The sequence below is a fragment of the Aristolochia californica genome, unplaced genomic scaffold (assembly GCF_029961685.1).
Source record: "Aristolochia californica isolate CCGP_79_NKW_82.1479 unplaced genomic scaffold, dmAriCali1.0.hap1 SCAF_10, whole genome shotgun sequence".
Classification (NCBI taxonomy): domain Eukaryota; kingdom Viridiplantae; phylum Streptophyta; class Magnoliopsida; order Piperales; family Aristolochiaceae; genus Aristolochia; species Aristolochia californica.
Genome location: NW_027181771.1, coordinates 29825230 through 29897318, shown reverse-complemented (window position 1 = coordinate 29897318; position 72089 = coordinate 29825230). Strand labels below are relative to the sequence as shown.

Here is a 72089-nt window from a genome sequence, read left to right as displayed (position 1 = left end):
TGAAAAACAAGAGCATGGGCATGTTCGTTATCTTATCTTATTGTTATTTATATTTCTTGATGTAATCTTGTTCTGCATGTCAAATTATGTCTACGGACCAATTTTCCTATAAAGAGGATATGTAAAATAGGAAATATAGAGAATTAAAGTTTTCACTTAAAGTAGGGATAATGATGTAAATTATACTCAACCCTTTCAACCCTAAGTTATTAATAGAGATTGGGGGGATGGGCAGGCCCCCCATCTCATTGTCTTTCTCAAATTTTCTCTTTTCCACTTGTCTCTCCCTCTCATTTTTCTCTTCAATCTTCTTTCTTCTTAATTTTTTCAACCTTGAATGAGGACAGCCGAATTTGTGTAAGGTCTAGACTTTTGGCAACTTCCCAGCAAATGAAATTGTGGGTGCTTCCGCTAACTTCAAATGCTTAATGATTCCCTTCAACTTCATCTTATGAGGACGGTGATTACTAGCTAAATGCATGGAAGGAAACCATAGAGAGGCTCCGCTAATTTGTTCAAGCCCAACGCTTGCCCTCTCCCACTTGAAGCTGGAAGTCTCCCGGGGCGAATTTCTTGTTGAAACTAAAACGCAGCGCCCCGACTCGTCTGCTGTCCATCTCTTCTTGCATCGAACTCAGCGGCGGCTCCAAGTAAAGATGAGAATGTTTTTGTCGCCAGTGGGCGAAGAGGAAAAGATTGTGGGGAAAGTACAACAGAGAGAGGAACAAGGTTATCCAGGACTCTAAGAATGTGCAAGTATAAGACGGCCTTTGGATTTAAGAAGCATGGTTGGAAGCAGGTGCTTCCACCTGTCCATCGGAGACCTAATATTGGTGGTGATAAGAGGTCCAGAGTCCCATAAACCATCCGTTGAGCTAGTCCAGACGAATATATACTACAAAATCACCACTTCCCAATATCTAACCCATCATGAGGTCACCCCATTTTGACCAAAACTTCGGCCTCTCCCATTTAAGCCTATAATGGGGAATGTAAACCGACTAAGCTTTCTCAATGTAAGAGTTAACTATGCCGTGCACGTAACTAGTCTCACATGCATGTTCTATTCCACATCAAAGTTGTCCTTAACATATGGAGATGAGTGATCTGTGTTATATTTGAATATTATTTTAGGATATTTTTTAGATATGACCTCTTAGATTTCCCACAGCAAAGAAAGTCTGCATACCCAGTTAGTCTAAACCTTGGTCTTATGTGGCTTGACTTTGTTTTCAGGGTTCATTTTCATACTAGACGGCTGGTCCCTTCTACCCAACCTATTTCGAACAGACAATCCCATAGATATTAATCGCTTGATTCATGAGAGTCTGATACGAGACAAGGGAAGCTTCCTCAGAGATGGCTAGCTTCATCGGGTCTTCATGATAAAGGCTGCCCGAAATTCCCTCTAAAAGAAAAATTCATCAACAATATGAAAAAATCTAAAAGTTTAAAGTAGAAAATAACATTCCAATATGTTTTTTTTTTATACAATGAATACAAATAGACGTTTTTTTTATTAGGAATTAGATGTCCTCATTCTAAACTAATAGAATAATAATAATAATCACAAAAAAAACACGAAAAAAACACTCAAGATTTATACAGGTTCACTCTAAGGTAAGACTAAATTTTATCTTTCACCGCTGTAATAATCTATTATGAAGATAAAATAGTTTACAAGAGAAATTACATATATTCACATGTGTTTTTCTCTAACCTTTCTCAGGCTGTAACTTAAGATCCTTATCTGATGATGATAAACCCTAATAGCAGTACTCCAGATATAAACAAAAAATTAGAACAACTTAATTTAAGAGTGAAATTCCCAAACTGTTATTAATAAAATAATAATTAATATATCGTAGACCTTTTGGGAACTCCTCACCCCCTTTCCAATCCCTATAGCGGCCTTATCGTAAAAGTCAATCTATATATCGACTCATAATAAGACTTTGATTAAGATCCATAACTTAACATAGTGGATGCAAATGGGTCTTCAATAGTGTTTGATGCTTCTCTGAATTTGTTGTGTGTGAAGGTAAGTGAAGAAGAATTATTTGTTCTAGAAGTGGTCAAACTGCTCCTTATCTGCATTTTGTTTGTTCTTTATGTGAAATATACTGAAATCAGTCCAAGAGAAAACTCTCTGGGTAGACTAGAACATCTTACCCACTACAATCCCAAAGAGGAAATTCAAAAAAGTAACGATGGGTGACAAGAGGATCATCCTCACCATGTTACTATTTTATTTGAAAGTAGACAAGTTACAGACACTTGGCATGGTAGACTAGAAAGCATTCAATATTCATCTCGAGCGACGACCGAAACTTTCTTTCTTTAACAGAATTACACCCTAGCCGAAAAAGAAACAAAAATACAGGCAGTTCATGTAGCTGAGATTTCAATGGCTTTCACTTGAGGTTTCTTTACTTCGATGGGCACCGTAACGATCAGCACCTCTCTCTCCATCGTAGCCTTCACCAGGTCTGCTTTTGCATCATCCGGCAATCTGAATCTTTTCAAGAACTTGCGACAACCCTTCTGGTCCTGGCAGTGCAAACTGTGCTTGTCCTCGGCCTCGTCCTCGCACCTCTGTCCGCTTACCTGCAGGACTTTCCCTTCCTCTATCTCTACTTTGAGGTCTTCGAGTCTGTAACCAGGAAGATGGGCTTCGATGATATGAGCTTCTGGGGTCTCCTTCCAGTCGATCTTGTTACTAGAGACTCTGTTGATTTTACTGACGAGATTCAGACGCGGTGCAGCAGGGGTGTTGCTGAAGGGAAACCCCTCGAAGGGATCCCAGATGTCTAGAGAGAAAGGATCCAAACAATTGATTTGTTTTCCGAAAAAGGTTGGGATGATCGACATGTTGGGTTGCTGCCGACTAGACTGCAGAAGATGAGCTGCAGCGTAGATTGGTAAAAGAACCCTGAAAGTCGATGCCGGCGTAGGGAAGGCTTTCGGTTTTCATGGTATTTATAGAAGCGAGCGTTCTGATCTTCCAGGAGATTCTACGATTTTAGTCGCTGAGCTATGAACTGCGTTGGCGGTCCTATTGACTTTCCGTGTAGGACACGTAGGGCGGCTCTTTATTATTCATTTGTTTAGTAGTCTCCGCGGGTAAGTGGCCACAGGAGAAAACCATAACTTATTCAAAATTACCCCCAGTTAACGGTGTCTTATCGCTTATCATATTTATCTTCAATCGTTATCTGTATGATTTTTTGAGGTCTTCGGCTCGTGTTTACCTTCAACATTCCTCGTTGAAATATATGTTAATGATACTTAATTTGCCAAGTAATTCATCATATTGGGACAAACTCAACTTCTTAGTAAATAAGTTTACATTTTGGTCGTTGGTTCGTACGTGTGATGTCTTAATCAAATCCGTTTGAATCTTTTTACGAATTAAGTGACAATCAACTTGATATGCTCGGTTTGCTCATGAAAAACCGGGTTAGAGGCAATATGTAGAGTAACTTGGTTGTCACAGTATAACATGACCGACTGATTATGTTTGATTTCCAAGTCCTTCAAAATATTCTTCAACCAAGTGATTTCACAACATGTGATAGTCATAGAACGATACTCTGCCTCTGCAATTGATCGAGTCACTGTTGTTTGCTTCTTCTTTTTTTCCAAGATATAGGTGATTGTCCAAGAAATATACAATACCCAATTACTTACCTTCTTGTGTCCTTGCATCATGCCCAATCTACATCACAAAATACATTTAATTGGAGTGTACTTGAGGAAGATAGAAAAATACCCTGTCCTAAAGTTTGTTGCAAGTATCGAAGGATTCTATGCACTGCCTCAAGATGTGGCGTTCACGGTTTCTCCATAATTTGGCTTAAAACATGGACAACATAGACCAAATCTTGTCTAGTAATGGTCAAGTAGATCAATCTTCCCAAAAAATGCCTATATGATGAAGAATAATTTAGGAGGTCTCCATCGGATATCGTAAGAGCTAAGTTTTGTTTCATCGGGGATATTGTAGGTTTGGCTCCTAGAAATCCAACATCTTCTAATTTATCCAAAGTATATTTCATTTGGGAGAGAGAAATCCCCTTCGAAGACCTTGCTACTTCTATGCCCAAAAAGGATTTGAGTTGACCAAGATCCTTGAGTTTGAACTATTTGGATAATAACTATTCAACATCTTCAATATGTTGTAGATTACTTGCCATAATTACATAATCAACATACACAAGTAATACCGTAAAACTTCTTTTGTTCGATTGGACGAATAATGAATAGTTTGCCTTTGATTGGTGAAAACCAGCAGTTTTGAGGGCTGTTGAAAGTTTCAAAAACCATTTTTGGAAGCTTGCTTTAAGCCGTATAAAGACTTGTTGAGTTTGCACACGTGAGTCTCCCCCTTTCGTCCAAATCCTGGAGGTAAGGACATGTATATATCTTCATCAAGATTACCATGTAAGAACACATTGTTGATGTCAAGTTGGTGAAGGTGTCATCCTTTAATAGCAGCAACCCTTAGAGGGACACGTACATTAACCAGTTTGGCAATGGGAGCAAATATCTCTAGATAATCGAGACCTCAATCTAGTTATAGCCTTTGGCGACCAAACGGGCTTTGTAACATTCGGTGGTTCCATCAAATTTGAGCTTCATTTTGTATACCCATTTACATCGAATGGGTTTCTTGCCAGGTAGAATAGACATGATAGTCCATGTGCGGTTATCTTGGAGAGTTTGTATTTCATCATGCATGGCTTTACGCTACTTAGGGTCCTTCATGGCCTATAAGAAACTAATTGGTTATTTGGAGATGGTTAATGAGTTGGAAAAAACTTTATGAGGGTTGGATAACTAGGCATAAGAAAGAACTTGAGAGAGTTTGTATGGTGTACCTGATTTTGTGACCACGATTGAGGCAGATGGTTGTTTAGAACATGATGATAAGGTCGTTTCCACATGAAAATGTTTGGAGGAAGGTTGGTCGCTTGGAGGGTATGGTGGATATGCGATGAGCAGGTGTTGGAGTGGGAAAAGGTATGTGGGCGGGGAGGAGAGGGGAGGGGGGGGGGGGGGGGGGGGGGGGGGGGGGGGGGGGGGGGTGGGGGGGGGGATGAGGAGAATGGTCAACACTTTAGTTTCATGGCTTGCTGAGAGATTAGGTGTGCAAGGGATAATATCATTAAAAAACTGGAGTCAAGTGGAGAAGAAATCAGGGGACTTTCTTTGAAAACGGAAATGGGAAATCTTTTTGAAAGAAAGTAACATCTTAGGACATAAACACTTTGTGAAATGCAAGATCATACTCTCTGTATCCCTTTTTCCCATAAGGATATCCAAGAAAGATGTAACGGGTTGCATGTACATCAAATTTAGATGACTTGTGGGCATGGGTGGAAGCAAAGTATAAACACCAAAATACTCGTAAATGTGAGTAATGGGGTACAATATTAAACAATTGTTCATAAGGTATTTTACCTCAGAAAAATGGTGTAGGTGTTCGAGTTATAAGATAAGCAGCAATTAAAATTACATCCCCCCAAAAAATTTTAGGAAGATGGGCTTGAAAAAAACAAAGCTTGTGCCATGTTTAGCAAGTGTCTAGTTTACCCTCGGCTACTCCATTTTGATGTGGGGTATTAACACAACTGGTTTAGTGGATAATTCATTTGGACAAGTAATTTACCTCAAGAATGAATTCAGAGTCATTATCACTACACACAACTTTGCCTTTGGAAGAGAATTGGGTTTCTACCATACTAATAAAATTAGTCAGGTGAGTCTGAGTTTCAGATTTGTGCCTCATCAAATAAACCCATCTACATCTAGTAAAGTCATCAACTACGGTGAGAAAATATTGGGCTCCAGAATTAGATGCAATTTGGAAACTTCCTCGGATATCGATATGCAACATTTCAAACGATGATTTGGTAGAAATTTTGCTCAAACAGAATGACAATCTAGTCTATTTAGCTAAGGGGCAAATCATGCAATTGTTTGTACTACAAGAGTTTTTGTTTAAAAAGGAAAATGAAACAAATACTTTATTTGAAGGATGCCCAAGACGTAGATGCCAAAGATCAGAAGGAGAGTGGACGGAATAGCAATACGATTGTTGTGGTTGATCAAGGTACCCCATCCATTCAGTTCCCATCCCAATCATCTTCCCTGAGCGTAGGTCCTATATTGCACAAAAATGAGTAACGAACACTATGATACATAGAGAATGATGGATAAGTTAGCTTATGGAAATGAGGTTGAGTTGGAAAATGGGGACATACAAAATATTATTAAGAATCAAACTAGAAGAGAACACCACTTGATCAACATGTGTAACATTGGCATGATAACCGTCTGGTAATTCCACTATTTTCTTCTTAATAACTCTCCAAGTTGTAAGTAATTCATGGCAGCAAACAATATGATTAGTGGCTCCACTATCGAGGATCCATGTGGTTTTCTTACTTGAGAGGAAAAGTATAGGGATTTACTTGAAAGTTCTTCATGGGTTGAGGAGTAAAGGGGAAGGAGATAGAAATGTCCTTATTCTCTATGTGTTTAGTTGATTATGTATGCTTGAGTTTGCAAAAAATATCAACTGTGTGACCCTTTCATCCACAATAAGTGCACTTCAAATGTGCCCGACAATTTGTAACCTAGTGACTATCTTTGTTACACTGGTGCATGCATAAGTACCACCTCTCTTGTTGGGATTCTTGCCGACAAAAGTTGTTGCTTCAGGTTGAACTATACTCCTTTGTGCTGATACATCTTTTTGTTGTTCATGTCTGAGCTTAAGTGAATAAATTTTGTCGAGTTTGGGCAAAGTATCCATTGTCAATATCTGAGCACGTGTGCTTAGTTAATCCCATGAAAATTTTGATTATTATATGTGTTTCTCGATAGGATAATTCCTATTTTATAGCTCCACAATGACATCTTGAGATAGGACAAAGATCTCTCTCATCCTAAATCCTTTGACTTTGGTAAAGTATGAGTCAAGAAACATATTATGTTGGATGCAATCATATATCTTATTTTCAATATGAAATAGTTGAACGCTATTTACCTGAGAAAAGCATTCGCATAATTCACTCCAAACGGCATGTGACCCATCACAATAGAACACACTTGTTGCAATATCTTTAGAGATCGAACCCAATAACAAATTTTGACAAGATTATCACAACGAATCCACTATTGCAATTCATCAACGCTTTATGTCTAGTTGTTTTATGGATCTATCAATAAAACCATATTTGTTCTTGACTGTTAGGGCCATAGTCATGGAATGACTCCATGTGCTATAATTCTCTGAGTGAAGAGTTGTGGTACGAGAACCAACCCAGGATCCGAATGGTGAGGATTTAGTGGGTGATAGGGATTAACAAGCATGAATGTGGGAAAAAATAAAGTTATCGAACTTCGCACAAATTCGGATTTCGAGCAAAACCTTTTTATGTGCTACTAGAGGCGTGTGTATTTTGAATGAAGAAAAGTGAAAATATTGATAACGCCTTGGAGTGCATACACATATGAAAAAAAATGTAACATATAAAATACTTTGGGGTACGTATTTTCTTGGAAGCGTTACGTGTGCTACGAAGAGCTGAAAATGAAGTGGAAAATGTTCCTCGGGGTGTATATGTTTCCTTCGAAGTCACAGTATCGTTGCTGCAATGTGATGGGGGGCTCTGAGATAGGGGAAGGGGGGACTCTGCGATGGAGGTGGCGGCGAATCTTCAAAAAAATTCTTTAGTGTGGAAATCACAACGGCGTTTGTGTTTTGCAAAGAAGGTAAAAGAAATTCTTCCTCATTGACGATGGTCACTGTTCGGAAACAGAGGAGGGCGCATGGAGAAAGAAATCCTTGTAGGCAATTTTTTTTCCTGGATCGGCAGGTATGCTCTGATACCATGATGAAATTCGTATTTTCCAATGTTTATTATGCAATAAGATTACATATTTATACATACAAGATAAAATAAAATCAAAAGTGGTTATAATCTCGCCAATCATATTTATCTTCAACTGTTATCTGTATGATTTTTCGAGATTTTCGGCTTGAGTTTATCTTCAACATGGATGACTACGGATTGCCTAATTTCGTTTCTTGGAGAAGTTCAAACCCATGATTTCAATTGCTTTCCCCTCAGGCTTCTTGACTTCCTCCTTAGGCATAGTCGCAGTAAGCACTCCATTTTCCATGGAGGCCTTCACTTGATCCAACTTGGCATTCTTAGGCAGTCAGAAACATCGTAGGAACTTGTCGTTGCTCCTCTCCACTCTGTGCCATTTGTCGTTCTTCTCCTCTTTCTCTCTGTTCCTCTCTCCGCTAAATTGAAGAACTCTTCCTTCTTAGACGTCCACTTTCACTTCTTCCTTCTTGAGGCTGGGAAGGTCCGGTTTGATGACGTGCGCTTCAGGGGTTTCCTTTCAATCGATCTGGGTATTTGCGAAAGCAGAGGTATCACTAGCCACATTGGAGAGGGGGAGTGTGGAAAAAGAGGTGATGAAAGGGAAACCTTCAAACGGGTCCCAAATGTTGAGGGAAATGGGATTGAAAACGTTAGTTCTGCGGCCGAAGAAGCTTGGGATGATCAACATTTTGGCTTGGAGTGAATTGATAATGGAAATCTGCAAACTAGATGGACGTCAACAAGTTGCTTCAAATGATTTTGTAGTTCAGGAAGTAAGCGAGAAGAATTCTTTGAAGGATTGATTACTTGATGGTTGTGGAGGGGAGACGAGGAACAATTTATAAACTAGGAGATGTGAGTAGAGGTGGCTCGGAGCCGAGCCTGAACCTGCTTATGTTTCAAGTCGAGTTTGATTTAAATATTTCGAACTCGAGCACGAGCTGAGCCCAACCTCGAGCCTAAAACAGTTATTGAGCTCGAGCCCAATAATTTTAAACGAGTTCGAGGTTGAGCTCGAGTCGAGTTCGAACTTAACATACATTTAAAACTTTTAAAAAAATACATGTCCCAAGTTCGAACTCCAACATACATTTAAAACTTTTCAAAAAATATATCTCAAATAAATTGTATATAAAATTATGCATACATTTTATATAAAATTGGGCATATATTTTACATAAAATTGGGCATGACCTATACTTAAATTTTGGCATAACCTCTGTACATAATACACGCATAAAATTGGTCATGACCTCTACTTAAAAATTGGGTATAACCTACATACATAATACCTGCATAAAATTGTATGTCTTATGAATAAACTCTATACAATAATCAAACACAAAAAAATTAAATGAAATATCAATATCAATTTACAATCACCCAAATAAAAACTATAAATCTAGTATAAATAGTCTTTCTCTTCTAGCTAGAAAACAATATACTAAGTCCCCGCATGAGCAAAATCTTCACCTATGACAAAAACAAAAAAATAAAACTTATTATTTTCAGATAAAAAAATATTCTTCCACTATTAGTTACTTAATGTAGTTAAAAATATTAAAATTACCATGATGAGAAAAACATGAAAAATCATGTAATTGGTAGTATTATGTCCACAATCTTCTTCTCAGACTGTAATCATAAACAAAATTTTAATAAATAAAACTAAAAAATATACTAAAAAATATCATAATAAATAATTATTCAAAAGAAATTCACCTTTTGAATTTTCTTGACACCGATAAGAGCCCGAACCCAATCACTGCCATAAATCAAAGCTTGAACTGTATTTGGTGCCACGGAAGAAAGATATGACTCTATTACTCTACCACCAGCACTAAAGATAAACTATGAAGCTACTGTAGATATGGGAATTATAAGGATGTCTGCTGCCATCTTAGATAATACCCAAAATTTTATATGATTCACTTTTCACCATTCTAAAACATCAAAATCATATTGTTAAGTTTCCTCACAAGTATACACACCTTCTTGAAGATAATTTTCCAATTATGACCTTAGTGAATTAACTACTTCCACTTGTTTCACATAAGTCAATAACTTTGACCAACTTGAACTTGATGATGAATGTGACCTAAGACTTGTCGAAACACCCATAGAGCTAGTGCTTGAAGCAATCCCTTCATTTCTAATATCCACATTATATAAGGATACATATTCATCGTAAATCTCATATAAGGTGCATCGAACTAAGTTTATATTCATCGTAGCTTCCTCCTCAGAATATATCTCTAGAAAACATATTTCGATTAACCTTAATTTGACCATTGGATCCAAAACTGAAGCAACAACCGTCAAAAAATTGCATTCACCCCATTATGTCTCAAATTTCTCTTTCATTCTACTAACCATTGTCCTAATGAAAACATTTTCATTTGTAGAATGAAAATTCAGAACTTCTTTTACCCTATATACCTCACTAAGGTACAAATTAGAAGTAGGGTAGTCACTCCCAGAAATTATATTAGTAACTACATTAAAAACTTCTAGAATCTCACACACCATTTTTACCTTTTCCCATTCATTAAGACTTGGCAAACAATCATAAGTTGGTTCTCTAACTTGAAATTTAGGGAATGCGTCTTTGAATTTTAATGCAGAAGACAACATGTCATAAGTGGAGTTCCAATGAGTTGGACAATTAATAACCAACCTCTTTTCACCTAGTTCTAGTTGTTGTACAATTTCAAAAAAAAGTGTGAAGTCTAGCAGTAGACAGATTTATGAATTTGACAGTCTCACTCACATTCTCAATGATATACTTAATCTGAACTAGAATATCTTGGACTAACAACTCCAGAATATTAGCACAACAATGCACATGAAATAACTTCCCACCACAAACCAATTTCTTTTTCGTGAAAAATCTTCTTTCAAAACTCTCAGACAAACATCATTATATGCAACATTATCAACTGAGATACTAAATAATTTATTTTTGATTTTCCAATCTTTCAAACACTTGTAAATAGCATCTGCTATGTCAACACCACACCGAGGAGGAACATGCACAAAACTCAAGACTCATTTTTGTAGCTTCCAATTATTGTCAATAAAATGCCTAATAATAATAACCATGTATTCAATATTTTGATTCTGGGACTTCCAAAGATTCGTGGTAAGACTAATATTGTTAATATCTTTTAATATAATTTTCAATTTTTTTCTCTACCCTGTACATCTTTGTACACTCTTTCTTAATGGTCTTATGGGATATTTTATCATAATTCACATTTCCTATCTTCATTACAAAATTAAATCTCTCCTCTTCTACTATCATGAATGCATGCTCATGCATAAGAATCTAGTGAGCAATGAGTACTCTCATTTTAGCTTGATTATATTTGCCTCCAAAATTCGTAAAAGGAAGTCCAAATGGACTCTGATCAAAATTAGACTCCACTGGTTGAAAGTTTATGGTTTTCTGTTTTCTCATTGCGACTTTTCTAGCAGGACAACGTTTCAAATGTCGACTCATATGTGTGATCACTCCACTACTAATAGCACTCAAATTGGTTTTACAATGAATACATTGAGCCTTTTTTGTACCATTAAGTGAGACTTCTTTGAATTCCAACCACACATGAGACCTTTTTTGTCTTTTTGAACTATGGGTAGAGTCACCTTCATCTTCATTTAGGGTACCTTCATCTAGGCTCACTTATGTTACATTAATAATTTTAGAGGGATATGACTTTGGTGGAGTTGAGTCACTATCTATGGCCACACTAGAAGTAGTGTTAATTATTCATGTCAATTGAGGAAGAAAACATAAAGAAAAAAAGCAATCGAAACAACAAAGATCCTACCCATAATTTATGATACTTATCAACAATAAGGACAACAATGGCTACGAAGATTAACAGTTTTAGGGGGAACACATTAATGACATTGACAAGAAAAGACAAAGCAAGATTATCAAAACTGCTCAAGTAGAAACTTATATGTACCTCCTTAGGGAGGTTTCTACATTAACTATAACTTTAGAACACAATATCCTAAAATAAAATTACCCAAATACCCCTGACCTTTAACGTTCTTATATCTCTAAAAAAAATTATATCAGGTAGTCATTATGTGCAATTACTGATTGCAGAGTTTATCCATTATGGAGAAGTGTTTGGAACTCAATATCTTGCATTTGTGTTTGAAACTTCATATTTCACTTGATTCTGCTTTAAAAATGTTTTGCATATTAGTGAGTCACATAATAATTATTTGGACCAATCTCTCTCTCTCTCTCTCTCTCTCTCTCTCTCTCTGAGTTTGTTTCTTTTGAGCAATCGTGATTTAACACCTGGTTTTTCTTTGAAACCTTTGTACAAGGTCTTATTTTTTGGAGTTTGAGGTTCAAATAAATATAGAGTGTTGCTATCTGCTTTTTCTGGATTCACAATGAGATTTTATTTCAGTGGCACAAGAGGCCTTTTCTTTTGTTGAAATACTATGCTAGATGATCAGTGAGGGCTCACCTTTTTCTGTTATTTTTGGATGATTTATTTTTCAACGATTGTTTTTACCTTTAAGTGAGTAAGTTTGGGGTATTTTAGTTCATTGTAGTTACTACCTTTTAATAGTGAATTAGGGAAAGAGATCTCATTATGCTCGATCCACCATTCTGATCTCTCTCTTGCAGCTGATCTCTCTCTCTCTCTCTCTCTCTCTCTCTCTCTCTCTCTCTCTCTCTCTCTCTTTCACACACACACACTTCTCCTTTCCCTCTTCTTTCTTCTCAATCTCACTTTTTCTCTTAGTCTTCTCTTCTCAGAAAGTTCATGGGGTTAATATAGAAAGTTCATGGGTTTGATACTGACTTTAGAAACTTTTAGAGAAGGTAGGGTTCAAAATATTGGTCTATGAGCACCCTCATTTGCCAAATATCTGGCTTCATGTTGGTCTCTATCACTTGGATTGATAGTTATTGAGAGAGTTTCTATTGATGATTAATTCAATTTGAATGTTAAAACAATTTCAAGCTTCTCAAATAGTATGAGGTGGAGAAAGGTGTGTCAAACTATCTCTTTCCACCAATTCCAAAGCCGATTTAGCTGATCTAACAATGTGTTAGTCTAACTATTTGAAGCAAAGAGAATTTCATTCAACGCTCCAACTATATGCCCTGCATGTGGCCACAATGAGTGGATCAAGCTTTGTAGTTTGTTTAAGTTGCATATCTCTTACCTGCTTTAATGATACATTTTCATCTTTCTAGCTTACTCCTAAGTTATTTTGTATACTTTGTATCATATCTCAATAATTGTTGTTTTCTGTATAGTCATCTTGTTTTGTTAATAATATAAACATAACATAAGCAAGTAAATAACCTGGTGAGCAAATCACATGTACGCAAATTTAATCTCTTTACTGTTCAAGTAGGAACTTGTACGTACCTCCTTATCAAAACAGATACAGAGCACTATCTCCCTCGCTTCTGTTGTGCCCAAGGCTCTCAACGATGTGGTTTGCTCTTTGAAAGCACCAAAGATTCCCCATTAAAAAGGTAAAGGAAACAAGCACAGGTGGTGAGTTAAAACATTAATACAAAATAACTAAAATACAAAACACAACAGAACGATAAGAACTAAAAACATAAAAATCAACAGTAGGGGAGAATGAGATTACCTTTGAACAATAAGTAGGAAGGATTTCCTAAAACAATATCAACATGAGGCATTCATCCGATCGAAGATAAATAATGGAATACAAAAGATAAAATTGAAAAAAAACAATGTTAACCCAGAAGATTAAGAATAAAACAACTTACCTCTTTCTGTCACTTCCATCAGTGAGGAAGAAGTTCGGAGGAAGAAATCGAATAGGAAGAAGATCAAAGAGGAAGAAATTGAAGAGGAGAAAATCGGAGACCGAGACTGAGATTGAGAGTAAGGAATCGAAGAGGGATAATGAGGAATAAGAAGAGAAAATCCCCCCATTTTGCTAAATTGCCGCTTGACTAGTGACAAAGGGTGATCTCTGTTCCCTGATTCCCATCGAGGAAACAAGAGCGGAAGAAACGAAGTCGAAATCAATTGACTTCCCGCTCGACACTTCTGCTCAGACAGAGCTCTTGATTTCCCCAAGTCCCACCTCCCGACTCCCCAAATCCCGGACCCCTCGTTGTTAAGTTAACGAGCCAGCTAGCGAGCTTTTGAACCGAACCATGGTTCGCTCGAGCTCGACTTGTTAACTTAAACGAGCCTTATTCGGATCTCAAACTCGGTTCAAGATCCAAATAAATCGAATTGAAGCTAGCTGAAACTAAGCTGAGCTTGAGCCGCTCATGAACTGGCTCGGTTTGATGCCACACCTAAATGCAAGTATCGGGAGATCCTAGAAGAGCTACTGCGCTGCTAAGGGAGGCAAAATAGCTTTCTAGATTTTTCTAGAATTTATTTATTGTATTTCGGTCCTTTACACTCATAACTCATGACTCAAGTGACTCGTGACCCGTTTAGGGCCCATGGATCCAAGGAAAATTAACTTATATTTATATTTATATTTATTTGAGAATTAAGTTTGGAATTTTTTAAAAACATGAAAATAGTTATTAGGGAAATTTTTTACCATAATATTTATGAAAATAAAAAAATTCAGTAAAAATGCCAAATGTTTAATTATTGGCTAAAAATTTAAATTTTTATTAAAATTATCTATTGTTAGTGGGCTATTTCCGAAAAAAAATCGACAAAAAAATTCTCGTGAATAGTTTATCCACGAAAATTGTATCTTTTCTCTTCAATTTTTATTAACAAAAATAGATTTTTTTAATCTCTAATGGCATCAAATTCATATCTTGTAGTAATATTGGATGTTTTGCCCATGGTTCTTGGGTAGAAACCAAAAAGAAAATACATCCGAGGTGCACCATATATGTGCAAAAATGTGTTCGCATGGGAATGATTGAAATAAATTTTGTTTTTAGTGACGAGAATTAGGGGTGAATTCTGGATCCGATTTGTTTTTGGATATTTAGATAATCGAATATTCAAAATCCAGAATCTAGGAAACTATCAAATCCCATCCGTCATTCATTGGAACCTATTTTTGACATGTATCCCTTTTGTGGAATTTCAAGTAATATTGGACCAACAAGAACAAAATTTACAAATTCCATAACCACATTGGCAATAGTTTTGAAATTGTAAAATTTTTGGAGAAGAGAAATAAATCATTGACTTGATTAATAACAAAGTACAAGTGCTTTTATTTATAATAGAGGAAATAAGTACAATCAAATTACAAATAAACTACCCAATGTATAACTCATAAAGATAACTTCTAGAATAATTATACAACTGAATATAAATAGAAGACTAAAATAACTAAAACTCCTTTTAATTGAGAAAGTCTTGTGAAACTATGAGACTCCCGTAAGATTTTACCATATTATTTATTGCTCTGTCAAACTTCTTGTGAGTGCCGTATAAGACTTTTCCGTATATGCTCTTCAATACTCCCCCTCAAGCTAGAATTTATAACTTCAGCTTGTAAGGAAAATAATTTTTGGTCTTTAATCTTCTTTGGCTGATTTTTTTTTTCATATTGTATTTCCTTTATTCTTGTCACTTGAATTTTGATTACCATAACATGTGGAATCCCTTATTGTAAAATTTACTTCTTCTCAAATGATAGCAATAGCCATACTTTAAATCGGCTAGAGGAGCACAATGCAGTACTCAACTCCTACACTGAATTCTTACACATAATAAAAATAAGAAAATGATGTATATCAAATCAATAGAGTAATGGAAGTGACTAGCCTTGATTCACTTTGTAGAATCCTTTATAGTAGGTTTTGTCATCTACCTCATCCTTTATACTTCTCATTTTATTTGTCACCTTCGAGTTGGGAGGTAATGGTATTTATCCTACCTTGAAAAAAGAAAAAGACTATAGATTATCTCCTTCATCAAGTTGTCCCAAGGATAACTACACAATCTGACACAAACTCTCAAAAAATAAAATAAAAAGGTAATAAAATAAAAGAAGTCAAAACCAACAAAAAGAATTTCAAACATAATATAGTAATAATAATCACTAAATATAGTAATGTTTGTCACTCAAATGACGGCAACAAAAAAGACCACATAGGGCACTAGTAAAAAGGTCTCAATGGACTTTTAAAAACACATATTTAGTAAAAGCGGAATCAACCCAAGAAGCTTAATAAGGGATTGACCTAAAAAGGTAAATGAGAGTCCAAAAAGAGATGAGAAGTAACAACAATCTAAATCAAACAAAGTTTTTAAAGAAAATAATGACTTGCTTATCAAATAATGAGTATAACATTTTTTTTAGAAATTCTAGGAAAAATTGTAATGATAGAAAAACAAGTTGAACCAAGTATGACCTCAAGGAATATCTAGGGGTTAAGTATAATTATTGGGATAAAATTGCATAAGTTACACAACTAATACAATCAAGCCAACACCCTGGGCCAAATTGCCTCGTGTAATCTCGATAGCCAATAATAATTTAATTAAAATGATCTTTTTGTGATAATTTGAATTGAACCAAACCAATTTTGTTGGTTTAAAACAAAAGAGTTTGATTTGAATTCGGACCTTGATGGTATTGTAGACTCTCCATCCTCGCTATTGTTTGTGAAAATTCTTCTCCTTTCATTTTTCTCAATCTCAAGAGACTGTTGAAATTGGTATACCGGAATTGGTCTCCTATAGTGTTGCTCATGGCCGATTGCTATGTGCTCATCTCATCCCCATAGATTACCTTGTCCTTCTCAAAAACCTTGAAATAGGGAAGATCCTCACGTAGATACTACATTCTTGTAGGAACCAGGATACTTGTTTTGAAAAAACATCTCCTCCTAAAAGTTGGACTCCATTTTGAGGAATTCCCACAACTGCACTGCATCGTGGTAACACCACCAGACGAGCTTCTCGCTATCGAAAGCCAAATGCCATTGCAAATCCTCTGTGCCTTTAAATCGAAAGGTGAAGAAGATATCTCAATGTTTTTACAGATTTCCCATTGCTTCCTCAAGATTTTGAGGTTCCCAATTCGACACAAAACTGTAACTTGAGAGAAAGAAGATGATTGAGTAGTTTCAGCATACAAGAGTTAGAACCAATCACCGCAGCTGGTAGCAAAGTTCATCTCTCCAACTGGGAAAAAATTGAAGCACACTAATATGAATGTTCAACTATCTCTTGACAATCTGATCGATGAGCTTCATTCGAGTTTCATTGTGGACATAGTTTCCCTTGCTTTGAAATTGTTAGCAAGAGTTGTATCCCTATAAATCAAAGGAAATCAGAGGAGGATTTCCTCTAATTTACCCTCCGAGAGATTACAAGAAAGAATCTTGTAATCTATGTACTCTTTTTTTTGGATAAATATGTAAATTGAAAAATGTATGATGAGAATTGAAAATACAAAGAGTTTTTCTTTACATGAAATCAGAGCTAGAATAACCAGTTTGGCGACGACTGTAGGAGAAAAATTCCCATTCAGCGAGATGCATGGAACTGGGAGACAAGCGTTCATAAACTCTTCGTCTTCCTGCGCCTTCATTGTAGAAGGCGAACAATTTAAAATCTTCTCCGGCGAACCCCAGTGCAGCGCCACTACTGGTGCTTCAACGGACTAGGTGAGAAACTCCAATCCGAGAGGCTCGCTTTGCCACCGGTGGTTGTTTGCAATGAGCTGTTCAACAAGACTTCTCATCCCTCGCTGAACCCCCCTCTCTTAGTACCGCGCCCAATGATCTCCTTGGTGAGAATATCCTAATAAGACAAAATAAAAGATATATAAGCACAACACAATTTTTATCTTTGGTAACCTGGCTTACAAATAAAAACTCGTGAGAGAGAGAGAGAGAGAGAGAGAGAGAGAGAGAGTAAGCATAAGCAAAGTATTAGACAAAGGTAGGGCTGGTGAAAAAATCCCCGTTCCTGCCCCTATTACTGAAGAAATAACTCCATTAGCATTGGTAATGCTAGTTCGTCGGGGAGGAGAGGTCTAAGAGAAATCATTCGCACCAAACCTCATATGGTCTGTTGCTTCTGAATCAAGTATCCAAGTGCTGCAATTAGCCTCTCTATTAGATCAAAGGAGAACACTACTTGGAGTATAATTTGAACTGTTGGCCAGAATAAGGGAAAGATTTGGGTTAGCTGCAGCCTTGCCCGTGTCTTCATTATTCCCACCCGCATCTCTGCTCTTTCTAGCCTGGAGTTCGTGCCACCAATAAGGATACCCGTGTAGCTTGAAACAGGTCTCACAGGTATGCTTCGCAATCCCACAGTGAGAGCATGTAGTTCCATCATGATTTGGAGTGGCACGTGATTTGGAGTTGAAACTAGATTTGCCACCATGCAAAGAGATTGACCTAGAGTGTGTTGGAGAGTGCGAACCATGTTTGATGCTTTTAGATGCTAGAACTACTCCTGGAGAATCATTGGAGTTACCAGTCGTCATCACTGCTTAATGGATAGCCTCTCCGCGGACTTGAGCATAGGCTTTCTCCACGGATGGAAAAGGTTGTATCTGGAGAACAATACTCCGGATATGATCTAGGCAATCATCGTGACCATACAAGAACACATATACCGCTCTTCTCTAACCAAGGTATTATACTGTTGTAAATCGACTGGGCATTCCATCAGATTTGGTTGGCGGAAGTTTTTTTCATGTTAGAGGCACTGGAGATTATTGTAGAATTTTTCAAAAGAGACACCAGACTGTTTGAGATGTGTCACACGTCTCCGGAGATAATACACCTGAGAGCTGTCACTGCCATCAAAATATGTAGTAGCAATGGCATCTCATACCATCTTAGATGTAAGAAATCAAATGAAGTTGTTGATGAGGGAAGAATCCATGGAATTAATTAACCATCTTTTGATAATAGCAATGTTTGTGCGCCATTGTTGAAATGTAGGATCCTTGTGAGGAGGTTGAGTGAAATTGCCATTCAAATACCCCTGTTTGTTTTTGCATGAGATATACATCTTGACAACCTGGGACCAAAGTGCATAGTTGGTGCCATCCAACTTGATTCTGATCGGTGCAACAATATCGGTGGTCTGATCGGAGCTGAAGCTTTGCTCAAAGCTTCAGTCATTTTCATGGTCAACTTGACCAGAGTAGATGAGGATGGAGATTCACTAGACTAGAAATTGAGTCCAAGTAGAGTCTTGATCTGAGGCGGGTCCGAGTCTGGTCCAGTCTGCTAGGTGGTTCTGACTTTGAGTTTGCTACAATCAATCCGAATCGGTTCGATCCAGGTCTCTGCCACTTCCTAAGTTAGGAAATTAAATCACGCGAGACCATCGTCCCTACGACACTGATTTATGAGTTTGGATTATTGGGGTATATGTAGGCATACACTCCAGTAGTTCAATTCAGATAATAAATTTAGGATATATTTTTGTTTGGAAAAGAATATACCTTGCTTAAATCTAGCTAACTTCAATTCCTAGAAAATATTTGAGTGCTTCTAGATTTTTATGGGAATATGGTGTGAGGAGAGTTCACTTACAAAGTTCTTGAGGGATTCAGACAATTCTTTTGTACATACATAATTGGCAATTGGATATATTGATATTTGTTCCTTCACTTCAGGAGAATATCTGTTCGGTGGTTTGCCCCGATTATACCTGATAAGTAATGCATAGCCACTGACAAGAATATCCACGTCATTAGAATTTTGAAGTGTGGCAGGAGTACTTACCTCACTGATATTCTCAAGAGATAGGTTGTTGGATACTAAGGAGAGGAGGGGTACTGCTGCTTCAACTTCGGGAGATGTCGGCTCTAGATGAGGTTTTGCTACTTCAACTTTCAGAGACCCTAGGTGGGTTCAAGCTATGAAGGAAGTGATGGAGGCATTAATGAAAAATAAAACATGAGTCTTGTTCCGTTACCTGAAGGTAAAAAAATAGTTAGGTGTAAATGGGCATTCTCTATCAAGTACAAATCTGATGGATTAGTTGAACGGTACAAGGCAAAACTAGTAGCAAAAGGATACACGCCAACACATGGCGTAGATTATCATCAGACATACTACCAGTGGCCAAACTAAGTATTGTGAGGGTGTTGTTGTCTCTTGCAATTAACCTTGATTGGGCATTATACCAACTTGATGTTTTTCTCCATGGAGATCTTAAAGAGGAAATCTATATGGATGTTTCTCTAGGATATATGGAAAATTCAAAAGAAAAAGAGGTGTGCAAACTACAATGCATTGTATGGCTTGAAACAATCTCCTAGTGTTTGGTTTGGGCGATTGAGTTTGATAATGAGAAAATAAGGTTTTCGACAAACTAATTTAGATCATACGCTATTCTTAAAGCATCAACGGGGTAAGGTAATAGCTTTGATAGTTTATGTAGACTATATGATCATTATAGGAGATGACCTAGAAGAAATAACAATACTTCAAGACCAACTGGCAACAAAATTTGAGAAGAAAAATCTGGGATGACTCAAATATTTTCTGGGAATTGAATTTGCTAGATTTAAGCAAGGCATATTCCTTTTCCAATGAAAAAATGTCGTAGATTTATTATCTGAAGTCTGACTACTGGAGTGTAATTCTCAAAATACCCCAATAATCCAAAATCATATGCTTGGAGAATACCCAAACCAAGTGCCAATAGATAAGGGAATGTACCAGAGGTTGGTTGGGAAACATATTTATCTCTCCCATACACAACTTGACATCACCTGTGTAGTAAGTTTATTAAGCCAATTTATGCATGTTCCAAGTGAAGATCACATGAATGTTGTGAATCAAATTCTTCGGTACCTAAAGTCCTCTCCTGGGAAAGGATTTATGTTCTCATGACATAACCATCCACAGGTTAAAGATTATACTAATGTTGATTGGGCATGGAATATTTCAAATAGAAGATCCACCTCAGTCTATTTTACGATCGTTGGAGAGAACCTAGTTACATGAAGAGTAAGAAGCAAAAGGTGGTAGCATTATGAAGTGTTGAAGCCGAGTTTCGTGGGATGGCTAAGGTTCTTTGTGAGCTTCTTTGGCTTCAAAGATTATTAATCGAAATCAGCTTTGCCCCAAGTCATGAGATGAATTTATTCAATGATAATAAGGCGGCTATTGCCATTTCTCATAATCTGGTTCAACATAATTGGACTAAACACGTGGATGTAGATCGACCCTTCATCAAGTAAAACCTTGAGGCAAAGATAATTCAATTGCCATTTGTTAAATTTGAAGACCAATTGGAAGTGATACTTACACAAGCGGTATGCGGCAAGAACTTCTACAACTCATTTGGCAACTTGGGGCATCAAAGATCTATATACACCAACTTGATGGGGATTGTTAGCAAGAGTTGTATCTCGATAAATCGGAGAATTTCCTCTGATTTATCCTCCGAGAGATTAAAAGAGAGAATCATGTAATCTATTTACTCTTTTTTTATATAAATATGTAAATTGAAGAGTATATGATGAAAATTGAATATACGAAGAGTTTTTCGTTACAAGAACCAGCTTTTGAACCTACAGAATTAGTGGATATGGGATATGCTGCGCAAACTGGTGTTGTCGAGAGTCATCGTCATAACAAGAGCATAAACAAAAAAGGTGTAACTATTGTGAGCGATAAGGAACCGCAAATAATAGAGCTCTAGAGGTTGTGGAGGTGGAGCGAGGACTTGGCTTTTCTGGTTGCTCGATGCCGATGGAGGCTAGGGCTAGGGAAGGAGAGTTGCGAGAATAGAAAGGGAGAACTGAGATGAGAGGGGTCGACGGGTAGAGTCAGGAGCAGTGGATTGTTGGAGTGATGACCTAATGACTCAGGGGAGCCACGGACACCAACGGAGGAGAGATTGAGTCTCTCAAAGGCAAAAAGGGGAAATATCTTCGGGCATGAGGTTGAATAGGTTGAGATTCCGGACAATGGTGAAATTGGGCGATTTAGCCATTTAGGTTTCGATTCCGAATCAAACAGCACTAACAAGCCATATGCATAAAAAGTTTGGGATCCCAATGAATTCAGATTCGTATTTGCCGCCTTACCGAGAATTATTGTAGAGATGGGTCCACTTACTGTGTCTGCTTCTGCTGGCATGACAACGAGAGGCGGAATAATACAAAAGTGCTACCTACTTCAAACGGAATGTGCATCTCCATTCGCTGTACGTCACGTGACCTATTAATTGATAAATAAATGGAGGGATGAGAATTAATAAATGGAGGGATGAGAATCTTGCAGTCCTGATGTGAGCTCGATCAAGGTCTGGTTTTAAAGTTTTAGAGGTACCTGCCTCTACCGATTCCTTTCCTGCAGCTTGTCTCGAACTTCAGTGAAATTATGGAGCATGTGGAGCAGGATGAATCTCCCAAGGAGAAAAGAGCTCCTCACGTACTGGTGTTCCATTTCCCGGCGTTAGGCCACGTCAATTGCATGCTCAGGCTAGCTCGGCTGCTCTGTTTGTTCGATATTCGTGTCACCTTCATCCACTTCGAACATAACTACGACCGTCTCCGCCGTAACACCCACCATCTCGACTATTTCAGGCGATGGCCTTCGTTTCAGTTCCGTACTCTACATGTAATTTATTTGGAAAATTAATTGATCATAGATTAATTCACGATTCATATATAAAAAATGTCTAATTTAGGATTCATAGATTTTAGGAAGTAGATACTCCCAGTCTAGATTTCACATATTATTCCAATTGGACTCTTATTTTTGTAACCCAATGAATTATATGTAAAATTGATTAACGTGATTGTAGGAAATGTATTGTTTCTGTGATTCTGTTACAATCTGTGATTATATTCCTTAATTTTAGTTTCACATATTATTCCAATTGGACTCATTTTTGTAACCCACAAACATGTAATGAATTATATGTAAATTGATTAGCGTGATGATAGGAAACGTATTGTTTATGTGATTCTGTTACAATCTGTGATTATATTCCTTAATTTTAGGATCTAAAACCTAAAATTAGTATATAATGTATTATAAATAACCTCATAGACACTCAAATCGTCCTTACCGAAACCCAGCAGAACGTCGGAACTGTCGGAACTGGTCTATGGCAAGAAGACACCTATTGCATTGAGCGGCTCGACTCCAAACCGCCCAAATCTGTCCTCTACGTTAGCTTCGGAAGCTACACCGTCGTCACTAGCGAAGAGCTGTTGGAGTTCTGGCATGGTTTAGTGAACAGCGGGAAATTTTTCTTGTGGGTTAGCCGGCCCGATCTGATTTCCGGCAACGGGATAGTGGATCAGATCCCGGCGGGGCTGGACGATGGGGCAAAAAAAAGAGGGCTCCTGGTAGGTTGGGCGCCGCAGGAACAAGTGCTTGCTCACGAGGCAGTCGGGGGTTTTTTTACGCATAGCGGATGGAATTTGACGCTGGAGAGCATCATCGCTGGAGTTCCAATGGTTTGTTGGCCATATTTTGCTGATCAACAGATAAACAGCAGATTTGTTAGTGAAGTTTGGGGTCTTGGTCTGGACATGAAAGATAAGTGTGATGGGGGGACAGTGGAGAAGACTGTGCGAGAGTTGATGGAAGACAAAAGAGAGAAATTACAGAAATCGGCGGACAGGATGGCGGAGCTAGCGAGAAAGGCAGTGACTCAAGGTGGGTCATCGTATGAAGTTTTGAGAGGTTGATCGGAAGCATTAAATCCGTGTGATTTCGAAGCTTTCCACTGGATCAAGTTGTTTCAAGTTGTTTCAGGGCGCTTCTTACAGGTTATTCCAAGCATTTGAGAGATAATAAACTTCGTGAACCATATTATATTATGGGAATTTTACCATTTGAGAGATAATAAACTTCGTGAACCATATTATATTATGGGAATTTTACCAAAATTCTGGTTTGAAACAATTTATTTATGAAAATAATGAGGATCTCAAACTATTTACAAAACTACTGAATTTTGACCGGTCCACTGTATATGTGGACGTAAGCTTTGACTACTTACGTATCACCCCGTCATCATAGTGATTTTGTATATGAACACAGAGGTTGCCATGTCATTATTATTGACACGTCATCTGCCACGTAACTTACCACGCCAATATAAATTACCTTCTTTTTGCCCTGTCATCTGGTGCCACGTAAGTACCCGCCACATTAGCCCTCACATGTTTTTAATTTTAATCTCTTCCATATCTTTCTCCTCGCCTCTCGTCGCTCGCCTGCTGCCGCTTCCCTTGTTGCCGTTCGCTCCCCTGCTGCTGCCCCTCCTGTTGCCGCCTCCCCTGCTGCCGCCTCTCGGCCTCGGCCGCTCCCCTACTACCGCCGCTCGGCCTCGGCCGCTCCCCTACTATCGCCGCTCGGCCTCGCCCACGACGCCCCCTTCTCAACCACTCTCTCTTCGTCTCAGCCTCATCTCTTGTTCTTCTCTGTTCCCCTCTGTTCATCCTCTCACTGCCCCTTCTCTCAAAACTTTCTTCTTCTCCGTTCCCCTCTGTTAATCCTCTTGTCGTCCTTTCTCTCAAAACGTAGGAGGCTGATTTTTAAGGGTTTTTGTTAATTGAATCGAATTACTGTATTTAATTATAATGTTGATTTGAATTTAAGTGTTTAATTACTGTATTGATTGTTTTGTGATTTACTGTTTAATTTCTGATTTTATGTTAATGAAATTTTTGCCAAATTAAAATTATTGTAAAGTTTTGTAAGATTTTTAATTAAATAATATATTTTTTAATAATTTATTATTTTTTATATAAGGTGATAAAAAGTATACAAATAAATTATATTTTTAAACACAAACAATTTTTTTGTGTATATTTTTTAATTTATAAATATTTTAAATGGATAAGATATGGGTAAGACTTGAGAGTAATTTTTTTTCTATTTATAAATATTTTAAATGGATAATATATGGGTAAGACTTAAAAGTAAAAAAAAAATATTTATAAATATTTTAAATCCATAGTAAATAGGTAAGAGTTAGATTATTTCTATTTATAAATATTTTGAATTTCTAAATATTATTATTTTTTAAATAAGGTGATAAAAAATATACAAATAAATTGTATTTTTAAACTCTAAAATAAATTTTTTGTATATTTTTTAAAAATTTTAAATATTTTAAATCGATAATATATGGGTAAGACTTAAGAGTAAGATTTTTTAAATTTCTAAATATTTTAAATCCATAATAAATGGGTAAGAGTTAGATTTTTTCTATTTATAAATTTTTAAAATTTATAAATATTATTATTTTTTAAATAAGGTGATAAAAAGTATACAAATAAATTGTATTTTTAAACTCTAAAAAAACTTTTTTGTATTTTTTTTATTTATAAATATATTAAATCTAATTAATTTACTTATTTTATTTTATTTTTTAAAATATGAAGAAATAAAAAGTGTAAAGATAATTTTTTTAATTAATAAATAATTTAATTGATATTAAATGGTGTTAAATAAATAAGAGTTAATTTTTTAATTATTTATTAAAAAATTTTAAATAATTTTTTTTTTAGATATAAGGTAATAAAAAGTGTATTTGATTTTTTTCAATTTATTCAAAATTTTATCATGTAATGACGTGGCAGATGACGTGTCAATAATAATGACGTGGCAGCCTCTATGTTCATCTACAATATCGCTTTGATGACGGGGCGACGCGTAAGCAGTCAAAGCTTACGTGTCATCTTTGACTGTCCACGTATACTGTGGACCGGTCAAAGTTCGGTAGTTTTGTAAATAATTTGAGATCCTCGTTATTTTCATAAATAAGTTGTTTCAAACCGATATTTTGGTAAAATTCCCTTATATTATCAACAACGGAGTTCCGAAGCGAAAGTAAAGGACAGACAAAACAGTGTCACTTGGTTCCCTTGAGTAATAATTTTGTCACTTGGTTTTGCATTAGATAGGCAGAGATTTGATCTCAGCCTTTGTTCGTTCTTCAACGATACTGACGGATTAAATACTTCTTCAGATACCAAAGGACCTTCTTCGACCAAACCTTTTTCATTTTGAGCATTAAATGACAAAACATAATCAACCATCTTGTTTTACGGACTCATACGAATAGCCAGATTTCCTCACACTCTACTTTGCCATTTCCATTAATGTTTTGACTCTCTCCATGGAATCTTTTGCTCCTTCATCGTCTATAATTAGTTTTCTCACTTCCCTGACTATATCAGCTCCATCTAGCCCTTTCTCTGGCTTTCGTAAAAAGACCAGCAAAGCATCAGAACCTGTAAAGGATAACCCATAACAACAGTCGAAGATCATTTCCTAGCAGCAACAAAAGACCGGTTCTCTTTATCGGAATTGAAGGCCGAAGACCGGATCTGTTTTACATTTTATGATCAATACGTGTAATCCTGGCCATTCAAGGTTTGATTATCAAATTGATTTAATTCAATTCTTTACATGGTATCAGAGCTCGAGTAAGGATATCCCGTGCATATTTGAATTGACTCATAAATAGGCCATCGGTAGTTAGCGCAGCTTCAAGCCCAAGAAAATAACTGAGATGACCCAAATCTTTAGTGGCAAACATAGAATTGAGCTTACAAGTAAAGTTGGTGATAAGAGAGAAGTTTTTGCCAGTATTAATGATGTCATCAACTTCTGGACAAGAAATGCGTGAGCACGATACTCAGATTCATAACTGGAACGTAATACTGTAGGCTGCTTTTTAGCACTCCATGAAATTAAATTGTCACCAAGATAAATAGAGTAACCAGAAGTAGAGTGACGAGTGTCAAGAAAACCCCACCCTCTTTTCGAATTTTTCTACTCTAAACTTCACGTTTGTTCCAATCTGACGCTCAGCTTGCGGGGGGTTGAGTACCCGTAACAACCGTCAAAGACCATTTTCTAGCAATAACTGAAGACCAGTTCCCATTACTGGAATTAAAGGTCAAAGATCGGAACGAGCGATTGTAAAATTTGTTTTACATTTTATTATAAATACGTATAATCCTCACCATTCAAGGTGTGGTGCTCAAATTGATTTAGTTCAATTCTTTACAAAAATCCCTACCATAAACTCTCCAGCGTAGAGTTCCATTCTCTACGCATAAAAAATCCAGCCACTGCCAGATGTGCTAATACTTCTTGTTGAGGGGTCCATTCCGCGGCCTTCATTTTCTTCTTCGAACGCTAGTGGCAGCTTGACCTTATCTGAGCCCCAATGAAGTTTGGTAGAAGAATCAATCGCTAGGATAAGGGTTGCTTGCTTTTGAGAAGACCCTTTCCACTCTCGTCTAGTTCCACTTTCTCCATTGCCACTAAGCTTCCAAAATTGGCATATCTAACATGTTCAACGTTTTTTTAATTTTGAATGGCACGCTTGTACATGAGAGGCTTGGGTGCCCATGCACTTCTTTCTCTTTTCTCTTAGTCCCTCATTGCTTTGAACAATGAGACTTAAGAGGTTTATAAGCTTTAGTACTCTCTTCATCTTGGATCTCGTATATGAGACACACATGCATACATGCGTGAGGTACCCATGCACACTTGATCAGGCAATTCAGATATGAGGCGGGACAATGAGTACACGTCTCAAGCCTATTTGAGGTATTAATTTTTTTATTGTTTAACATTGACAATAGAATTTATTTGGCTTTATTAAGTTCTATTATTATTTGTGAGTCATATTATTTCCAACAATTTTTAAACAGATTCAGACTTCTGGAATATTAGAATGGGGAAATATGAGAACTCATTAAATAAAATAGACACCTTCATGTAGTTTCTTGTGCTCTACTTCATCATATGCATGTGTCTCATTTCTGCTAGCTCCATACTCTTCTCACAACCTGTTCTTGGCCATCAAACACCTTATTCTTGTCTTGTTCCTGGTGATAAGCTGTTCTTTCTTCCTTCGAAAGTTTTTTTGTGTACCTATTTTATTCATAATACTTTCACACATATTACTACTAAATTGGATCCCATGGCACTTAATTTTATCCTTTTGAGGTACTCTCATACTCAGAAATGATATGTTTTTTTTACAATCCGTCTCTTCAAAAATTGTTTGTTTCTAGTGATATCACTTTTTTTTAGGACCAACCTTTTTATCCATCCATTGATGTCCCACCTAGTTATTCTATAGGCAACTGAGTTTCCTATACCTTTTGAAAAAAATTGATGACCTTGCACCTCATGGTCGTATTGATGAACCTGTGCACCCCCTTGAATCATTGGCTGACACTATACCTGTGGAGTCTCCAGATTCCTCTGAGGTAAGTTCTCATCCCCTTCCCCCTATTTTTGGTCCTTTATTCGATACCTGACCTATTGTTCTTCGAAAAGAACCTAGGACTTGCACCCAACCTTCTACCTCTTACCTCATTGCTCACTTTTATCTACCCATTGGTTATCACCATCATGCCTCAATTTTCTTCTCTTTCTATTCCTCAATCTTATCAAGAGGTCCTTCAGAATCCAAGATGGAAAGTAGTCGTGTGGATGAAGAAATGACAGCTCTTTACGAGAATCAAATATGACACTTTATTTCCTTAGCATCAGGTAAAAAGCCGGTAGGCTATAAATGGGTCTTCACAGTCAAATAAAATTTGGATGGTATTGTGGCCCACCTTAAAAATCAACTTATGGTTAAAGGCTATACCCCATGTTATAGGATTGATTATGAGAAAACCTTTTCCCCCATCGCCAAGCCGAAATCGGTGCATCTCTTATTATATCCGGCTGCTAATTCAAGATGGCCTATCTTTCAGCTAGATGTAAAAAATATCTTCTTCAATGGCAATATTTAGGAGAAAATTTATATACAGCAACCACTTGGATATGTGGTTGAGTGAGAGTTGGTGTGCAACCTTACAAAATCATTATATGGTATGAAACAATCTTTGCGGGCCTGGTTTGATAAGTTTAGTCAAGCAATGATTCGATTTGGGTTCACAAAGTGATTTGTGGACCATTCTATATTTGTCAAGCATACTAAGAAAGGAGTTGTACTAATTGCTATATATGTGGATGATATTATTCTAACGGGTAGTGATTCTGATAGCATTAATCAAGTAAAAAAAAAGATATGCAATGAATTCAAGACGAAAGACTTAGGATTTCTTAAGTATTTTCTCGGTATTGAATTTCTTCAGTCTAAATATGGTATTATCTTATCAGGAAACATGTTCTTAACTTGTTTGAAGAAACAAGAATGGTGGGATGTCGCCCTGATGACATTCCCATGGAGACGAATACGAAACTATGTGTCGGCTCGAGAGAAGAAATCTATATACACCAACTTGATGGGAATTGTTAGCAAGAGTTGTATCCCGATAAATCGGAGGATTTACTCTGATTTATCCTCCGAGAGATTACAAGAGAGAATCATGTAATCTAATTACTCTTTTTTTGTATAAATATGTAAATCGAAGAGTATATGATGAGAAATGAATATACGAAGAGTTTTTCTTTACGGGAAGCAGCTTTTGAATCTACAGAATTAGTGGAGATGGGACATGCTGCGCAAGCTGGTGTTGTCGAGAGTCATCTTCATAACAAGAGCATAAACAAAAAAGGTGTAACTATTGTGGGAACCGCAATTTATAGAGCTCTAGTGGTTGTGGAGGTGGAGCCGTGAAGGTGATGGCCTGACGGGAGCGAGGACTTGGCTTTATGGTTGCTCAATGCCGATGGAGGCTAGGGCTAGGGAAGGAGAGTTGGGAGAATAGAAAGGGAGAACTGAGATGAGAGGGGTCAAGGGGTAGAGTCAGGAGCAGTGGATTGTTGGAGTGATGACCTAATGACTGAGGGGAGCCACGGACACCAACGGAGGAGAGATTGAGTCTCTCAAAGGCAAGAAGGGGAAATATCTTCGGGCATGAGGTTGAATAGGTTGAGTTTCTGGACAATGGTGAAATTGGGCGATTTAGCCATTTAGGTTTCGGTTCCGAATCAAACCTTAGGATTGCAATTCCGGATTCAGATATTTAAAAATAGGGGTTGTTAGTGCACCAGGAGGGTAAGTGACGATGTAAGCGATTATACTCTCACATGCCAAGAATCACTGAATAGCTCCCGAGTAAAATAAGTGAATCAGGATTCCCACCAAACCCGTTCATCCACTTGACTTTACACCTGATGCGTGCACTAACACATCCAATACATTAAGTGACATTGTAACCTAATTCGCTTCCACTTTGACCCAACAACCGCCCTAACAAGCCATATGCATCAAAAGTTTGGGATCCCAATGAATTCAGATTCGTATTTGCCGCCTTACAGAGAATTATTGTAGAGATGGGTCCACTTACTGTGTCTGCTTCTGCTAGCATGACAACGAGAGGCGGAATGTGCATCTCCATTCGCTGTATCTCGTGACCTATTAATAAATAAATAAATGGAGGGAAGAGAATCTTGCAGTCCTGATGTGAGCTCGATCTAGGTCTGGTTTTAAAGTTTTAGAGGTACCTGTCTCTACCGATTCCTTTCCTGCAGCTTGTCTCAAACTTCAGTGAAATTATGGAGCATGTAGAGCAGGATGAATCTCCCAAGGAGAAAAGAGTTCCTCACGTACTGGTGTTCCCTTTCCCGGCGTTAGGCCACGTCAGTTGCATGCTCAGGCTAGCTCGGCTGCTCTGTTTGTTCGATATTCGTGTCACCTTCATCCACTCCGAACATAACTACGACCGTCTCCGCCGTAACACCCACCATCTCGACTATTTCAGGCGATGGCCTTCATTTCAGTTCCGTACCATCCCAGACGGTCTTCCGACGGAACATCCTCGATCGGCGACGCGTGTAATGGAACTTTGGGAGTCAATGAGAACCCGCACGAAGCCGTTGCTCAGGGAGATGCTGAGTTCTTCCTTGGGCGGGCCGGACGCAGTGACGTGCATCATAGCCGACGGTATCGTATCATTCACTTCCGATATTGGCCGAGAGCTGGATATTCCAACTTTTGTGTTTCGGACGGTTAGTGCTTCATGTACCTGGTCGTATCTCTGCATACCAAACCTCATTCAAGCCGGCGAGCTTCCATTTCAAGGTACACTCTACATGTAATTTATTTGGAAAATTAATTGATCATAGATTAATTCACGATTCATAAATAAAAAATGTCTAATTTAGGATTCATAGATTTTAGGAAGAAGCATACATCATCGGAAAACATTTTTTGAAACCAATCTCTGTGTCTCGGTTTGGTATTAGAGCGGGAAAATTCTATTCTCCTTTCCATCACCGAAGATCAGAGGTTTTAACCCACCGTTCCCTCTACAGAATTCTGCCTTACTTTTTTTTATTTTTTCCTCAAGAAGTTTACTTTTTATCTTAGCTTTCCAGTCGAGTAACAAGTAGCAATTATTTTTAAATAGCAACCCTGATAGGATTCTTGCTGGACTATTTAAGTCGTCATTTAAATGAGTCCAGTCGGAGACTCTGCTTGAGAAAATAAGAGAATTATTGACACTCTTGTCTAACGATTCCGTCACAATCTTCTTCGTTGAAAACAGAAGATGCAGACATGGATGAAAAGATACTCGGTGTGCCGGGGATGGAGTCGTTTCTGCGTCGCCGGGACCTGCCAAGTTTCCTTCGAGCCAAAGATCTTAATGACCCAGGCACTCAAATCGTCCTTACCGAAACCCAGCAGAATGCTAGAGCGTCCGCATTGATCCTCAACACTTTCGAAGATCTCGAAGGTCCGATCCTCTCTCATGCCCGAGCCCATCTCCCTTCGATCTATGCCATTGGTCCTCTGCACGCGCTCATCCATTCCAAGCTCGACGACCACGCTCCATCGAACGTCGGAACTGGTCTATGGCAAGAAGACACCTATTGCATTGAGTGGCTCGACTCCAAACCGCCCAAATCTGTCCTCTACGTTAGCTTCGGAAGCTACACCGTCGTCACTAGCGAAGAGCTGTTGGAGTTCTGGCATGGTTTAGTGAACAGCGGGAAATTTTTCTTGTGGGTTATCCGGCCCGATATGATTTCCGGCAACGGGATAGTGGATCAGATCCCGGCGGGGCTGGACGATGGGGCAAAAAAAAGAGGGCTCCTGGTAGGTTGGGCGCCGCAGGAACAAGTGCTTGCTCACGAGGCAGTCGGGGGTTTTTTGACGCATAGCGGATGGAATTCGACGCTGGAGAGCATCAGCGCTGGAGTTCCAATGGTTTGTTGGCCATATTTTGCTGATCAACAGATAAACAGCAGATTTGTTAGTGAAGTTTGGGGTGTTGGTCTGGACATGAAAGATAAGTGTGATAGGGGGACAGTGGAGAAGACTGTGCGAGAGTTGATGGAAGACAAAAGAGAGAAATTACAGAAATCAGCGGACAGGATGGCGGAGCTAGCGAGAAAGGCAGTGACTCAAGGTGGGTCATCGTATGCAAGTTTTGAAAGGTTGATTGGGAGCATTAAATCCGTGTGATTTCGAAGCTTTCGACTGGATCAAGTTGTTTCAGGGCGCTTCTTACAGGTTATTCCAAGCATTTGAGAGATAATAAACTTCGTGAACCATATTATATTATCAACAACGGAGTTCCGAAGCGACAGTAAAGGACAGACAAAACAGTGTTCCTTGAGTAATAATTTTGTCACTTGGTTCTGCAGTAGTCTCAGCCTCTGATCGTTGTTCGTTCTTCAACCATACTGACGGATTAAATACTTCTTCAAATACCAAAGGAGCTTCTTCGACCAAACCCTTTTCATTTTGAGCATTAAAACGACAAAACATAACCAACCATCTTGTTTTATTGACTCATACGAATAGCTAGATTTCCTCACACTCTACTTTGCCATTTCCATTAATGCTTTGACTCTCTCCCTCGAATCTTTTGCTCCTTCATCGTCTACAATTAGTTTTCTCACTTCCCTGATTATATCAGCTCCGCCTAGCCCTTTCTCTGGCTTCCGTAAACAGACCAGCAAAGCATCAGAACCTGTAAAGGATAACCCGTAACAACCGATGGAAGGCCATTTCCTAGCAGCAACTAAAGACCATTTCTCTTTACCGGAATTGAAGGCCGAAGACCGGATCTGTTTTACATTTTATAATCAATACGTGTAATCATGACCATTCAAGGTGTGACGATCAAATTGATTTAATTCAATTCTTTACATGGTATCAAAGCTCGAGTAAGGATATCCCGTGCATAGTTGAGTTGATCGATAAATAGGCCATCGGTAGTTGGTGAAGCTTCAAGCCCAAAGAAAATAACTGAGATGACCCAAATCTTTAGTGGCAAACTTAGAATTGAGCTTACAAGTAAAGTTGGTGATAAAAATGAAGTTTTTGCCAGTAATAATGATGTCATCAACGTCTGGACAAGAAATGCGTGAGCACGATACTCAGATTCATAACTGGAACGTAATACTGTAGGCTACTTTTTAGCACTCCAAGAAATCAAATTGTCACCGAGATAAAAGGAGTAACCAGAGGTAGAGCGACAAGTGTCAGGACAACCCCATCCTCTTTTCGAATTTTTCTACTGTAAACTTCACGTTTGTTTCAATCTAAGGCTCAGCTTGCGGGGGGTTGTGTACCCATAACACCCGTCGAAGACCATTTTCCAGCAACAACTAAAGACCAGTTCCCATTATCGGAATTAAAGGTCAAAGACCGGAACGAGCGATTGTAAAATTTGTTTTACATTTTATTATAAATACGTATAATCCTCACCATTCAAGGTGTGGTGATCAAATTGATTTAGTTCAATTCTTTACAAAAAAAACCTGCCATAAAATCTCCAGCGTGGAGTTCCATTCTCTGCACATACAAAATCCACCCACTGCAAGATGTGCTAACACTTCTTGTTGAGGAGTCCATTCCACGGTCTTCATTTTCTTCTTCGAACACTAGTGGTAACTTGACTTTATTTGAGCCCTAATGAAGTTTTGTCGAAGAACCAATTGCTAGGATAAGGGTTGCTTGCTTTTGAGAAGACCCTTTCCACTCTCATCTACTTCCACTTTCTTCATTGCCACTAAGCTTCCAAAACTGACATATCTAACATGTTCAATGTTTTTTTTAATTTTGAATGGCACGCTTGTACATGAGAGGCTTGGGTGCCCATGCACTTCTTTCTCTTTTCTCTTAGTCCCTCATTGCTTTGAACAATGAGACTTAAGAGGTTTATAAGCTTTAGTACTCTCTTCATCTTGGATCTCGTATATGAGACACACATGCATACATGCGTGAGGTACCCATGCACACTTGATCAGGCAATTCAGATATGAGGCGGGACAATGAGTACACGTCTCAAGCCTATTTGAGGTATTAATTTTTTTATTGTTTAACATTGACAATAGAATTTATTTGGCTTTATTAAGTGCTATTATTATTGTGAGTCATATTATTTCCAACAATTTTTAAATAGATTCAGACTTCTGGAATATTAGAATGGGGAAATATGAGAACTCATTAAATAAAATAGACACCTTCATGTAGTTTCTTGTGCTCTACTTCATCATATGCATGTGCCTCATTTTTGCTGGCTCCATACTCTTCTCACATCCTGTTCTTGGCCAACAAACACCTTATTCTTGTATGTTTTCCTGGTGATAAGTTGTTCTTTCTTCCTTTGAGAGTTTTTTTGTGTACCTATTTTATTCATAATACTTTCACACATATTACTACTAAATTGGATCCCATGGCACTGAATTTTATCCTTTTGAGGTACTCTCATACTCAGAAATGATATGTTTTTTTTACAATCCGTCTCTTCAAAAATTGTTTGTTTCTAGTGATATCACATTTTTGAGGATTGACCTTTTTATCCATCCACTGATGTCCCACCTAGTTATTCTATAGGCAACGTATACCTTTTGAAAAAAATTGATGACCTTGCACCTCATGGTCGTATTGATGAACCTGTCGTACCCCCTTGAATCATTGGCTGACACGACACCTGTGGAGTCTCCAAATTCCTCTGAGGTAAGTTCTCATCCCCTGCCCTCTATTTTTGGTCCTTTATTCGATATCTGACCTATTATTCTTCGAAAAGAACCTAGGACTTGCACCCAACCTTCTACCTCTTACCTCATTGCTCACTTTTATCTACCCATCGGTTATCACCATCTTGCCTCAATTTTCTTCTCTTTCTATTCCTCAATCTTATCAAAAGGCCCTTTAGAATCCAAGATGGAAAGTAGTCGTGTGGATGAAGAAATGGCAGCTCTTTACGAGAATCAAATATGGCACTTTATTTCCTTAGTATCAGGTAAAAAGCCGGTAGGCTATAAATGGGTCTTCACAGTCAAATAAAATCTGGATGGTATTGTGGCCCACCTTAAAAATAAACTTATGGTTAAAGGCTATACCCCATGTTATAGGATTGATTATGAGAAAACCTTATGAGAAAACCTTTTCCCCTATCGCCAATCCGAAATCGGTGCATCTCTTATTATATTCGGCTGCTAATTCTAGATGACCTATCTTTCAGCTAGATGTAAAAAATGTCTTCTTCAATGGCAATATTTAGGAGAAAATTTATATGCAGTAACCACTTGGATATGTGGTTGAGGGAGAGTTGGTATGCAACCTTACAAAATCATTATATGGTATGAAACAATCTCTGCGGTCCTGGTTTGATAAGTTTAGTCAAGCAATGATTCGATTTGGGTTCACAAGGTGATTTGTGGACCATTCTATATTTGTCAAGCATACTAAGAAAGGAGTTGTACTAATTGCTATATATGTGGATGATATTATTCTAACGGGTAGTGATTCTGATAGCATCAATCAAGTAAAAAAAATATATGCAATGAATTCAAGACGAAAGACTTTGGATTTCTTAAGCATTTTCTCGGTGTTGAATTTCTTCAGTCTAAACATGGTATTATCTTATCACAGAGGAAACATGTTCTTAACTTGTTTGAAGAAACAAGAATGATGGGATGTCGCCCTTTCCCATGGAGACGAATACGAAACTATGTGTTGGCTCGAGAGAAGATGTAAATATTGGCAAGTACCAGAGGATAGTTTGCAAGCTTATCTAGACTAGACTAGATATTTCTTTTGTAGTCAGTGTGTTCAATCAATATATGTATAAACCTCAGACGTCTCATTAGCAATCATTAGAGAGGATTCTCAGGTACTTGAAAAAGGCACGAATACAAGGGCTCTTATATAAATGTCATGGTCATCTCATTATTGAAACTTTTGGCGAAGGGGATTGGGTTGGATCACCAAATGATAGAAAATCTACTTCAGAATTTTCTACTCTAGTTGGAGGCAACTTTGTTAAATGAGGGAGTAAAAAATAAAATATGGTTGCTAGGTCCAATGCAGAAGCATAATACCGAGCCTTGGCATATGCGGTAAGTTGGCTTCTATGGATTAAATCTCTTCAAGCTGAATTAGGATTCCACAAAGAAGACCTTATAGAACTCTATTGTGATAATCAAGCAACAATCCACATTGACACCAACCTAGTGTTTCATGAGAGAAGTAAGCATATTGGGGTGGATTATCACTTTGTGAGAGAAACGTTGCAAGCAAGAATTATAAGCCTTAAACATGTTTCAATTCATAGACAACTTGCTGATATGTTCACGAAGTTAGTCAACTCCAAAATTCTCCCCACTGCATGTACCAAGCTGGTGTTATATAATATTTATCCACTGGCTTGAAGGGGAGTGTTGAAAGTCAGAGACAAGCTTAGGTGACATTATTGTAAATATCTTATGTTCTTTGTCTTTTTTACACTCTCTCTAGGGTGAAAAGTATACTTATAATTTATGTCCTCTAGACATCTATGAATAAAGGATAAGGGGGAGGGTTTGGATATCTTCCACAACCCTTATTCTCCCATTTCTTCTCTCTCTCTCTCTCTCTCTCTCTCTCTTTTCATTCACCTCACTTCACTCCTCTCCTCCTTTCCTCTTCTCTCCCACACTCTACATTGAAGACCTTAATATTATGGAATCCTGAAATCAACACACCTCAAAATTGAAGGATTTGCGGATGCTAATTGGGCCGGATCACCTGATGATAGGAAGTCCACCTCTAGGTATTTCACCTTAGTTGGAGGGAACTTGGTTACATAGAGGAGCAAAAAATAGAAGTGCTAAATCTAGTTGTGAAACAAACTACAAAGTTAGAGCCCATCCAATCAGTGAGCTTCAATGGATCAAAGCTCTCCTCACTAAATAGGGTTCCACAAAAAGACCCCCATGGAACTCTATTGTGACAACCACATAATCATTCACATTGCTTCAAATCATGTCTTCAACGAGAGAACCAAATATACTGAGGTAAATTGCCACTTCATATAAGAAATATTTTAGGTTGACATTATTTCTCTCAAACATGTCTCATCTCAAGGACAAACTGCAGATATACTCACGAAGCATATCCCATCCAATATTCTTACTATATGCAACAAGTTGGGTATCTACGATGTTTTCTTAGCCCCAACTTGAGGAATAGTGCTGGAAGATATTTCAAAGGGGTATTAAGGTAAATACCTTCCCTACATCAAAGAGATGGCAAAGGGTGTAAATTAGTGTCATTCTCATAAAGATGGCACAAAGGTGTAATTAGAGAAAATGATGTATGTATACTTATGTTTTTTTAGAGCTTGTAGCCCTAAGGGCAATATAGTCATTGTAACATTTCTCCATAAACTATAAATAGAGGCTTAAGTCAAGAGATAGATCATTAAGTATCCTCTCTTCTCTCTCAAATTTGTCCTCACTCTTTTCTCTCAAACCTTCTCTCTCTGTTTCTCCATCTCCCTAGTCGTCCCTCTTTTCTTGTACTTCTTCCTCTTCTTTTCTTCTTCTCTTCTTCTTCTTTCTCTCCTCTCTCACTCTGTTGGCCAAGTACCTATATGGGATCTTAAATCTAACAAAGCCCTAGTTCACACAACATATGATCTTATGTGGTTGAAGTCATTGATATATGGGGAGTTTGGTTTACCTATTTCAGTTCCAATGCAATTGAGTTATGATAATCACACAACTACTTTTATTACTAGCAATCCAGTGTTTCATGAGAGAATGAAGCACGTAGAAAGTGTATTCTCATTTTATCAGAGATGATGTATTGAGTAGGAAGATCATTTTTCCATATGTTAGATCAGATGAACAACTTGGTGGCATGTTTACGAAAACTTTAAATAAGAGGGGTTTGCTTATTATGTAATTAGTTGAGACTATTTGTTATTTATAATCCAGCTTGAGCAGAAGTGTTACCGTGAGGTATTAAGTATTATAGTTGAGGGGCATTTATGTCCTTTTATATCTGTGTAATTTGTAGTTTAATAAAAGGAGGATTGGGGAAACTTTGAACCCAAACAAGAGAACAACACTCTACCTTCTCTTTCTTGCTCATTCTTGGTCTTTCTTTTCTTTGCGAATTATCAAACTCTTCAGCAACCTATTCACTTGTCTAAGTGGAACGCTATGTCATGTTTCAACCACAAAGTTGCTAGCATTTTTCCTATATGATCCTACTGAGTTGCTAGCATTTTTCCTATATGATCCTACTGTTTTTCGTCAATTTATGTATGTATTATTTGATTCCATGAAACTCCATCTCTTGGTGGTTGCTCATTGAGAAGTGGATGTCATATTAACACTATGTCCTAGAGCCTGAGTGTTTTAAATTTGTTGGGTCGATAATTATAAAAATTGGAGCAGTTCACTTGGACCTGTATATGTTTTGATAAACACATATAGGATGCTAGAGACTATACACTAACTTGATATCGTACCATCACATGATATTGTGTGTGGATGACACATAGGAGGTTTGCCACTTGATTGGGTAATTGAGCCTCAAAGTCATGGAGCCAATCACCTCACGATTTCACTCCTTTTGAACTTAAGAATTATCCGAACTTTTGTGTAAGATATGTAATTCTTTTAAAGTAGAAACATTTGCACAAATCCCTAATCTAATTGTAAATTTTGTATACTCAACAAAATTGGAAGGTTTTATTCCAACAAAAACTCTTCCAAGGGGCAAAATTATAATTATAAAAGAAATCATTAAACTCAAAAGTTATCAGACTATAAATAAATACTTTAAATAAAATAATAGACATTTTGATTTTCATAAATGAGTTTATAAATAAATATTTTGAAATTATTTTATGAAAATTAATTTTTATATTTATCTAAAACTTTATGAGAATTAAACTCCAAGAACTCGTTAATGGATACCTTAACTAACTAGAATGTAGGAAGTGTGAGACATAAAAATCCTCATTAGAGTCAAATAGGTTGATGGCCACTGGACTCCATACGAGAGTCTATGCTAAGAACGCCACACCACTTCTCAATAAAACTTCACCTTATTCCATTAGGGATTTGCAGTCAGGACAAATCACAGGGACATGAGATGATCTACCAATCCACTTAAGGATCGGCAAGAGGAACCGTCTTCCGTCAGGGAAAGCTCTGCATTCGCCATCAACTCTTTTGCTCTCCCTTTCAACACCTCTCGTTCCTTCTCAGTCATTATTCTTCGTAAAGCCCTTTCAACCTCACCTCTTTTTAGTCCATTGTCGAGTTGCAGACCTATCTTCCAAACAGAGCTCACATATCTAGCGTTCACCCTTTGATCCCCAAAACTTGGCCAGCAGAGCATGGGAACACCTTCACAGATACTCTCTAGCGTAGAATTCCAACCACAATGGGTCCAAAAGGCTCCCACTGATGGGTGTGCTAGGACTTCCAATTGAGGTGCCCATTTCACAATCCGGCCCCGCCCTATCGTCTTCTCTTCGAAATCACCAGGCAATTCAACCGAATCAGAGCCACGAACTGAGTCTGGTCTCAGCGACCACAAGAAGGCTTGCTCGCTGTTGGCTAGACCCCAGGCTGCCTCCACTAGTTCTTCTTCTTCCAAGCAAGCTAAACTTCCGAAGCTTACATATATAACGGACGCAGGAGCTTGTTGGTCTAGCCATGCCAGGCAACTTCGTTCCGCAGTCAGCAAGCTGCTTGAGCAGTAGGTGGGGTACTTATGCACAGGCCCTATGGTGAAAATGGGAACCTGAAGATCTTGCTTGATCTTACTCAGGTTGGTTCCCTCAAGGTAGTCGTATGTATTCCAGAAGATTGCTGATGATGAATTGACTTTTCTTAAAGCCTCGGCCACTATTTGGAACCAGGCATCTGGGTCATCCGAGCCTATATCTGGTATGTCCTTGATTCGAAGTGGCGGAAAATCAACAATGGGGACGTCCGATTGTGGATCTGGGAAAAGAAACAGGCGAAAAAGACAAAACTTCATGGATGGGGCCAGATTTGAGCACAGCTAACGACATCGAAAGAGAATCTAAATGGAGTGGAGAGGCACCTTTTATGGGGAGGTAGCCCTTCTCCTTGAGCATAGGAAAACTGAAATAAACTGCCAAAGAAGCTGCGCTGTTGATTAAAAAAAGGATTCTTGGTACCTTCAGTTCGTTAGCGACGGCTGGAACGAACTGCATATTGCCATCATCGATTACACACGCAATCCGATCGCTTCTCTGATCTGAAACTAGCCGTTTCAAACGATCTCGAAAGGGCTCTTCGCAATTTCTGTTTAGAGCCGTGGAGAAGGCGATGAAATCGGAGGTGATGGAGGAGACCTTGTCTGTTGGTAAGCCATCAGAAATTGATTCAAAAGAAAAGTCAGGATAGTCGGACGGATCTGGGGAGTTGAAGTTTGTGTGTATAATGGTTATGCAGAAGCCTTTTGAGTGAAGAAGGGAGGCAAGCTGGAGCATGGGGGTAATATGGCCCTGTAAAGGAGTGGCAAAGAGAACCAAGCGGCGACCTTCCCCATTGCTTCCACTTTGCCCTTTTCCGGCCATTGTTAAGTTTCTGCGTGCGGGGAGGAGACGGGCTAAGACACTCTTTTATGGTCGTCGTGTTTTAATTTTAAGACAAGATAAGATTAAAAAATAAATATCGGTCAAGTCTTCGGCGGCTTACCGAATATGCAAATGCGACAAGTGATCCGGCACTGACATATTCATTTATAATCAGAAGATGGAAAAACTTGTTCGCTACAGAACATTTTTTCGCCACCAAAAGAAAACTTGAATTAGGGGATGAATTTTAATAGGTTAATGGTGCACTGGCGTCTGATTCATGTTGATGAATCAAATGAATCCAAAATAACACCCAAGGTTTAGTTTTTGGATTCACGATTCTATAATTTTTTTTGGAAATCATCCGGATTAAGCGGACGTCGTCGTCTGGAGGCCGAATTTTTTTTTTTTTTTTTTATCTCCCACACTCTTCATCCTTCGAAAGTTTCTTCTCCCTCCTCCCTTTTGTTGCAAACATCCTCTCGGCCTCCTGCTCGAATAATTAATAATCGACGCTGATTCCACTTCTTCAGTTGCCTCTCTCCCGGCCTTCCATAATTGATAGTTTATATCAACTATCAACTATATTTTGAGAAAGTGAAACAGAAAAAAGAACATTTTTATTGCTTGGAGCATCGCTGCCGCTGCCTCTCCGATGGGTGAATGGGCGATAGTTATCTTCATCATTGCATGATTCTCTTCTGCACAATTTATATTTTACGCACAGCCAACCCCACGATTCAATTATTCTGATAAACCTCATTTACACTAATTGAAAGTAATCTTTTTTCTCACATGCTCTACCCATGTGAGACGGAGGATAAAGCCATGGTGTGGCCAGACACCAAGGCCAAAGACTGTGTAAGTCCAGTACACAGCAACAACAGTAACAGCCAAGGCTAAGTGCAATGGTACGACCCAGAGGGGTGCACGCATATGGTCAGCCCAGTCGCAGCTGCAGAAGAACAAAATGCACTTGAGTTGGCTAGACGGATGGCCAAGCACAGAGACGTGCAACGGCCCCAACAGTCGGCCGAGACAGAAATAGAAAATGCAACAGACGCGCGAGCAGCACACAACAAACAAAACACGCGCACGCGCATGGCCCAGGGAGAGGGTGCATTGACGTTTGGGGTTGCACGAAGGTGCTCCGCGCGGAAGGATGAATGTGGGGTTGTCGAAGGTCAAACATGCACGCGACACAGAAGTTGTGGGAGTGCAAGCACATGAGGCAGCGCGAACACACGGGCACAAGCAGCAGGCAGATGGAACGCACAAGGGGTTGTCGAAGGTAAGGTGCGTGTGTGGCGCGGAAGCAGCACACGCGTGCGCACACGTCCAGGCAGCAGTGCGACCGTCTGAGTTATACAGAACTATGATTATGGTTTCGTGGCAAAATCTGAGAAGTTACCCTTTTCGAGTGGGACCCGTCGTGGGCCACTCATATCCGTCCCCTAAGGCATCTAGGACTCATTTATGGCATGGCCTAAGGGCTAAGTTGGTGGCCAAGTGTATAAAGGCCCAAAAACGGAACTGAGTCAAAGAGGCAGATTGGATAAGGAATGATTTTTGCTCTCATTGGACGGAAGCATGAGAAAAGGATCAAATCAAGGAGATTTGATAAGGGTGGAGCAAATCAAGGGATTGGATAAGAATGATCAAATCAGAGAAGATCTTCGCTCTCATTGGATGGAAGCATGAGAGAAAGGAGGGGTCGAAGCCTATAAATACCATGGCTGACGACCCTTGTATTGATTCACCATATCTTGGATAACTTGTAAAGCATAGACGTGAGGGAGAGTTTTTGTAGAGTGTTGGCCTTCCACTCCTTGTAATCTTTCTAGCATTAATACAAGGTTACTTTCTCTCCCCATTTCATTGTCTTTTTTTTATTTTTGTTGTTCGTACTTCACTAGAGAGGAAGAGTTTGCAACGTTGATCTAAGGGACAAGAGGTTATACTACCTTTGACGGATTTAAGGTAGGCTATCACGGGAGTTGGAGTTCCGCTAGCCTAATCGAGTTTAGGCTCGTATAAGCCCGTGACAAACCGGTATCAGAGTGTTTGTTGCAATCTATGGCTTCAGCAAGACGCTTCAAGAGTGAGACAACTGGTAAGTGACTTTGAAAACCGATTTTTTTCCACTGAAGATCTTTTTTCTGGTCTTATGCGCCTCCAAGAGACTTTGGACGACCTTCTGTCCAAACAAGTCAAGGAGGGCATTAAGCGAGCATTGGAAGAAAGATATCCAAGCCTGGAATGGCTCTATGGCTTGGAAGAAGATGTGAGGGCTTCACTAGCTGTGAGGCGTGTTGATCTCAAGGAAGTTGTGCAAGAGATGAGCGCAAGGATGGATGATTTCTGCTCACGATTTTCTCTCCATGAACGAGCTCTTGCAAGTGGAGGCAACACCCAAGGAAACGCCAAGATAAAGGTGCCTGAGCCAAAGTCTTTCAACGGAAAGAGAGACGCGAAGGTCATAGATAATTTTCTTTGACAAGAAGAACAATACTTCCACGCTAGCAAGCTCAGCCCGAAGCAAGCTCAGTGGCAAGTTTTCTTGGCCGAGTTTAACTTTGAGATGATGTACAAGGCGGGGAAAACCTATGCTACTACAGATGCCTTAAGTAGAAAAATGGATTCTACTACGCCTTTTGATAGAGAAAAGGGCAAAAGGGTATTGCCGCGCATACTACACACGACACCAGAATGCATTGCTGGAACACGCTCAGAATCGAAACACATGCGCACGGCAGAGGTAGAGGCGTGCGGGGCGCTATGCGAACTGCCCTCAGCAGCCCCAACTTGCGATGCGGCAGGCGACAGACCCTTTACGCGCATCACGCGCGATGTGTTAGCGGCTACGCGAGATGGATATACGCGTGGTGCATGCGTCGGCACTTGCACATGCACCACGCGCGATGCAGTAGCAACAGAACCTGAAGAGGTGCGCGACACACGTGTAGGCATAGGAGACATGCGCTTTGCGCAAGGCGTGTCCGCGCACATGGAGGACCATCTTGGCGCAGAAACAGAAAATGCGACTTTGCGATTACGAGCTTTAGCAACAATTACACAGGTTAGTGGTTCGTTGTTAGACTGGATTCGCATTGGACTAAACCAGGACGCCCAATCCTACAACATTGTGTAAGTTGCAGCCTTGGGCGAGACGAGAAGATTCTGGCTTGACGACGGATTGCTCAAGACCAAAGGTAATCGACTTTATGTGCCTAAGTACAATAACCTACGGCGTGACATCTTGAGGGAATGTTATGATACCTTGTGGGCAGGACATCCAAGTTAAAGAAGAACGTTGGCCTTGCTCTCTGGCCTATATTATTGGCCAGACTCAGAGAGCGATGTGGAGGAATTTGTGCACACATATCTTATCTGTCAACAAGATAAGATCGAACAAAGAAAGCCCAGAGGCTTGTTACAGCCTTTGCCCATTCTAAAATGGTCGTGGAGTCTATTTCAATGGACTTCATTTCTAGGGTGCGCAAGAAAGACGGGCTAGGGTCTACATCATGGTAGTGGTGGACCAGTTTACGAAGTACGGAACATTCGTAACAGTGCCAAGTGATGGAACAGCAGAGGAAGTTACTCGAGCATTCATGGCACAGGTGGTGAAACACTGGGGCGTGCCCACAATGATCATATGTGATCGAGACCCCAAGTTCACAGGAAAATTATGGTCCGAGTTATTTAAACTATTGGGAACTACTCTAAATTTTTTCACTAGTTTTCATCCTCAGACTGACAGCCAAATGGAGCGCATAAAGACCGAGAGGAGCGCCAAAGGGGCAAGCCCCGGAGGACGCAATACTTGGCAAAGTAGCAAGATCCATCGGAAAGCGAGGCAACATGGCAAAACGCTGCCGAGTTGTGGCAGTTCGAGAAGGAGGTGGCCCACTATCACCAGGGGACGCAGACGAGGGCATCTGTCTTATGGCGGTGGGAGTATGAGACGGAGGATGAAGCCATGGTGTGGCTAGACACCAAGGCCAAAGACTGTGCAAGTCCAGTACACAACAACATCAACAACAACCAAGGCCAAGTGCAATGGCACGGCTCAGAGGGGCACACGCAGATGGCCAACCCGGTTGCAGCTGCAGAAGAACAAGATGCACTTGAGTTGGCCAGACGAATGGCCAAGCACCAAGATGCGCAACGGCCCCAACAGCCGGTCGAGACAGAAAATGAAAATGCAACAGACGCGCGCGAGACGGGCAATAAGCAAAACACGCGTGCGCATGGCCCAGGGTGAGGGAGCATTGGCGTTTGGGGTTGCTCGAAGGCGCTCCAAGTAGAAGGATGAATGTGGGGTTGTTGAAGGTGAAATGTACGCCCGGCAGGAAGATGTGGGCGCGCAAGCGCGTGAGGCAGCGCAAACGCGTGCGGACAAGTAGCTGGCGGATGGAACGCACAAGGGGTTGCCGAAGGTAAGATGCTCGTGCGGCGCGAAAGCAGGACACGCGCGTGTGCACACTCGTCCATGCAGCAGTGCGGCCGTCCGAGTTATGCAAAACTATGATTATGGTTTCGTGGCAAAATCTGGGAACTTACCCTTTTCGAGTGGGACCCGTCATGGGCCACTAAGATCCGTCTCCTAAGGCATCTAGGACTCTTTTATGGCATGGCCTAAGGGCTGAGTTGGCGGCCAAGTGTATAAATGCCCAAAAACGGAACTGAGTCAAAGAGGCAGATTGAATAAGGAAGGATCTTTGCTCTCATTGGATGGAAGCATGAGAGAAGGATCAAATCATGAGATTTGATAAGGGTAGAGCAAATCAAGGGATTTGGATAAGAAGGATCAAATCAGAGAGGATCTTCACTCTCATTGGACGCAAGCATGAGAGAAGGATCAAATCAAGGAGATTTGATAAGGTTGGATCTTCGCTCTCATTGGATGAAAACATGAGAGAAAGGAAGGGTCAAAGCCTATAAATACCATGGCTGATGACCCTTGTATTGATTCACCATATCTTGGATAGCTTGTAAAGCATAGACGTGAGGGAGAGTTTTTGTAGAGTGTTGACCTTCCACTTTGGACGACCATTCCTTGTAATCTTTCTAGCATAAATACAAGGTTACTTTCTCTCCCCATTTCATTGTCTTCCTACCTTTTCATTGTTCATACTTCACTTGAGAGGAAGGAGTTTGCAACATTAATCTAAGGACGAGAGGTTGTACTACCTTTGACGGATTTAAGGTAAGCTGTCACAGGAGTTGGAGTTCCACTAGCCTAATCGAGTTTAGGCTCATCTGAGCATGTGACACCATGGTACAAACTGAAAAACAACTCCGCCTTTTATCAACTTTTCTTTTTCCTTTTATCAAACTCACAAGCTGTAATGGAGATTTCTTGAGATTGAATTGAATCTGAGTCGTGGATTCCCCTTTTGTCCAAAACAATGATTAAGACTGCTTTCAAATATGTAGAATAAAGAACAAGAACAAGACATGTTTGAACAAATAGCATCAAAATTTCGCTCATGGAAAAAAAGAGTCCGGTTGTATTTTATTTGTATCTTCATATTTAGCCATCACTTTTGATTTTAATATTAAAGGCACAAACTCGTTGTTGAATAATCTCTAAATAATCTACCATAAGTTATTAATAAAATAGTATATTTATTTATTATATTCATTCATTTTTATTACTATATTAAACTAGATATTTAAATCTAGTAATTAAAATATAGTTAAAGTATACATTTGATCAATTAATCATTTTTAATTTTGTAAAAATATATTATTAATTAATACTACGTTATTAATAAAATAATATTTTTATTTATTCATTATATTTATTTTTTAATTACTGTATTATATTGGTGATTTAATAGATAATTAAAATATTTTTAAATCAAGTATTTAATTAATTATTTTTGTTTAATTAACCTATTTTTATAATTAATAAAACCAATAGTTTTAAAATTAACTAAAAAATATTATTAATTAAAAATAACATAAAAATATATAATTTGTTAAAGTTAGCATTTGATCAATTCTTTTTGTTTAATCATTCCTTTTTATATTAAAATATATCTTATGTAATTAATCATGTGCACAATTAATGGGCTCACGTAATTATTGTATTAAAGTACAATAAATTTTAATTATTAAATAATATAATATCTAATTTAATTAATTAATATATTAATATATTTTAATTATACATTAAATTACTTATTAGTGTAATAATCATGTTTATTTTACCTAATTTTGGGTTTAGGTATTATGTTTTAATTAAGTATATTATTACAAGTTACTCATTCTCTTATTTTTATATTTTTCTCATTTTGGGGCACAAAATTATAAACTATTTTCCAATGCACATGAACTCGTCCACACTAACACCAAATTTGAAGTTAAAGTTCATATAGATGATTCAAATGAATTTGAAGTTGAATTTAAAGTTGAAGTTCAAGTTGACACTAGTGTTGACTAATCTTCCTTAACAAACAAAAAAATTCCAAAGATAGATCGTGAGATACTTTCCTGATATTATTGATCAATAGCAACAACAAACAAAAAAATCGACTTAATTATGGATCTTTTCATGCAATAATATACCGACATGACCTTTGATTCTTCCAATGTGAATATCTCCTTAAATATAGATCAAATTGACATGAAATTTTCTCATTCTAAAACTAGACATAAATACATTTCAACAAAGTATAACTTATCTTCATAAAATATACTTCTTTTGAGGTAAATAATTTGATAGATTTCAGACTTTATAAACTGGCGAAACTGAGTACTCTTTCTTCTTTGGCCAACATAACCATTAAACTCTCCAAGATTGATATCTCCATCTAAAAAACTCAAAATGAGAATTGGTTGAATAGGTAAGAAAATAAACTTACAAATAATTTTTTATATATAATTCTCCATATAAAGTTTCATTCCTTATGGCATAAAAAACTCGAAAGTTGAAGTTTCCTGTTGTTGCATGAAATGTTCTTCTCCTCCACCTTTTCTACTTCATATGTTGATTTGTCTTTTTAGAAAAAATATTTTTCCAAGGATATATAATTTGCTATAAGAAAGATACAGTAAGAGAGTTAAAAATCCAATTAAAAACATGAATTGGTAAAGAAGATTAAAAGAAAAACGATAAACTCCTCTTGTTTTTTTTTTTCTTCTTCCTCCCCTTCTTCTCCATCTTCTCCTTTCACATCTCAGATCACTGCCAGCTCTGATACCATGTTGAAACTTATGATTCCATGATCCATAATCACAATAGAAGATGATTATGGAGTGAGAAGAAAAAACAGAGTTGTGGAGAGAAAATTTTAACAGGAAAAGAAGAATAGTGACGTATTTGGAGAAAAAATGAGGAAGATTAGGCTAATGGACTTGTGTTCTAACCCTCCCCCTGAAGCTCAATTTATAGATGAATATAGTTAGAATACAATAATACCCCTAAAACTTAAACTAATTACATCAATATCATATTTATGAGATTACTCTTTATTTACCATCATGCAATCATTGTGTGGGTCTATGAGCCCATCTTCCACCTCTTTTAGATATGCGGGTCTTCCTTGGTTTAGTGGATTTCAACCATCTTCAAACACTTGAACTTGAGGACTTTCCTTAGATGTGTGGGTTTGGGTTTATCTTTCAACACATAACTCCAACCTTAGGGATGTTTTATTTTTTAAAATTTTCAACATTTGGTTTTGTGATTATAAAAAAAAAGGAAGATTATTGACTAATCATCGACTTTCTTCTTGATTTTGATGATAACAAAATTTAATTGAGCTGACAAATTAAAATTTAGTATTTCAAATATACTTCCTTCAAAACACTAAATTCAAGACCTAAAACATTAAATCAACACAAGTTTATCAAAGACCTCAAGTTTCATTGAATGTCAAAGAACTCTTGAAGAAATACCCTATGATGAAGAAAAATTCAAGACAAGTTTTAAGAATAACAGTCCACTCCTTCCAAAACTTGAGGTTCAATACAAATCTGGAACCTTTATGTCATATTTTGCATTGAAACATGTTTTCATAAATACATACATATATTCTATACATGTTAGAATGTTAGAATCACTTATGATCATTAATCCTCATGTTTTAAAAGTCTACAAAATGAACTGAGATTGGATTGATCAATTAACATTTACCAATGATCAATAAACTAGAAGTGCATGGGCCAAAAATATAAAGCATGATCGATCAACCAAGGTCGATTAACCAACCATCAAGAACATGACCAAGAACATGACCAATCTATGTGATAAAGCACGATCAATCAACCATTTTGGACTGATCGATCAATATTATTCGGACAAAGCAAATTCATAACTTTTTTTGTCAATCAGGGATATAAAGTATGATCGATCATAACAAGGTCATTGATCGACAATGCTTCATATCATGTACATTGATCGATCAAATTAAAATGTCAAACCAAAAAAAACATACAAAGCAAATTCATAAATTTTTTTGTCAATCATAACAAGGTCATTGATTGACAATGCTTCATAGATCAAATTAAAATGTCAAACCAAAAAAAAAATATTAATCGATCATACCATCGATCAATAAGTCACAATTTAGGAGATTGATCGATCATCCACTTTATACTACACGATCAATTGTCAACTCAACGGGTAAAAAATAACTGATTTGGCCTAGAAAACTTATAAATACCCCCACTAAACCTCATATTGAGACGTTAATGAATGAATTTTTATTGGTATATTCATGAGTATTTATTCTCAATTTCTTAAAAATCTTTCAAAAGCATTATCATTAATACCAACACGAGCTATCGTATAGCATTGGGTACTCAAATCTTGTAGATTTTTGTGTTAACGTAATACCACGAAGAATTACTCTCATTTTTGGAGTGATATACTAGACACGGCCTCCTAAAATAGTTTTTTTATCCCACACACATTCACACCGGAAGATTTAAGAACAGTAACAGGAACAGTACAGACCCTATCTATTAGATCCACACACTGAAGACACACCATCACAATGGGCAAACGCGCACACTCACAAAACAGAATACTTGGAATCAGAACTTGGAAGAGAAAGTTAGCCGGAGATTTCAACAGATTTCACTTCAGCTTTCTTGACTTCCTCCTTGGGGACGGTGACCGTCAGCACACCGTTCTCTATGGCCGCCTTAACTTGATCCAACTTCGCATTCTCCGGCAGTCGGAATCGCCTCAGGAACTTGCCACTGCTCCGCTCCAGGCGGTGCCACTTGTCGTTCTTCTCTTCCTTCTCTTTGCGCCTCTCTCCTGAGATCTGAAGGACTCGCCCTTCTTCCACCTCCACCTTCACTTCTTCTTTCTTAAGCCCGGGCAGATCGGCTTTGAAGACGTGAGCCTCCGGGGTTTCCTTCCAGTCGATTCTTGTGTTAGCTAATTGCGAAGCCTCGTTGGAGAGACTCGTGCCGGAGGTGGCTAGCGTGTTGAAGGGAAAGCCCTGAAATGGATCCACAGAGAAGGGATCAAAGACGTTGGTCCGCTGACCGAAGAAGCTCGGAATGAGGGCCATGCTGATTGAAGACTGGAGGACGGGATTTGAAAGATAAAAGGTTTTTGTAGGATTCGAAACTTGGAAACTCGACCGATGATCGTTTGGGAGGAAGGAGTGGAATTTATAGCAAGTGAAGATTGGCCAGAGACGCTAGGCCCAAAATCGTGATGGTTCCCGGTGTTCACTGTTTTTCATTATAGTTCCTTCTAGTTACGCTAAGACTTTTCCAGACTCGAAAGAGAACTTCTGGACGCCTCTACAAGCTGCCCCTCCATAAAAACATTTATTACGAAACATGGCCCACAAAGGCAGCTGCCCCACCATAAAAAAATTGCCTGCTCTGGCTCAAAAGTAGGAGAGCAACAGCTTGAAGCAATAAGTTTGACCCAACCTGGTTTACAAACCCCTCAACTTTAAGGTCATATTTGGAACATAAGAAATGGGGAGAAAATAAAAGAAAGAGAAGAGGAGTAGAAAGAAAAAAACAAGAGAAGAGGAAAATAATTTTTTTTCTCTTGTTTAGATGTTCATGAAAAAATGAAAGAAAAATATAGTTTCTCTGGATGCATGTGAAAAATTGATAAGAAAAGAAAATTTAATAATATTTTAAATTTTTTGTGATTAATTTTTCTGTTTATTTATCTCCAAATTCCATGTACTTTTTAGAGAAAGTCTATTAACTAAGAGAGATAGTAGTAAGTTTTTCGTTTTTTTTTCCTCTTTGAAAATCTGGGCTACCAAACAGTGAATAAATGACTTTCTTTCACCTTTTCTTTTATATGGTTTGCAAACATGTCATACAGTTGTGTTTGAAATACAGAAAGTAGAGAGAAATGAAAAGAAGTGAAGAGAAAGATAAAAGAAAAAAATAAAAGAGATTTATTTTCTCATGTTTAGATGCCCATAAAAAATGAGAAATAAAATGAAAGAGAACTGTAATTTCTCTTGTTTGGATACACATAAAAATGAAAAGGAAAAGATTATTAATAATATGTTTTATTTTTTATTATTAAAACTTTCTCTCAAGTTTTTATTTTTTTCTCTCCTCATGTTCCATCGTTTAGGGTCGTTTGGAACCCCATGGAATGTCAGAGTGGTTCTGTCCACTCTTGTAGGCGGTAGCTTTCCGCACCTAACATGTTTTTTTTTTTGGGTATATTGGCTAGGCATTTGGCATGGTATTAGAGTTAGGCACGCCACGTCCCACGTTCGAATCCCGTGAGAGATGGCTCCAGAATGGGCGGGGTAGGTTTTAGAGTGGTTCTGTCCACTCTTGTAAGCGGTAGCTTTCCGCACCTAACAGATCGATTTGTTGGGTTGTATTGGCTAACCACTGTCATGGTATCAGAACTAGGCACGCCACGTCCCGCGTTCGAATCCCATGAGAGATGGCTCCAGAATGGGGTGGGTGGGTGTCAGAGTGGTTCCGTCCACTCTTGTAGGCGGTAGCTTTCTGCACCTAACAGATCGGTCTGTTGGGTTGTATTGGCTAGCAGCTGTCATGGTATCAGAGCTGGGCACGCCACGTCCCATATTCGAATCCCATGAGAAGTGGTCAAGAATGGGTGGGGTGGGTATCAGAGTGGGTCTGTCTACTCTTGTAGGCGGTAACTTTTCGCACCTAATAGATCGGTCTATTGGGTTATATTAGCTAGCCACTGTCATGAAAAAGAAAAGAAAATAAGAATTTGATCATTATTATTCCTAAAAATAGATATTGAAAAAAAGAATTTAATTATTATCTCATTTTCACTAATTATTTTTTAGAATGATAATGATCAAAGTTTTATTTTTATTTTCATTTTCTTCTCTTTTCAAATCTAGGGGTTCCAGACCCCTAGAGAGAACTACCTAGAGTGATTCTCAACATTAATGCCCTTCCACGCTTTGATGTCAATTGTTTGTTGGAAGAGGTATAACAAAAAACCCATTTACTTCAAATTCTTAAACTTAGGGTCTGGTTGCACTGATCATTGGGGAGGTGATGTACCAATCTAGAAATGGTCAGGACAATACTCTATGTAGTACTACATTACCATGTCAAACAGGAATCAGAAGGGAGATGGCTGAACGTTTAATCTAATTGGCGTTGTTGGTTGTGCTTAGTCTGAAGCATAAGGGTGCTTTACTTCAAGCTTTATATTTCTCAAAGAAAATACAAATGCAATGTTGCCATTGAACTTGAATGCAATTTTCTCTTTTTACATACAAACTTTGGACCACAAGAGTTGATCTACGCCTCCAAGTACCTCAGGCTAGTTGATCTGTTCCTCAACCTTTGATTTCTATCATAAAAAATGTATTGTTAATTTCTATACGTAAAATTTTATTTTATGTTATTAATAAAATATTTAACTTATTAATTTATTTTATTTATTATATTTATTACTATATTAAATTAGTGATTTAAAAGTGGTAATTAAAATATTGTATAAGTAAACAATTGATCAAGTATTTTTTTTAATTATTCTATTTTTTTAGCATTCAATAAACTAATATTTTTTATTTTTTTGGATATATTATTAATTTATACTAAGTAAAATATATCTTATTCTATAAATAAAATATTATATTTTTTATTTTTATTAGATTAATTATTTTTATTACTATAGTAAATTAGTGATTTAAGAGTGGTAATTAAAATATTTTTTAAGTAAACAATTGATCAAGTATTTTTGTTTAATTATTCTATTTTTATCATTCATTAAACTAATAATTTTTAATATTTATTGATTATATTAATTAGTTTTATATTATATTAAATTATTGATTTAAAAGTGATAATTAAAATATTGTTAAAGTAAGTATTGGATCAAGTAATTTTTTTAATTATTCTCTTTTTTATAATTAATTAAATTGATAATTTTTTATTTTATGAAAATATATTATTAATTTATACTACGTAAAAATCTATCTTATGTTATTAATAAAATAATATATTTATTTATTGATTATATTAATTATTTTTATTAATATATTTAAATTTTGATTTAAGAGTGATAACTAAAATATTGTTAAAGTAAACATTTCATCAAGTATTTTTGTTTAATTATTTTATTTTTTATAATTAATGAAACTAATATTTTTTATTTTTTAGAAATATAATACTAATTTATACTACATAAAAATCTATTTTTTGTTATAAATAAAATACTATATTTATTTATTTATTATATTTATTACTGTTATTTTTTACTTTTTATTTATCTATTTTTATTATTAATCAGTGCACCTATTCATTTTCACACATAATTATTGTATTCATTTAGACTAAACTATAATCTATCTTAATTTTTATTAATAAAATATTTTATTTAATTACTTAATATATGAATATACTTTAATACTGCTTTAATTTACTTATTATGGTAATAATTATATTTATTTAGGTTAATTATCTATTTAAATATATAATCTATTTATGTATATATGTATTATAAAAATAATTATTTTTTTACATACATAATATTTTTTATTTTGGACACTAACATACAAGAAAATATTTTCCATTCTCCTACACATATATTACGCTACTACCAACGAGAGTGTGCTTTAACGCTGGCAGTAAAAGCAAGAGAAAGAACAAGAAATGAAAAGCTAAAGGTTCCAAAAGCCTGGGAGTTCGGCAAAAACCACGGTATTGTCCCAAAGTACAATGATCAGCTGAAATGGAGTGACATTGGCGGTTCCGTTTCGACTGTCCAGAGCAGCATTAGACAGTCAAAAGTTGGGTATTTTCTAAAGGACTTAGAACAAAAAAACAAAAAAAAACAACCAATCGGAAGATGAAGAACAGTATTTACATTAGATGTACTGATTTACACTGTTCGAACTCTTGCAAAGCTGACGGCACACAAATTAACATTTATATATATATATATATATATATATATATATATATATATATATATATATATATCTGAAGATCACTCGAATCAAACATCGGAGGAAACATCTTTTAGTTCAATCTCAATTGCAAACTGACATACACGACTGATTATGTCCAGAAGCATCCCTTCAGCTTAGGCTTGAGCTTATCGACAACAGAGATCTCCACGGACTTGGCTTTGGGTGATTTCTTAACCTCCTGCTTGGGTACTCTGAGAACAAGGACACCATTCTCCATCACAGCCTTCATATCATCCGCTTTCGCGTCTTCAGGCAATCGGAAGCGCCGCAAAAAGCTGCCCAAACTCCTCTCTCTGCAATGCCACTTGACCTTCTCGTCTCCCTCTTCTTTGCTTCGTTCCGCGCTGATGCGAACCACCGTGCCTCCTTCCACTTCCACTTTGAGTCTTCTTTCTTAAGGCCGGGGAGATCGGCTATGAACACGTGAGCATCTTTGGTCTCCTTCCAGTCAATTTTCGTATTCGCCGATGCAGTGTCTTCGCCATGCGGGTCGAAGGAGAAACCCAATTCCTCCAATGGGTTCCAAGCATCGAACGTGAAGGGGTTGCGGGCGAAAGCCGGCCAGCCAAGAAATCCAGGAAGGAGAGACATTCCCTTTAGCTTAATATTTCGTACACGAGATCAGAAACAACAGTGAGAAGGATAAGAGAAAGTTTGAAGCAGTTTAAAAACTCAAAACCTAGGCAATAGAAAGAGCTCTTTAAGGAATTGTTGTCTGGCATGTCAAGGAAAGAATGGTTGAGGAGTTTATAAAGAGTGAATGGAAAGAATCTGCGACTCTTCTGGGGGTTTCGTGATGTTTCCAAGCGAGGACTTCAATTCGTAGTTATGCTTAATGATTGTTTTGCTGCTTCGTTATCTTGATTCTTCAAAGTAAATGTCGGGTTGAAGGAGAAGTTTCTAGTTTCTACTGGTAGCCCGAAAGTGAAATAGGATTAGTATAACCGGAATTATTCTTTCACACTGCTGCTGCTTAACTTTTTTATAACATCTTCAAGAAAATTAAAATATAGAATAGATTCAAACTATAAACATTGTAAAAGTAGATAATATCAAGAGAATATAATGATAGATATGTAAATATATTTTCTAATTCTTAGACTTCATACTAATATATAATCTGAAAATCATTCTTAGACATATGAGACAAGTACGCGAAATTTCTATTATTTTAGAGATATCTAATATATCTTTATAATTTATTTTATACTTATTTGAAAAAGTTGAAGGGTAAATATGAAAGAGTCTTATATGAATCTCACAATAAGAAGTCTTACAAAACCAAAATTATTATGGAATAAGGTCTCATAGAAGAGTTTCAGTTTAAAAGTGTTTTAATTATGTTAGTCTTTTATTCATGTTCGGTTATTCAATTGTTTAAGACTTATCTTTTAGTGTTTAATTTTTGGGGTAATTGGGATAAGGGTAGTTTAATTACAATTGGATTATATTTGTTTCCTCTATTATAAATAGATATTCATTATACTCAAATTAATTCAAGTCGGTGAAGTATTTCTCTTTTTCATAAATTCAATGGAGTCTCAGAGTAGGTTATGTGATTTGACTAAGCTAACCCACATAAATGAAGTGATGTTTCCAAGCGAAGTGATTTGACTCAGTTCTACCATTACAGTCTCTCCAATTTTCTAAAAAAAAAAAACAAAAACGAAGGTCATGCTAGATTCGTTTGGAAAAGATACATATTACTTGTTATATTAAGAAGGAGAAAGTGGATAACGATTCACTTTTCAATTGGGTACATCTATCAAGATTGTAGTAGACCACAAAATAATGTCTCATGTAGTAGATGAATTGCCATATGGACCATCATACTAGAAGTGATGGTCAAAATATTGTTCCAAGGTTACACAAAATAACCACAATGTTAATCATCATTAGTGCATTAACTTTCATTGATTTTTAGCACAACTCTTTGAAAAGTAATCCCAACTCATTAACTTGAGTGGATACATTAGTGTTTGACAGATAACCATATAATACCATAGGAAGCAAGCATTGCATCATTACTTGGTATTCATGCCTTTTTATGTCACATGTATGTAAGATCTCCACTTTGATGCGTCATGATATATTAAAACATATGCATCCAAAATTTTAAAATTAAAAAGTCTAGCACAAAATCGTTATCTTGATATGAAGCAAACAAATTAGAAACTTTAGGTTAGAGAAGCTCAAACAACCAAGATACAACTCTCTATTAGAATCCATGAATAAGTATGTCAGGAACAAATGTTCAATATAACTACTAGGCCAATGGTTGGCTGTCCTTGACCAAGGTTTGCTTTGTTTGCATATCATGCATGAGATCATAGATTCCATCATGCATACATGCCTCATTCCTTTCTCGATTATTATCATGCTTTTAACGAGTAACCTCATGGATATCAAACTTTTCCCCATCAATCATTCATCATATATAACTCTAGTAGTCCTTAGTGTACATTCATAAAACCTTATTAAAACACACTTTGTAAGGGCAACACATTTTATTATGTGAACCAACTACAAGCTGTGACATATGAATGAAACCCCTTATCACTTTCTTATATTCTTCACCACACAATATATTGGGTACAAGCTCCATCCAACTTTTGTCCACTTTTTGCTTAACACATATATCTTATGCAACAAATCAATCATTGGTAACAACAGTCTTATATCTAATATGACCCACCCTAATTTCAAATCCCTAATTTCAAATAGGAGAGCACCTCTTCTAGATCATATTCAGTTTTTATTTGTAATTTATTATCTTTACCATTATATTTATAAATTTTCAACTATTTGAAATTTTCATTCCTAAATAAGTTATAGAATTTATTCATCTTTTATATTTATTATTAAAATTTGAATTCTACACAGCTACAATTAGAAACCAAAAAGATATCCATATGGGACTTCTTAAATAGTTTATCATTTTAATAAAATTTATACTTTCATTTTAAAGTTATAAGAAGTAGTAAAATTGCAAATTAAATTACATACAAATATATTTAAATTATTTAAATTTAATTTAATTCAAACATACAAAATTGTTTATTAAAATTGATCATTTATATGTGAATTCTAGCATTTATTTCATTATATTTGAATTTATTTACTTATATTTATATATAAATTTGATAAAACAACTTAATATAAATTAAATTTAAATTTTATATTAAAAATAAAAGGTATTCCTCAGTTAAATAAGAATTCCACATGGGTATTTTTGAAACATAAATAATGGAAAAATAAAAGAATAGCTTTTGACAAAATTATTTTCACCACCGTTATCCACATTCATCGAAGAAACACAAATTCCATTGAGGAATAGTTATAGAGTTAAACAAAAAATGGAAATATTTTTCAGCAAAACCTATTTTGCCACTGTAACATAAGTTTTTCAATGAAATAGTATTTGTTTTTTAATACACATAAACTTGAAAATATTTTGTTGTAAAATGTATTTTCTTGTGGATAATTTTCTTAAATCAAATGATTGGAGAAAAACGTTAGCATGGAATAATTACAGGTAAAAGAGTGTTTTTTCGAATGTAAAAGTTTCCTAGAATATGGTAGGAAGTGATTTTTTGGAGGAAACCGCCTTTCCGTTGAAAATTTAAGTTTCTTAGTGGGAAATGATTTTCTGGAGGAAATCGTTTTTTCAGTTGAAAATATTGAAGTTGTTGATACTAACTTTTTCTTATTTGATCATAAAAGAGGTGGATTAGTAGTTCTCTTAAAATATTTGTCGACTTTAAGCTGAGATTATTGACATGAGGGGGAGATTAAAAGGAGAAATATGAAGGATGAGCACATTGGAGATTTTTTGATTTATTGATCATCAAACAACACTTGGTTCAAGTTATTATTGGCAGTCTATTACTCGACTTGATTCACTCACTCACTGTCAAATCTACTTTCTACTATCTGCTACCGGCTTGACTATCGAATTTGGGATATTTGATAACTATCGAATTTTAAAAAAAATAAAAAAAAGAAAGAAAAAATAACAAAGTTAGAAACGTATTTAGAAAATACCCAACTTTTGACTGTCTAATGTTGCTCTGGACAGGCGAAACGAAACCGCCAATGTCACCCTGTATGCCATTTCAACCGATCATTGTACTTTGGGACAGCACCGTGGCTTTTGCCGATCAAACGCGTCAAGCTCCCTAGCTTTTTGCACTATTAGCTTTTCTTATTCTTCTTCTTTTGTGTCGTAACGTCTAAAATGAAAAATATGTAAATAAGAGAATGAGTTACTTTTTATAATATATATAATTAAATTATATATTTAAAAAATTAATTATTTTATATAAATATGGTTATTACAGTAATTTAAAGTAGTATTAAAATATATTAATATATTAATTATTTAAATAATATATTTTATAAATAAAAATTAAGATAGATTACAGTTTAGTCAAAATAAATACAATAATTACGTATGAAAATGAATAGGTGCACTGATTAATTATTAAATCCTCCATAATTCTCCTTATCATGAGAGCCATACACATATCATAGAATTGAAATAAGAAGAATAAAGAGAGCATACCTTTCATCTTGAAGAATATAAATAAAACTTGAAACGCACAAGATAACATTTGATAATTCGTTTACAAGTGATAAGCTTGCTACCGTTCAGCCTGGTGTGCAAATAGCATTCGCTTTACTTGTAAGACCATGGAGGAATTTATAGATTTCCAAAGGGTGTGACACTAATGACTATTCATAAAGATACATCCTTTTAGGAGAGAAACATCCCCTCAAGAGAGATACATCTCCTTATTCCCAAAGGATGTGTCCACTAAGTCAATGCACCCAATTAATCTACCTCTACAGGGGGATGTGCTGGCATTTATTCCCTGTACTAAACATCCAATGACAAAGTATCTAGAAGTGGGCCCCATGTCTATAAAATCATGGTAATTTTATTTCATAATAATATATTTGAAACCACAATTCCAACATCTGGAACCCCTATATTTGAAAAGAGAAGAAAAAGAAAATAAAAATAAAACTTTGATCATTATTATTCAAAAAAATAGTTAGTGAAAATGAGATAATAATCAAATTCTTTTTTTCACTATCTATTTTTGGGAATAATAATGATCAAATTCTCATTTTCTTTTCTTTTCTTTTCCATGGGGTTCCAAACTGACCCTAAACAATGAAACTTGGGGAGGGAAACAAATAAAAACTTGAGAGAAAGTTTTAATAATAAAAAATTAAAAATATTATTAATAATCTTTTCCTTTTCATTTTTTCGTGTACCCAAACAAGAGAAACTACAGTTCTCTTTCATTTTCTTTCTCATTTTCTATGGGCATCTAAACAGGAGAAAATAAATCTCTTTTATTTTATTTTTTTATCTTTCTCTTCACTTTTTTTCTTTTCTCTCCACTTTTTGTGTTTCAAACACAACCTTATGACATGTTTGCAAACCATATAAAAGAAAAGGTGAAAGAAAGTTATTTATTTAGTGTTTGGCAGCCCATATTTTCAAAGAGGAAAAAAAAAGAGAAACTCACTGTCTCTCTTAGTTAATAGACTTTCTCTAAAAAATACATGGAATTTAGAGATAAATAAACAGAAAAATTAATCATACAAAATTTAAAATATTATTAAATTTTCTTTTCTTATAAATTTTTCACATGCATCCAAACAAGAGAAACTATATTTCTCTCCCATTTTTTCATGAACATCTAAACAAGAGAAAAAAAATTATTTTCCTCTTCTCTTGTTATTTTGTTTCTATTCCTCTTCTCTTTCTTTTATTTTCTCCCATTTCTTGTGTTCCAAATATGACCTTCAGTTGAGGACAGGCTGGGTCAAACTTATTGCTTCAAGCTATTTGTCATGGGTCGCAACTCCTTTGCTCAACCCGTGCGACACTTGTGTGCAAACTCCTTTTGCCAATACACAAGTCAGCCTAACTCTCACTCTTACTTGCAAGGGTTACACTCACTCACCCGATGAAAGTAATAAGAGAACTTAAGAAGACTCAAGGGACTTGGTCAAAAGAGATTGTATTACACTCCAATGAGTTGTGTACAAATGAGGACTCTCCCCTATTTATAGCTTTGAGGGGGAGCAATGAATGTTCTAGATTGTATACACTTGTCATTGATCTAATGGTTTGGATCCTTCTAGACTATTCCACTACCATCTAGCTATGGACCTTTCTAGACTCTAATATACAATACTAGGGTGTATGCCCAAGTGCATATACCGGACCCAACTTGGTGTATGTGCAGAACCTTCTAGAGAGCTTCTAGAGATCCCTCCTTCTAGAACATGGGTTGGGCTATCCATATAGGGCTTGGGTAAGAACCTCCTCTATGTATCCTCAAAGGGATCACAAGCTCAATGAGTATGTCGTGGGTTTGGGCTCCATGATATTCTTCCCCACCTAAATTACGCAATGTCCTCGTTGTGTTCCTTGTATATTGTGATCTGGTCCTCGAACTGCCATAGTGCCTCAGCTTCTTCCCATGTAGCCTCACTCTCTGGCAATTCACGCCATTTCACTAAGTACTCCATCTTAGGCTGGACTCCCCTTTGTTTCTTTACGCGATCACTGATGATGTATTCCACCTCTTTGTCAAAGGACGAAGTCATCAGTGGCGGTGCGCGTTTGCTAACTCCTCGTGAAGGATCCTCTGCATCTGCATGACAGGGCTTCAATATGCTTGCATGAAAGACCGGATGGATCTTGATGGATGGTGGTAGTTGGATTTGTTATGAAACATTTCCAACTCTCATGATGATGGGGTAAGGCCCTTCATATCTCCTTACCAACCCCTTGTGCTTACCGTGCAAAACCTTGAACTGTTGGGTTGGTAACTTTATCATAACGAGGTCCCCCACCTTGAACTCAAGTGGCCACCTCTTTTCATCCGTGTGCTTCTTCATCCTCTTAGCGGCTTTGTGCATGTAAGACTTTGCTATGTTAGCCTGTTCATGCCAGTTCTTGGCAAACTGGTAGGCTGCAGAGCTCTCGCTTTCATAGCTGGTCCCTATCGTCAATGGTGTGAGCGGTTGTTGGCCTGTTGCCAACTCAAAGGGGTTGTGGCCTGTTGACTCGCTCTTTTGCAAGTTGTAGTAAAATTGGGCCACATCCAAAAGCTTCACCCAATCTTTCTGATTTGCACTCATAAAATGCCTTAGGTATTCCTCCAGCAATGCGTCCGTGCGCTCTATCTGTCCGTCTGTTTGGGAGTAAAAGCTCGTGGAGAAGCAAAGTTCTACCCCCAAGAGTTTTAACATCTTCGTCCAAAACTTCCCCGTGAACCAAGGGTCTCGGTCACTTATAATTGATTTAGGGACTCCCCAATACTTCACCACATTTTTCAAGACTAGCCGGGCTGCTTCATCTGCTGTGCAATCTGTTGGAGCAGCAATGAAAGTAGCATACTTGGAGAACCGATCTACCACAACTAAGATAGACCACATCCTGTCCATCTTAGGCAACGCCAATATCCATAGAGATGCTCTCCCACGGTCGTTCCAGCACAAGTAATGGCTCCAACAACCCTCTTGGCTTTCTATGTTCAACCTTGTCTTGTTGGCAAACTATTCATGTCTTCACGTACTCGTCTGTATTGTCCACCATCCATGGCCAATAGTACCTAGTCTCCAACAAATCAAGGATCCTTCTCTATCCTGGGTGGCCAGCCCACAGGGTATCATGGCACTCCTTCATCAATTCTCTTCCGAGGGTGCCCCACTTTGGCACATAAAGACGGTTCCCCTTTGTGTAGAGAAACCCATCCTCTTGTCAAAATCTCCTTGTCCTTCCATCTTCAATAGCTTGAATGATGCCTTTGGCCACATCATCCTTGCTAAGCCCTTCTCGTATACGGTCTAGAAAAGTCTCATTAAGTTTGCTTACCGTGACCACGTGTTCGGGCTTCAAGGCGGCGAGTTCAGCCTTTCGACTTGGTGCGTCTGCAACTTGGTTAATCCGTCCAGGATTGTACTCAATCACCATATCGAATTCAGCCAAGAAATCTTGCATACGCGCTTGCTTCAGATTCAACTTCTTCTGAGTCTGAAAATAACTTGTAGCCACATTGTTCGTCTTGACAATGAAGCGAGAGTCAAGCAAGTAGTGCCTCCGCATCCTTAGGCAATGTACCACGACCATCATCTCATTCTCTTGGACCATATACTTCCGCTTCGTCTCATTCAACTTCCGACTTTCATATGCAACAAGGTGCCCATCCTGTTCCAAAACCCTTCCAATGGCAAAGTCAGAAGCATCAGTGTGTACCTCAAAAGATTTGGAATGGTCCGCCAACTTGAGCACTGGTTCCGCCATTACCGCACCCTTAAGGTCCTCAAACGCCTCCTTGCACTGCTCCGTCCATAGCCATGAGATGTTATTTTTCAACAAATTTGTGAGTGGAGCAGCACGCTGCGAGTATCCCTCAATGAATCTTCGGTAGTAGTTGACAAGGCCCAAAAAGCTCCGTAGCTCTATCACCTTCGTGGGTACCTCCCACTTTGCTATAACGCGAACCTTGGCCTTGTCCATCCAGATCCGCCCATCTCCGATCCAATGCCCAAGGAATGAGACATCCTTCAAGGAAAAAGAGCACTTCTCTCTCTTCACATAGAGAGAGTTTTCTTGTAGCACTTGGAAAACAATTCATAAGTGGTCTAGGTGTTCCTTTAACGTTTAGCTGTAGACCACAATGTCATCCAAGTAGACCACCACAAATCGATCCAAGTATGGATGAAAGATTTTGTTCATCAAAGTGCAAAATGTAGCTGGGGCATTCGTCAAGTCGAAGGGCATTACTAGAAACTCATAAGCTCCATACCTTGTGACGCAAGTAGTCTTCGGCTCATCTCTTTTAGCAATCCGCACTTGGTAGTACCCTGATCGTAGATCAAGTTTGCTAAAGTATTGTGCCTCAGCCAACCTATCAAACAAATTTGCTATGTGCGGAATCGGATATTTGTTTTTGATGGTTACCTTGTTGAGTGCTTGGTAATCTATGCACATCCTAAGGGTCCCATCGTGCTTCTTTTGGAACAATATCGGGGCTCCGTAAGGGGCTTTTGACGGTCATATAAAGCCACTATCTAGTAACTTTCGTAGTTGCCTCCTTAGTTCCTCCAGCTCGGGTGGCGACATCCGATATGGGACTAGCGTAGGGGGTCCTGAATCGGGCTCTAACTCGATTTGGTGATCTACCTCCGTCCTTGGTGGTAATCTCTTGGGCAGCTCTGGCGGCATGACGTCCTTAAATTCACTAAGGTCCTTCTCGACTTCCCGCGGCATGGGTATCCGGTCTTTCTCTTCTGACAAGGTGGCCAAGTAGGTTACCTCACCCTTCTTGAGGCCTTTGACCAGCTGCATAGCTGACAACATCTTACCTATCTTCTTGCCATCCTTCAACACCAGCACCATGCAAGGTGTCTTCTCATCCAGAAAGCTCAACACACCCAAGCATGGCATAGGAATGACCTTGGCCAAGCTAAGGAACTCCATCCCGAAAATGACCTTGAAGTCATCCATAGACACTGTTGTCAAGTTAATGGTGCTTTGCCATTCTCCTACCTTAAAGGCGATGCCCTTTGCAACCCCTATCACCGGTTTAGCCTTAGAGTTGACCGCCTTCATCCTACACACATCCTTCTCCAATTTGAGACCCAACCTCTTGGCCTCTTCTCTTGAGATAAAGTTGTGAGTCGCTCCCGTATCGATCATAGCTTGTGTGTTTTTGTCGTTTAAACACACGTCTATGTACATGAGTTCCTTTACCGAATGGGCAGCAGACTGGGCCACATGAGCCTGCCCCTTCATGGCATTAAGGAGTCTAAGTGCCCCCATCTTAGGCTCCTCCTCATTCTCACTCTCCTCCTCATGGCCTTCCTTGTTTACCAACAAGGCATTGAGAACTTTTTTCTTTGGGCACTCAAAAGCTCTATGGTCACCATCACAAATGAAACAACCCGAGCGACGAGGGACGAACTTACCTTTGCCCTTTTGATCATAGTTGGTTTTCTGGTCTTCTTCCTTCTGGCACTTCGGCTTGTCTCCCCCGTCTTTGCCTTGGTTAGGCTTGCCCTTTTAGTCTTTGTTCGAGCCTTCAACCTTCTTTGTGAATTCGACCAACTTCTCCGCCATTGAGAGTGCGGTGGCCAGGTCTTAAACTCCACGCCTTTGCAACTCTTGCCCTGCCCAAGGTTGCAATCCATCCATGAAGAAGAATTGCTTGTCTTTCTCAACCATGTCAGATATATTCAGCACCAAGGCTGTGAACTGGTTGACATACTCTCGAATGGACCCCGTATGTTTCAACTGCTTTAGATTCTTCCGAGCCAAATACTCCACGTTTTCTGGGAAGAATTGAGACTTGATCTCCTTCCTGAAATTTTCCCATGTTACTATAGTGCAGCGGCCTTCGTTTACATCACCGTACCTCTATCTCCACCATAGCATTGCATCGTCGGTGAGATACATAGTGGTTGTATCCACCTTCATGGCTTCCTTCGAAATTCTGGCAACTTTAAAGTATTGCTCCATTTGCCAAAGAAAATTCTCTAAGTCTTTGGCATCTCGTTTCCCATTGTAGCTTTTAGGTTTTGGACTTTGACCTTTGGCGCGAACTCCCTTGGTCCAAGCCCTCCCCTAGTGGCTACCGCCTTCTCCAACAGGGCCAAACGAATTTTAACATCTTCAATCTCAGCTACTTCCTCATGGAGGCTAGTCATTTCGCCTTCCATATTCTCAAACTTTTCTGACATGTTTTCGACCTTCTCTATCGTCTTTTCACCCAAAGTTTTAAAAACCCTTACCACACTTCGTATGTCGGCTTCAAGACTATGCAACACATCTACAAAAGCATTTGACTTGTTCAAACACTCAGAGAGAGTTTGTTCGAACTTACCGAACCAGGTCTCCAATATAGAGATACAAGCATCCAACGCAGATTCCCAACCTATGTCCCTTGACCTATCTCTCTTCGACTTTGAAGACTGGCCTTCCACCGCCACGTTGGTCACTTGCGAATCACTAGCCATGATGTAGCAACAATTCTCAACAATTCCCCCTCTCGAACCGAAGCTCTGATACCAACTGTCACGGGGTCGCAACTCCTTTGCTCAACCCGTGCGGCACTTGTGTGCAAACTCCTTTTGCCAATACACAAGTCAGCCTAACTCTCACTCTTACTTGCAAGGGCTACACTCACTCACCCGATGAAAGCAATAAGAGAACTTAAGAGGACTCAAGGGACTTGCTAAAGAGAGATTGTATTACACTCCAATGAGTTGTGTACAAATGAGAGACTCTCCCCTATTTATAACTATGACGGGGAATAATGAATGTTCTAGATTGTATACACTTGTCATTGATCCAATGGTTTGGATCCTTTTAGAGTATTCCACTACCATCTAGCTATAGACTTTTCTAAACTCTTATATACAATACTAGGGTGTATGCCCAAATGCATATACCGGACCCAACTTGGTGTATGTGCAGAACCTTCTAGAGAGCTTCTAGAGATTCCTCCTTCTAGAACATGGGTTGGGCTATCCATAGAGGGCTTTGGTAAAAACCTTCTCTATGTATCCTCAGAGGGATCACATGCCCTATGGGTATACCGTGGGCTTTGGGCTCCGTGAGATATTGCTCTCGTACGTTTTTTTATAAGGTGGGGCAGCTGCCTTTCTGGGTTATGTTTGGTAATAAATGTTTTGAAGGAGGGGCAGCTTGTAGAAGCGTCTGGAAAAGTCTTAGCGTAACTAGAAGGAACTATAATGAAAAACAGTGAACACCGGGAACCATCGCGATTTTGGGCCTAGTGTCTCTGGCCAATCTCCACTTCTTATAAATTCCACTCCTTCCTCCCAAACGATCATCGGTCGAGTTTCCAAGTTTCGAATCCTCAAAAAACTTTTATCTTTCAAAATCCCGTCCTCCAGTCTTCAGAAAACAATCAGCATGGCCCTCATTCCGAGCTTCTTCGGTCAGAGGACCAACGTCTTTGATCCCTTCTCTGTGGATCCATTTCAGGGCTTTCCCTTGAACACGCTAGCCACCTCCGGCACGAGTCTCTCCAACGAGGCTTCCCAATTAGCTAACACAAGAATCGACTGGAAAGAAACCCCGGAGGCTCACGTCTTCAAAGCCGATCTGCCCGGGCTTAAGAAAGAAGAAGTGAAGGTGGAGGTGGAAGAAGGGCGAGTGCTTCAGATCTCAGGAGAAAGGCGCAAAGAGAAGGAAGAGAAGAACGACAAGTGGCACCGCGTGGAGAGGAGCAGTGGCAAGTTCCTGAGGCGATTCCGACTGCCGGAGAATGCGAAGTTGGATCAAGTTAAGGCGGCCATAGAGAACGGTGTGCTGACGGTCACCGTCCCCAAGGAGGAAGTCAAGAAAGCTGAAGTGAAAGCTGTTGAAATCTCCGGCTAACCGTGGTCCTTTTAATCTGCCGAGTTCTGCATCCTGTCTTCTCTTTTCTTTTGAGTGTGTGTTCGTCCGCCGTAATGGTGGATTCTGTTTATGGCTGTAACAGAAAGTGTCAATGTTTCTGTTCATGAATAGTCCAGTATCAATGACTCCTAGAGAGTGTTTGTGAAATAAACCCTTTGAATTGTAGTAAGATTCCTCATTTGTTTTCTAGACTGCGATTTTGTGTACGAGGAAATACGCTAGAGAAGGACACGTTGCCTTCTCTCCACGTTTTTCAAATCCGTTCACGTGAGCATCTCCTCGTAAAGGAGGCAGTCGAAGTCTCAGAAGAGACGGTCGTTAATTTTTTATAGACGCAGACGGGAAGACTTTTAGTCTCCCGCTCCTCTCTCGAAGCGACTGCAACGACTCACCCTTTACTGCTCTTGAGCGGAGGAAGGAGACTCTGTTTCGTTTTTGTGCCGAGGAAGTAGGATTTCTGTTGAAGAAACTATTGATCAAACTAAAGAAAACCCCTTGTAACTTGTAATGCTTCTAGAATCTGAATAAAAAAAAGGGAATTTTACCAATACCGGTTTTAAATAACTTATTTATGAAAATAACGAAGACCACAGATTATTTACAAAACTACTTGACCGGTCTACTGTATATGTGGATAGTCAAAGGTGACACGTAAGCTTTGATTGCTTACGTGTCGCTCCATCATCAGAGCGATGTTGTAGATGAATACATAGACTGTCACGTCATTATTATTGACACGTCATTTGCTATGTCATTACATGATAAAATTTTGAATAAATTTAAAAAAAATTAAAAAATCACATACACTTTTTATTACCTTATATATAAAATAAAAAATTATTTAAAAAAATAATAAACAATTAAAAAATTAACTCTTACTTATTTAACACCATTTAATATCAATTAAAATATTTATTAATTAAAAAAATTATCATTACACTTTTTATTTCTTCATATTTTACAAAATAAAATAAAATAAGTAAATTAATTAGATTTAAAATATTTATAAATTAAAAAAATACAAAAAAAATATTTTAGAGTTTAAAAATACAATTTATTTGTATATTTTTATTACCTTATTTACGAAATAATAATATTTACAAATTTTAAATATTTATAAATTTAAAAAATCTTACTCTTAAGTCTTACCCATATATTATCGATTTAAAATATTTAAAATTTTTAAAAAATATACAAAAAAACTATTTTAGAGTTTAAAAATATAATTTATTTGTATATTTTTATCACCTTATTTATAAAATAATATTTAGAAATTTTAAATATTTATAAATAAAAATAATCTAACTCTTACCCATTTACTATGGATTTAAAATATTTATAAATAATTTTTTTTATTTTTAAGTCTTACCCATATATTATCTATTTAAAATATTTATAAATAGAAAAAAATTTACTCTTAAATCTTACCCATATATTATCCATTTAAAATATTTATAAATTAAAAAAAATATACAAAAAAATTGTTTTAGATTTTAAAAATATAATTTATTTGTATACTTTTTATCACCTTATTTACAAAATAATAAATTATTAAAAAATATATTATTTAATTAAAAATCTTACAAAACTTTACAATAATTTTAATTTGGCAAAATTTTTATTAACATAAAATCAGAAATTAAACAGTAAATCACATAAAAATCAATACAGTAATTAAATACCTAAATTCAAATTAACATTATAATTAAATATAATAATTCTATTCAATTAACAAAAACCCTAAAAAATCACCCCAAGGTTTTGAGAGAATGGTCGGGACGAACAAAGGGGAACAGAGAGAAAGAACGTCGGCGGCCAGAGGATGAACAGAGGGGAACGGAGAAAAAGAACGAATGATAATGCTGAGACGAAGAGAGAGTGGTTGAGCGGATGGCGTCGAGGGCGAGGCCGAGCGGCGGCAACAGGGGCGAGGTCAAGGCCGTGGCAGAGCAGCGGCCGCAGGCGAGCGGCCGAGGCCGAGCGGCGGCAACAGGGGAGGTGAGCGGCACCAGGGAGGCGGCAGAAGGCGAGCGACGAGAGGAGAGCAGCCGAGACGAGAGGCGAGGAGAAAATCGTGGAGGAGAAAATCGCCTGCGGCCGCTGCTCTGCCTCGGCCTCGTCCCCGCTGTCGCCGCTCGCCTGCGGCCGCTGCTCTGTTCATCCTCTCGCCGCCGACGTTTTTTCTCTCTGTTCCCCTTTGTTCGTCCTCTCGTCGGCCCTTCTCTCAAAACCTTGGGATGATTTTTTAGGGTTTTTGTTAATTGAATAGAATTATTGTATTTAATTATAATGTTAATTTGAATTTAGGTGTTTAATTACTGTATTGATTTTTATGTGATTTACTGTTTAATTTCTGATTTTATGTTAATAAAAATTTTGCCAAATTAAAATTATTGTAAAGTTTTGTAAGATTTTTAATTAAATAATATATTTTTTAATAATTTATTATTTTGTAAATAAGGTGATAAAAAGTATACAAATAAATTATATTTTTAAAATCCAAAACAATTTTTTTGTATATTTTTTTAATTTATAAATATTTTAAATGGATAATATATGGGTAAGATTTAAGAGTAAATTTTTTCTATTTATAAATATTTTAAATAGATAATATATGGGTAAGACTTAAAAATAAAAAAAATTATTTATAAATATTTTAAATCCATAGTAAATGGGTAAGAGTTAGATTATTTTTATTTATAAATATTTAAAATTTCTAAATATTATTTTATAAATAAGGTGATAAAAATATACAAATGAATTATTTTTTTAAACTCTAAAATAGTTTTTTTATATATTTTTAAAATTTTAAATATTTTAAATCGATAATATATGGGTAAGACTTAAGAGTAAGATTTTTTAAATTTGTAAATATTATTATTTCGTAAATAAGGTGATAAAAATATACAAATAAATTGTATTTTTAAACTCTAAAATATTTTTTTGTATTTTTTTAATTTATAAATATTTTAAATCTAATTAATTTACTTATTTTATTTTATTTTGTAAAATATGAAGAAATAAAAAGTGTAACGATAATTTTTTTAATTAATAAATATTTTAATTGATATTAAATGGTGTTAAATAAGTAAGAGTTAATTTTTTAATTGTTTATTATTTTTTTAAATAATTTTTTATTTTAGATATAAGGTAATAAAAAGTGTATGTGATTTTTTAATTTTTTTTAAATTTATTCAAAATTTTATCATGTAATGACATGGCAAATGACGTGTCAATAATAATGACGTGGCAGTCTATGTATTCATCTACAACATCGCTCTGATGTTGGAACGACACGTAAGCAGTCAAAGCTTACGTGTCACCTTTGACTGTCCACATATACAGTGGACCGGTCAAAGTTCGGTAGTTTTGTAAATAATTTGTGGTCTTCGTTATTTTCATAAATAAGTTGTTTAAAACCGGTATTTTGGTAAAATTCCCTATAAAAAACCAAAAAAAGAAAAGAAAACTTGTATTACTGTATGGACATTTGCTAAAAATGGCGAATGGTCTTTTTTTTTTTAACACTCAGGATGTACTTTGAACGGGATTGGAAGATGGATGCTTCAGTAGTTGTGCCTCCTTCTGAATTGTTTATTTATAGTGAAGTTATATTTTTTTAGATCACCTTTTTTATCCGTGCTCTACCTTGTTTTTCTGCAGCCAATGAATTCTCTAAACCTATTGTGAGAATTAATAACCTCACATCTCATGGTCGTATTGATGTTCCCTAAAACTATTGTGATAATTGATAACCTCACATCTCATGGTCGTATTAATATACCTACCCTACCCCCTAAAGTATTGGTTGGCACTACACCAATAAAGTCCCCCTATTCTCCTTCCCTGCCCCCTATTTTTTATCTTTTATTTGATACCCGGTCATTATTTATCTACTCATTGGTTATCACCTATCTTGTTATCACTTTTTTGTTTTCATTTCTTCTATTGTTATTCCTCAAACATACCATGGAAAACTGTCATGGACAAAGAAATGATAATTTTTTACGAGAATCAAACATGACATCTTGTTTCTTTACCATCTAGTAACCGATTGGCTATAAATAGGTCTTCACTTGAAAACAAAATTTGGATGGCAGGGTGGCTTATCTTAAAGCCCGACTCATGGTTAAAGGTTATATCTAATGTTATGGGATTGATTATGAGGAAACTTTTTCCCCTGTTGCTAAGCTGGACTCGGTGCTTCTTATTATCTTTGGTTGCTAATTCTTAATGGTTTGTCTTCCAGCTAGATGTAAACAATGTCATCCTTAATGGCGATATTAAGAAGAAAATTTATATGCAGTAGCCACTCAGATATGTGGTTGAAAGGGAGTAGGTGTGCCGCCTTGCTAAATCATTATATTGGTTTAAAACTATTTTCACGGGCCTGATTTGACAAGTTTAGTCAAGTAATGATTCGATTTGGGTTCACAAAGTGATTCCGATAGCATCAATAAAGTGAAAAATAAGATATGTAATGAATTCAAGATGAAAGACTTGAGACTTCTTAAATATTTTCTCGGTATTGAGGTTCTTCAGTCCAATCATGGTATTATCTTATCTTAGAGGAAATATATTCTTGACTTGCTTAAAGAAACATGAATGATGAGATGTCGCCCTATTGACTCCCCATTGAGATGAATACAAAACTAATGTGGTGGCTTGGGAGAAGAAGTTGATATTGGCAAGTACTAGACTCTAGTTGGCAAGTACCAAAGGCTAGTTGACAGGCTTATTTATCTCATTGTGACTAGACCAAATATTTCTTTTGTAGTCGTGTGGTTAGTCAATATATGCCTAAATCTCAAATGTCTCATTGGTAGGCATTGGAGGAGAGGATCCTTGGGTATTTGAAAAAGGCACCAGGGTAAGGGTTCTTATATGTGTCATGGTCATCTCAATGTTGAAAGCTTTGTCGATACAGATTGAGTTAGATCACTAGATGATAGAAATTCTACGTCAGGATATTGTACTCTTATTAGGGGCAACCATGTTATTTGGAGGAGTAAAAAATAAAATGTGGTTGGAAGGTCCAGTGCAAAAGTAGAATACTGGCACATGCGGTTGGTGAGTTTTTATGAATTAAATATCTTCTAGCTGAATTTGGATTCCACAAAGAAGGTCATATGGAACTCCATTGTGATAATTGTTGTATTTATATGCAGCAACCACTTGGATATGTGGTTGAGGGAGAGTTGGTGTGCAACCTTACAAAATCATTATATGGTATGAAACAATCTCTGCGGGCTTGGTTTGATAATTGTTGTATTTATGGAAAAGAAAAATACTTCATTGACTTCATTAACTTATCATAATCAGAGTATATGAATCTCTATTTATAATAGAAGAGGGTAGTAGAGTCCAATTACAATAAAACTACATTTGTCCCAATTACACTCAAACTCTAACACTTAAAATAAGTCCTAGTATAATTAAATAACTCAATATAGGTAAAAGACAAACATAACTCAAACTAGAACTCTTCTAGGACGTGACCATAAGATAAAGATGTATTTGTGAGTCCTTCTTGATCTTCCAACTTATGTGATA

The 72089-nt window shown here is 37.3% G+C and overlaps 7 protein-coding genes and 2 pseudogenes across 8 annotated transcripts; 3 read left to right on the top strand and 6 right to left on the bottom strand.

Annotated features, from left to right (window-relative positions):
• Positions 1–2388: 2388 nt before the first annotated feature.
• On the bottom strand, positions 2389–2871 carry LOC137943067 (18.1 kDa class I heat shock protein-like). Its single transcript, XM_068788761.1, has one exon. The coding sequence runs from the start codon at positions 2869–2871 to the stop codon at positions 2389–2391; it is 483 nt and encodes a 160-aa protein (XP_068644862.1).
• Positions 2872–8085: 5214 nt separating this feature from the next.
• On the bottom strand, positions 8086–8592 carry LOC137943066 (17.8 kDa class I heat shock protein-like; annotated as a pseudogene).
• Positions 8593–22223: 13631 nt separating this feature from the next.
• Positions 22224–23712, top strand: LOC137943065 (7-deoxyloganetic acid glucosyltransferase-like; annotated as a pseudogene).
• Positions 23713–30271: 6559 nt separating this feature from the next.
• LOC137935384 (7-deoxyloganetic acid glucosyltransferase-like) lies at positions 30272–32946 on the top strand. Of its 2 annotated transcripts, none has more exons than XM_068780046.1 (2): positions 30272–30883; positions 31353–32946. In XM_068780046.1, exons 1-2 carry the CDS (start codon positions 30358–30360, stop codon positions 32267–32269), a joined length of 1443 nt encoding a protein of 480 aa, XP_068636147.1. In that variant the 5' UTR covers positions 30272–30357; the 3' UTR covers positions 32270–32946. The 2 variants fall into 2 exon arrangements, with proteins under 2 accessions (XP_068636147.1, XP_068636143.1); XM_068780042.1 differs by having other exon boundaries at positions 31350–32946.
• Positions 32947–39055: 6109 nt separating this feature from the next.
• On the bottom strand, positions 39056–40649 carry LOC137943064 (UDP-glycosyltransferase 76F1-like). The gene is made up of 2 exons (XM_068788759.1): positions 40151–40649; positions 39056–40047 (listed from the first exon to the last, which is right to left on the bottom strand). The coding sequence occupies exons 1-2, from the start codon at positions 40647–40649 to the stop codon at positions 39173–39175; spliced, it is 1374 nt and encodes a 457-aa protein (XP_068644860.1). The 3' UTR covers positions 39056–39172.
• Positions 40650–49508: 8859 nt separating this feature from the next.
• Positions 49509–50315, bottom strand: LOC137942376 (18.2 kDa class I heat shock protein-like). Its single transcript, XM_068788000.1, has one exon. It carries the CDS (start codon positions 50186–50188, stop codon positions 49721–49723), a length of 468 nt encoding a protein of 155 aa, XP_068644101.1. The 5' UTR covers positions 50189–50315; the 3' UTR covers positions 49509–49720.
• A 3989-nt stretch (positions 50316–54304) lies between these two features.
• On the bottom strand, positions 54305–54670 carry LOC137943062 (17.6 kDa class I heat shock protein-like). Its single transcript, XM_068788758.1, has one exon. It carries the CDS (start codon positions 54668–54670, stop codon positions 54305–54307), a length of 366 nt encoding a protein of 121 aa, XP_068644859.1.
• Positions 54671–63164: 8494 nt separating this feature from the next.
• Positions 63165–63932, bottom strand: LOC137943061 (uncharacterized). Its single transcript, XM_068788757.1, has one exon. The coding sequence runs from the start codon at positions 63930–63932 to the stop codon at positions 63165–63167; it is 768 nt and encodes a 255-aa protein (XP_068644858.1).
• A 1981-nt stretch (positions 63933–65913) lies between these two features.
• On the top strand, positions 65914–66687 carry LOC137942375 (17.8 kDa class I heat shock protein-like). The gene has a single exon (XM_068787999.1). It carries the CDS (start codon positions 66048–66050, stop codon positions 66513–66515), a length of 468 nt encoding a protein of 155 aa, XP_068644100.1. The 5' UTR covers positions 65914–66047; the 3' UTR covers positions 66516–66687.
• Positions 66688–72089: the final 5402 nt, after the last annotated feature.

Bases quoted from the DNA above. Each gene is read 5' to 3' on its own strand.
- LOC137943067 (XM_068788761.1), bottom strand. From the start codon at position 2,871: ATGTCGATCATCCCAACCTTTTTCGGAAAACAAATCAATTGTTTGGAT.
- LOC137935384 (XM_068780042.1), top strand. From the start codon at position 30,358: ATGGAGCATGTAGAGCAGGATGAATCTCCCAAGGAGAAAAGAGTTCCT. The intron at 30,884-31,349 runs GTACACTCTACA...CGTTGAAAACAG, and splicing joins CGGCGAGCTTCCATTTCAAG to AAGATGCAGACATGGATGAA.
- LOC137943064 (XM_068788759.1), bottom strand. From the start codon at position 40,649: ATGGCCGGAAAAGGGCAAAGTGGAAGCAATGGGGAAGGTCGCCGCTTG. The intron at 40,048-40,150 runs GTGCCTCTCCAC...TTCTTTTCCCAG, and splicing joins GGGCTACCTCCCCATAAAAG to ATCCACAATCGGACGTCCCC.
- LOC137942376 (XM_068788000.1), bottom strand. From the start codon at position 50,188: ATGGCCCTCATTCCGAGCTTCTTCGGTCAGCGGACCAACGTCTTTGAT.
- LOC137943062 (XM_068788758.1), bottom strand. From the start codon at position 54,670: ATGTCTCTCCTTCCTGGATTTCTTGGCTGGCCGGCTTTCGCCCGCAAC.
- LOC137943061 (XM_068788757.1), bottom strand. From the start codon at position 63,932: ATGGGGGCACTTAGACTCCTTAATGCCATGAAGGGGCAGGCTCATGTG.
- LOC137942375 (XM_068787999.1), top strand. From the start codon at position 66,048: ATGGCCCTCATTCCGAGCTTCTTCGGTCAGAGGACCAACGTCTTTGAT.